This window comes from Pelodiscus sinensis, chromosome 1 (genome assembly GCF_052426305.1).
Source record: "Pelodiscus sinensis isolate ZL-2025 chromosome 1, ASM5242630v1, whole genome shotgun sequence".
Taxonomy (NCBI): Eukaryota; Metazoa; Chordata; order Testudines; family Trionychidae; genus Pelodiscus; species Pelodiscus sinensis.
The window spans coordinates 355,601,181-355,672,151 of record NC_143052.1 but is presented as its reverse complement, the minus strand read 5'-3'; the positions used below and the strand labels follow the sequence as shown (position 1 = coordinate 355,672,151).

General features: G+C 47.7%; 6 protein-coding genes and 1 pseudogene across 6 annotated transcripts; 3 read left to right on the top strand and 4 right to left on the bottom strand.

The window, feature by feature from the left end:
* The first annotated feature begins 3,412 nt into the window (after positions 1-3,412).
* Positions 3,413-4,378, top strand: LOC149526097 (olfactory receptor 52R1-like). Its single transcript, XM_089772021.1, has one exon. The coding sequence runs from the start codon at positions 3,413-3,415 to the stop codon at positions 4,376-4,378; it is 966 nt and encodes a 321-aa protein (XP_089628147.1).
* Positions 4,379-13,718: 9,340 nt separating this feature from the next.
* On the top strand, positions 13,719-14,666 carry LOC102451340 (olfactory receptor 52R1-like). Its single transcript, XM_006119762.3, has one exon. It carries the CDS (start codon positions 13,719-13,721, stop codon positions 14,664-14,666), a length of 948 nt encoding a protein of 315 aa, XP_006119824.3.
* Positions 14,667-25,182: 10,516 nt separating this feature from the next.
* LOC102450858 (olfactory receptor 52E4-like) lies at positions 25,183-26,164 on the top strand (annotated as a pseudogene).
* A 5,483-nt stretch (positions 26,165-31,647) lies between these two features.
* Positions 31,648-32,487, bottom strand: LOC102450625 (olfactory receptor 52M1-like). The gene has a single exon (XM_006119759.4). The coding sequence runs from the start codon at positions 32,485-32,487 to the stop codon at positions 31,648-31,650; it is 840 nt and encodes a 279-aa protein (XP_006119821.4).
* Positions 32,488-40,061: 7,574 nt separating this feature from the next.
* On the bottom strand, positions 40,062-41,374 carry LOC142830553 (olfactory receptor 52M1-like). Its single transcript, XM_075936126.2, has 2 exons — positions 41,361-41,374; positions 40,062-41,127 (listed from the first exon to the last, which is right to left on the bottom strand). Exons 1-2 carry the CDS (start codon positions 41,372-41,374, stop codon positions 40,062-40,064), a joined length of 1,080 nt encoding a protein of 359 aa, XP_075792241.2.
* Positions 41,375-50,713: 9,339 nt separating this feature from the next.
* LOC142830546 (olfactory receptor 52M1-like) lies at positions 50,714-51,460 on the bottom strand. Its single transcript, XM_075936036.2, has one exon. The coding sequence runs from the start codon at positions 51,458-51,460 to the stop codon at positions 50,714-50,716; it is 747 nt and encodes a 248-aa protein (XP_075792151.1).
* Positions 51,461-65,183: 13,723 nt separating this feature from the next.
* Positions 65,184-66,131, bottom strand: LOC102447121 (olfactory receptor 52M1-like). Its single transcript, XM_089771893.1, has one exon. The coding sequence runs from the start codon at positions 66,129-66,131 to the stop codon at positions 65,184-65,186; it is 948 nt and encodes a 315-aa protein (XP_089628019.1).
* Between the last annotated feature and the right edge of the window lie 4,840 nt (positions 66,132-70,971).

The following is a 70,971-nucleotide window of genomic DNA, read 5'->3' as shown; positions in this document are numbered from 1 at the left end:
TGAAGAATTAGCTCCTTTGAAGCATTTATTGTGTGTGGATATTATTGGTTGGGAAGTATTCACAGTACATTGGAATGTAATCAGTTTCAATCTAGCATTTTCTTCTGTTCCGTCTGATGCCACCTTCTCTGTCTGTTCACTAAGACCAGTCCCAGACTTTTCAGTGTGTCTTCATATCCAACCTCCTCATCTTAACATTGTCTCTCCATCCAGGCATCTGCACTGTGATCATCACCTTAGAGACTGCATGATTACAAAAGCCAGGGGAACATACACTGCATGCAGGGGAATAGGTTCTGCCTCTGAATTAAATGCCACGTCCCCTACTTCATGTCTGATTCCAACACAACTGACTTCACTGACCCCTCCACCTTCATCCTGCTGGGCATTCCTGGCCTGGAGACAGCCTATGCCTGGATCTCCATCCCCCTCTGCAGCACCTACGCCATATCTATGTTGGGGATTTTCACCATTCTGTTCATGGTCAAGCGGGAGCTGAGCCTCCATGGGCCCATGTACTATTTCCTCTGCATGCTGGCCACCACCGACCTGGTCCTGTCCACATCCACCCTGCCCAAAACACTGAGCATCTTCTGGTTCAATTCAAAGGAGATCGATTTCAATGCCTGCTTTACCCAAATTTCAAAATAAGCAAATCGAATATCTTATTTTGAGTTTAGGGTGCAGTGGAGACTCACCCCTTGTGATGCCATGTTTCTAATTGCTATTCAGTAAAACTTGGATGCCTCACCTCTTCCACTTAGAACCAGCCCCACTGGGTCTCTTCCCCCAAATCACTGCCCTTTTCGTTCACTCTTCTCTTTCCCCACTACTTGCTGGACCATCGCTACCTCCCCCATACCTAGCGGAAGGGACTGAACTTCAGATTATTACGTGGGGAGGGAGGGTCACATTAATCATGATTTTTGTATCTATTTAGACACTCAAACTCTTTAACTTAGCATCATGCCACAATTTTCTTCCTAATCATAGACACAGAGCGGCCAATTCGTCCCCGCCCAAGAGTTCTCCTTGCCCTTTGGGGGAAGGGCCCTTAATTAGAATTGACTCCCAAGGCTGGTCTCCAGTCTGTTTACACTGATACTCTCGCTTCACCGCTACAGTGTGAGTGAACCCCATTGGGGCTGCACAGAGCTATCTTATAAATGGGGCACAGCCCTGGGTTACCTGTCAGCAAAGAACATTTCAGGGGATGCTGGGGTGAGTGATGTGTGCGGCAGGGTGACCTGAGGGGGCTTCCTAGGGAACCCACTCGCATCTCCAAATTCCCACACACCTGTTTCTTGCTGAAGACGCACCTGCTGGGCAGACTCAGTGCAATTTGGGAAGGGTGGTACAGTGTCGGGCAGGGTAGGATTGCGAGTATGTCTGAGATGCTTTCTACTCTGGGCAGCCATTAAACAGGGAGAGAGGATCCCAGGTAATAAGTTCAGCCTTTTACTGTCAGATAAACTTATTAGGTAAGTGGGTACCACTGTCTGTGTCTCTCTCTGTCAGACACTTTCTTTGTCTCTTTGCTGCCCCCTCTCCAGTTTTTCCACGTCCTTTTAGAAATGTGCCTCCCGCCCGGCCTCGATGGGGATGGATTCACCAATGCCGGGGGCAGAGATAAAACCCTTCCTCTGCTCCAACTCTCCATCCCCAGTTTATGTGCATGATGGTTTGGTTGCCCCCAACGACACCAAAATCCCTTTGGTTGCCCCCAACGACACCGAAATCCCTTTGGTTGCCCCCAATGACACCTAAATCCCTTTGGTTGCCCCCAACGACACCGAAATCCCTTTGGTTGCCCCCAACGACACCTAAATCCCTTTCTGGGGAGTATCACCCTGGGTTATAGACCGTGTGCTTCAGTCTGTGCATCAGGCCTGCACTCCCTGCTCTTAGGGGACAATGTTTTGTGTGGCTCTGTCAGGGCTGGATTAAGGGGGAGGGCAGCTAGCCGGGCAGATGCCCAGGGTTCCAATCTATGGGGGGTGCCTGATTGCAGCTGTAAGGGGCACCGTGCGCCCGGCTGTGCGACACCCCTTAGAGCTGCAATCAGGCATCGTGCACTCGATCACAGCTGTAAGTGGCGCATGCACCGTGCATCCGCTGCCCAGGGCGCAGGAATGGCTTGAACCAGTCCTGGGCTCTGTTATAACACTCTAGCAGCTTTCGTGCACCTGCTCCGGCCGACTCATTCTAACCCCTCTGCCCAGCTGTGTAGCGTAGCCAGATTTCATCGGCAGCCATTTTACCTTTGCTGCCACATCATTCATCGACATAGAGACAAACATCCGGCCTACACGGATCCCTGCAGGATACAGCCCCATTCACTGACCATGGCCCGTTGGTGACTGCTCTCCGTAGTCCATGAATTATCCAGGTTTTAGTCCATTTTACAAGAGCTCCCCTGATACTAGTGTGTGTCTCTAGGAAATGGCCAAAATCTACTCAAGGGTTTCTTTTCCGAGGGCTTGCCGCGTTCATCTGCATCTTTAAAAACAACAAGCAGTCCTCCGGCACCCTTGAGGCTAACAATTATATTAAGTCGTATTCTTTGAGGTCCCTCAGGACTGCTCATTAATTTTAAAGATTTTCTTTTGTTTGACATGATTTCTTCTTTACAAAGCCATGTTGACTTTACTTATTGCCTTATTATCTTCCAGAGGTTTGCAATTGGGTTCCTTCATTATTTGCTCCATTATTTTTCCTCACACAGAATCTAAGCTAACTGGTTTGTGGATTCTTTGGTTGTCTTTATTTCCCTTTTAATAGATGAGCATGATATTTTTTCAGTCTTTTGGAAAATCTCATGTCTTCCATGACTTTTAATGTACCTCCTCCGTTAGCTCTAGGAGTATACTAGGATGTGTTTGATCAGGCCCTGGGGACTTGAAGGCATCTACATAGTCTACACAACTGTAACTCATCCTTTTCTATTTGAATGTTTGAAACTACCTCATTTTCTCCAGCAATTACTACACTGGACAACCAAACACCACCAACCTTCCTGGGGAAAATAGAAACAAGGAAGTCATTAAGCATCTCTGACTAAATGGTTCTAATCAGTCTTGCTGTCAATGTAACTCAGAAGTGAAGAACTAGCTCCTTTGAAGCATTTATTGTCTACAGATATTACTGGTTGGGAAGTGTTTGCAGTCAATTGGAATGTAATTAGTTCCACTCTTTCATTTTGTTCTGCTCTATCTGATGCCCCCTTCCCTGTCTGTTCACCACAACCAGTCCCAGACTTTTCAGTGTGTCTTCATATCCAGCTTCCTTACCTTAACATTGTCTCTCCATCCAGGTATCTGCACTGTGACTATCACCTTAGAGACTTCACGATTACAAGAAGCCAGGAAAACATACAGTGCATGCAGGGAACTTGGTTCTGCCTCTAAATTGAATGCCCATCGTCTTCTCCATGTCTGGTTCCAACACAACTGACTTCACTGACCCCTCCACTTTCATCCTGCTGGGCATTCCTGGCCTGGAGACAGCCTATGCCTGGATCTCCATCCCCTTCTGTAGCACCTATGCCATATCCATGTTGGGGAATTTCACCATCCTGTTCATTGTCAAGCGGGAGCCAAGCCTCCATGAGCCCATGTACTATTTCCTCTGCATGCTGGCCATCACTGACCTGGTCCTGTCTACCTCCACCCTACCCAAAACACTGAGCATCTTCTGGTACAGTTCTAAGGAGATCGGTTTCAATGCCTGCTTCACTCAGATGTTCTTCATTCACTGCTTCTTGGCAATCGAGTCGGGGATCTTCGTGGCCATGGCGTTGGATCGCTATGTGGCCATCTGCCATCCCCTGAGACATTCCGCCATCCTGACAAGCCCAGCGGTGGCCAAGATTGGCCTGGTGGTGTTGCTACGTGGCATCATGCTCATATTTCCTTCTATCTTCCTAGCAAAAAGGTGGCCCTATTGCATAACCAATATCATCCCCCACACACACTGCGAGTACATTGTCGTGGTGAAGTTGGCCTGTGGTGACATCCGTATCAGTAGTTACTATGGCCTCTTTGTGGCTTTCTTTGTGACCGGGGTAGATTTGTTTTTTATATCTGTGTCCTATGTCCAGATCCTCAGGGCCATCTTCAGACTCCCCACAAAGGACGCCCAACTTAAGACTTTTGGGACCTGCGGCTCCCACCTCTTTGCCATCTTAACCTTTTACATCCCAGTTCTCTTCTCCTTCCTCACACAACGGTTTGGCCAGAACGTGGCCCAGCATTTCCGCATTCTCCTTGCCAACGTGTACCTCCTGGTGCCCCCCACGCTGAACCCCATCATCTACGGGGTGAGGACCAAACAGATCCGGGACAGGCTGCTCCAACTGTTACATCACAAAGGGACGTAAATTTTTCTCCTGGTGCGCGGACACACAGACCAAGCTCCATACAAACCTGGCTGGTGACGTGATGCTGGGCCCTCATTCGTGATTCACTGACTGGACACTCAGATAGATGTGAAAGTTGTTCATGGGCTTAACGTGCTATAGACAACCTGTATTATGTGATCTGCATACAACTCTTAACTCTCAGGGTACATCTACACTGTGTGGCATCTTAACAAGCCGCATGTTATTTTGAAATATTTTTTTAAATCACGGGCACGCTATTTCAGTATCCTTGTCACCCTCTTTCCACACACCAAATTTCAAAATAAGCTATTTCAACATAGAATCAAAATAAGATATGCAAATTGCATAACACAAATTGTGTTTCTTATTTTGTGTTTAGTGTGCAGTGTAGCCACACCCATTGTGATGCTATCTTTCTAACTGCCTGTAAGTAGAACTTGCTGGCTTCACCTCTTCCACCTAGGCTTAACCTTGCTGTGCATCTTCCCCCAGATCACTGCCCTTTTCCCTCACTCTTCTCTTCCCACAATACTTGCTGAAACGTCACCACCTCCCCCATTCATAACGAAAGGGATTGAACTTCAGATTCTTGTGTGGTGAGGGAGGGTCACATTAAACATGATTTCAGTAGCTATTTAAACTCTTAAATGCTTTAACTTAATAATTAGCTGAAAGGATCTGCATATCTCAATCCCATATCATTGAAAGAATATTAAAATTACAATAAATATATTAAGCTCTAATGGAAATATTATCCCAGGTGCTTTAGATGGAAGGAACAGCACTAAATGAGAAAATAAACTATTTCAAAATAGCATTGAAAGGAGATACGCAATTGGCATAGGTCAAATTGCTTTTCTTATTTTGAGTTGCGGTAAAGTGTAGACACACTCTCTGAGTGATCTGTTCCCTAGTGTGTGTCTAAACGACATGGCTCTGTCGACGGAGCCATGGAGAGTAGGCAGGATGGCAAAGGGAAATGCAGCGGCGATTTAAATAATTGCCACTTCACTTAAATCAAAATGGCCACTGTGATGTGTCGATCAGCTGATTGTCGGCACAACGCGGCAATCTAGATGGGGATCTGCCGACCCTTCATGAAATGGGGCTTACAGGATCTGCCGATAAAGGGTTCTAGGGTCGGCAGATCCCCGTCTAGACTGCCGCGCTGTGCCGACAATCAGCTGATCGACACATCGCGGTGGCCATTTTGATGTAAATGAAGTGGTGATTATTTAAATCACTGCTTCGTTTCCCTTTGCTGAGTAAACTAATCTACATGGCTCCATCGACAGAGTCATGTAGTTTAGACGTGTCCCTAATGTCCAGTCCCAGCCTCTGGAAAACAGAGATGAGGAAAGTACAGAAAAAGGTATTTGAACCCTGGTAACACTGGCTAATAGGCACTGATGAACCAATACTCCCTAGGGCTACGTCTACACTGGCCCCTTTTCCGAAAGGGGCATGCTAATTTTCAATTTCAGAATAGGGAAATCCTACTTCAAAGTAGGAATAAGAGATCCTCCGGAATAGGGCTTTATTCCGGAGGATCGGGCCAGTCTAGATGCTTTTTTCCGGCTTTTCCCCAAGCAGGAAAAAAGCGGCGGACATCTTTATTTAAATCCCGCGGGGGATATTTAAATCCCCCGTGGATTTCCCTATTCTGAAATTGAAAATTAGCATGCCCCTTTCGGAAAAGGGGCCAGTGTAGACGTAGCCTAGATGTTTGTGGCTTGCACAGGAATCATGCTATAGTTTTGGCCTTCACAATGACTTCCACAGATTCACTGCAAAAAAGTATTTTATTTTGTTTGTTTTGATCTGCTGCCTATTCATTTCATTAGGTGACCTCTAGTTCTTCTGTAATGGGAAAGGGGAAATAGCATTTCTTTATTCATTTTTTCCACACTAGTCATGATTTAGAGCCTTTTTTCTTTTCCCTCTCAGTCATCTCATTTCCAAGGTGAGAAGTCCCAGCCTTTGAAATCTCTCCTCAGAAGTGGGGTGGTCCATACCCCCTAATTATTTCTGTTGCACTTCTCTGTCCCTTGTCCAAAATCCTGTGTGACTTTGTTGAGAGCGGGTGCCAAAATCTGGCTGTGGTATCCATGATGTGGCTATTCATAAGAGCATAAGAACATTAGAATGGCAGTACTGGGTCAGACCAAAGGTCCATCTAGCCCAGTATCCTGTCTGCCAACAGTGGCCAGCACCAGGTGCCCCAGAGAGGGTGGACCGAAGACAACGATCAAGCAATTTGTCTCCTGCCATCCCTCTCCAGCCTTCCACAAACAGAGGCCAGGGACACCAATTCTATCCCTGGCTAATAGCCTTTTATGGACTTAACTTCCATGAAATTATCTAGCTTCTCTTTAAATTCTATTATAGTCCTAGCCTTCACAGCCTCCTCTGGCAAGGAGTTCCACAGGTTGACTACACACTGTGTGAAGAAGAACTTTCTTTTATTAGTTTTAAACCTGCTGCCCATTAATTTCATTTGGTGTCCTCTAGTTCTTCTATTTAGGGAACTAATAAATAACTTTTCTTTATTGGCCCTCTCCACACCACTCATGATTTTATAGACCTCTATCATATCCCCCCTCAGTCTCCTCTTTTCTAAACTGAAAAGTCCCAGTCACTTTAACCTCTCCTCATATGGGACCCGTTCCAAACCCCTCATAATTTTAGTTGCCAATGATTTTATTCCAATGTTTTACACAGAGGCAATATTATACTTTAGGTCTTTTTATCTATCCTAATGTATCTCCACATTCCATAAGGTATTTTTTTATTTGCACATTAGGCATGAATATGAATAGAATTATCCCCAATGATTCAAGATCTCATCTTTCAGTGATAACAGTTAATTTCTACCCTATAGTTTTGTATGTAGAATTAGGGATGTATTTTATCAGGTGTGTTACTTTGCATGTATCAATACAGAATTCCATCTGCCCCTCTGTTGCATACTCAACTGATTTTGTGAGATTCCTTTGTAAGGCTATGTCTACACTGCAGTTTTTTGCAGAAAAACAGCTGTTTTTCTGCATAAACTAGCAGCGCGCCCTCACCCTCAAGTACATTTGTGTGCAAGAGAATTGAAAGAACAGAGGGTTTTTTTGTGCAATTGGTTTTCCTCTTTCTACGAGGAAGAAGCCTTTTTGTGAAAGAGTTATTTTGCAAAAAGCCGTGTGTGGACAGGGAAGAGGGTTTTTTGCACAAAAAGAGGAAAGAGAAAAAAGCACAGGTGGTGTGGTGGCCATTCTGTGCATACCAATCAGGGATTACGTTTGAAAGATTGTCCATGCAGTCTGGACTCATCACTTTTTTGAAGAGCATTTGCAGTGCGGATGTGCTCTTGCGCAAGACATTTTTGCTGAAGATCTCTTTCAACAAAAGCTCCTTGTGGAAGAAGGCTGCAGTGTAGACATAGCCTAACTCTTCACAGTTGGCTTCGGAGTTAAATAGCTGAGTAATTTTTCGTCATCTGCCAGTTTTGCCACCTCATTGTTCACCCCTTTTTCCACCATTCATGTACATATTGTATCATACTGACCCCACAACAGACTGGCACTGGACAACCATACTTGCGTCTTTCCATAGCTCCTCATTCAGCTCCGCGAGTATTCTAAGATACAGTTCATAAGGCTTTGGTGCCTTCGAGGCATCTAACTTGTCTTAGTAATTTTCAATGTTGTACTTGTAGCTCCCTTACTAAAGGTGCCTCTGCTTATTTTCTGGGAAGACCCTGTGTGCTGCAATCTACCCTCACAGACTACAATTCCCATGAGCCCTGGGGAAAAACAGGAAGGAAGGACTCTTGTTGGGGAGATCTGGAGTCTCTTCACATGTGTGGAGGAAGACTCAGCAGTCTGTGGACTCTTCCCTCTGTTTTTGGAGCAGAAAGGGAGCCAGGCTGCTGTGGAGGAGTTTGATCCAGTCCAGGAGCTGTTATGTTGCAGTTACGGACTAGGACAGCGAGCCTTTGAAACTGGGATCTAGCAGGCTGCTTTGGATTGCCCTAAAAGGGAGGCCCTTTGACTGTACTTGTGGCTAGGAGCTACTCTGCACCCAGCACACAGAAGGAGACTGAGAGTAACTGGGCATCACTGGGAAAATGCTGCCTGGGACAGACCTCAGAGATACAGACTGGCTATGTCTAGACAGGCATGATTTTCCACAAATGCTTTTAACGGAAAAGTTTTTTCGTTAAAAGCATTTATGGAAAAGAACGTCTAGATTGGCATGGACGCTTTTGCGCAAAAGCACTTTTTGCGGAAAAGCGTCCGTGCCAATCTAGACGCAGTTTTGTGCAAGAAAGCCCCGATCGCCATTTTCACCATCAGGTTTATTTTTGCGCAAAACGGTTCTCAGCTGTCTACACTGGCCCTTTTGCGCAAAAGTATTTGCACAAAAGGGCTTTTGCCCGAACGGGAACCTCAAAGCATTTGTGCAAGAAGCACTGATTTCGGACAGTAGAACGTCAGTGCTTTTGCACAAAATCAAGCGGCCAGTGTAGACAGCTGGCAAGTTTTTCCGCAAAAGCAGCCACTTCCCAGATTAGACCACTGGGTACTCATAGAATCATAGAATCATAGAATAATAGGACTGGAAGGGACCTCGAGAGGTCATCGAGTCCAGCCCCCCGCCCTCAAGGCAGGACCAAGCTCCATCTACACCATCCCTGACAGATGTCTATCTAACCTGTTCTTAAATATCTCCAGAGAGGGAGATTCCACCACCTCCCTTGGCAATTTATTCCAATATTTGACCACCCTGACAGTTAGGAATTTTTTCCTAATGTCCAATCTAAACCTCCCTTGCTGCACTTTAAGCCCATTACTCCTTGTCCTGTCCTCAGAAACCAAGAGGAACAAATTTTCTCCTTCCTCCTTGTGACACCCTTTTAGATATTTGAAAACCGCTATCATGTCCCCCCTTAATCTTCTTTTTTCCAAACTAAACAAGCCCAGTTCATGAAGCCTGGCTTCATAGGTCATGTTCTCTAGACCTTTAATCATTCTTGTCGCTCTTCTCTGTACCCTTTCCAATTTCTCCACATCTTTCTTGAAATGTGGCGCCCAGAACTGGACACAGTACTCCAGCTGAGGCCTAACTAGTGCAGAGTAGAGCGGCAGAATGACTTCACGAGTCTTGCTTACAACACACATGTTGATACAACCTAGAATCATATTTGCTTTTTTTGCAGCAGCATCACACTGTTGACTCATATTCAACTTGTGGTCCACTCTGACCCCTGTTATGTTCAGTTTGCAATCTACTTTGCTCTGCCTGCTTTCCCTTTTTACCACTTAAATCCTCCTGTTTGGACCTAATAAAATCACTTTTATTTATTATCAAGCCCAGTGTAAATAATTGTTACATGGGCGAGCAACCAGTGTGCACATTCCCCCTTTCGCTGTTAAAAGGGGCTTATCCAAATAATTCATGTGAGGGTCTGATCCCAGTTGGGGAGGGGTATCCCAGGACGCTGGGCCCAAAACTGCACTCGCCTTGGACCTGAAAAGGTTCAGTGTCTGTGCTGCTTCTCGGTGGGGGCAGGGACCTCAGCTCGGGGCCTTGGCTGGGGGAGACCAGGGAGCTGGCCCAGCAGGACCGGGCAGTGAGGAGCCCCAGAGAGTGGGAAGGTGAATGGCAGTGGCTGTGTCAGCACCCCTAAAAGCACCCCCAAGGGGTCTTCCATGACCATTCCCCATCACAGATCTCATACTCTCTCCACTGGCTTCGTTTAATGTCAGTTAACAACATGGATTTTGGACCAGAAGTCTTTTCAAGGAAACCCAATGTCGTCATTTCATGAGAGTCGACATTTAATAGATGAGAGGAACTCTGACCCTCAAACTGGGGATCGGGAACTCACCCTGGGTCACCAGGGCTGGCTGATAGACAGAGGTGCTTGGCCCTTAGCTCCCCGAAACGGGGCCATGGAATTAGTTGAACTCAGACATTTTGTTCCTCCTTCTGGTGTCTTGTGATAATTTTCGCTACCAAAACAGGTCGGGCTTCAGTGACGTTTCAGAACCCCCGATGGAGCTGCACCTCTCAGGAGAGGGGATGTTTTCTTATGGCACAGGTAGGACAATTCCGGTTTGGGTGGCATTGACAGAGGGGTAGCATAAAAGTCACAGGAGGTGATTTCTTTCCTCTCTATGGCACTAGCTAGGCCTCAGCTACGGTGCCCAGTTTGGGTCTCCAGAGTACGTGTAGGAAGGATGTTGAGGTGAGAGACAGAGAGGACCCAAGGGATGGGACACAACCCACATGAGCAAAGACTGGAGGAACTGGGTGTGGTTAGCTTGGAAGAGAGGAGACCACGGGTGGTGGAGCGCTGTGCCCATTATGTTTTCTTTTCTTTTCTCTTCATGCATTGGAAGAGGTGAGTTTGCATCCCAAAAAAGCTTATGCCCTAATAAATTAGATAGTCCCTAAACTGCCACTGGACTCCTTGTTGTTTTTGCTGAAACAGACTCACACGGCTACTCCCCTGAGACACATTTTCAGTTGCTTATACGTTTGCCAAGCTATACAAGTTTGACCTGAACACTGTGTGGGTGTTGCCTTAGGTGAGTGCGTTTCCCCAGAGTGACCCTAGTGACTCTCATGCGCTGGAAGGTCTCTGAGTGGGAGAGGAAGTGGGGTCCCGGAGATCGCACCTCACAGGAGCGGGGAGCTCACACACTCCAGCTAGTCCTGAAAATCTCAGATTCAGCTTGAGAGGACGGGGAAGGCTCAAGCTCCCTCTTCCAGCCTTTCCTCGGCCTCCCACCCAACGAAGAGTGCCTAACAGAGCTGGAATCCATTTCCCTCTTGGCGTGGGGAAGAGACCCGGGTCACAGCAGGGAAGTCAGAGCTCCTGGTTTTGGTCTTTCACCCTGACATTCAATCTGTGTGCGACCTTGGCTGAAGCAGCTCACCCTGTGCCTCAGTATACCTATCTGTACGATGGGGATAGATTCATAGTCACTTTCCTTTGGGGGTGTTGTTGAAGATCCTTCAAACAAAACAGCTGCAGTAGATGATGATAGCTATTGAGCAGAACAGCTGGTCTCTGGTCCCTTAGCAACAGCTCTGTGTGTCTGCAGGAAGTGTTCAGGTCTCCCCCTGGTCATCTTTCTCCAGAGCTGTCTGTCTGCCACCTACCCAGCCATCCTGGGCATTTCCAGAGGAAAAAATCCTGGGGAGATCAGGGCATCATGCCACAATTTTCTTCCTAATCATATACACAGAGCGGCCAATTCCTCCCCGTCTCGGTGCAGAGCCCAAGAGATCTCCTTGCCCTGTGGGAAAGGCCCTTAATTAGAGCTGACTCTCAAGGCAGCAGCACAGACAGGCTGGTCTCCAGTCTGTTTACGTTGATACTCTCGCTTCTCTGCTACAGTGTGAGCAAACCCCACTGGGACTGCACAGAGCTATCTTATAAAGGGGCACAGACCGGTGTTACCTGGCAGCCATGGATGTCTGAGGAGATGTTGGGGTGAGTGTTGTGCGGGGCAGGGTGGCCTGAGGGGGCTTCCCAGGGAAGACACTCGCATCTCCAAATTCCCACACACCTGTCTCGTGCTGAAGACGCACCTGCTGGGCAGCCTCAGTGCAATTTGGGAAGGGTGGTACAGTGTCGGGCAGGGTAGGGTTGCGAGTATGTCTGTGATGCTTTCTACTCTGGGCAGCCATTAAACAGGGAGAGAGAACCGTGGGTAATAAAATCAGCCTTTTACTGTCAGATTACTTATCAGATAAGTGAGTGACTCTGTCTCTCTCTCTGTCAGACATTTTCTTTATCTCTTTTTTCCCCCTCTCCAGTTTCCACGTCCTTTTCGAAATGTGCCCCCCCCCCCCCCCAGCCTGGTTGCGGGTGGTTAAACAAATGCCGGGAGCAGAGATAAAACCCTTCCACTGCTCCCACTCACCACTGCCCAGTTCATGCTCATGATGGTTTGATTGCCCCTAACGACACCGAAATCCCTTTCCGGGCCCTGGGTTCCAGGACCATGTGTCCCAGTCAGGGCATCAGGCCTGCACACCCTGTTCTGAGGGGACAACTTTCCATGTGTCTCTGTTACAATATTCTAGATTCATCGTTGTGCCTGCCCCAGCCGGCTCATTCTAACCCCCCTACTTCTCCATTTTACCTTTGTGCCACATCATTCATTGAAATATTGACAAACATCCCGGCCTACACTGATCCCCACAAAACCCCAGTGGATACATCCTCATTCACTGACAATGGCCCATTGGCAACTGCTCCCCGAAGTCCATGAATTATCCAGTTTTTAGTCCATTTTACAAGAGCTTCCCGATACTATAACCTGTCTCTCTAAGAATTGGCCAAAATTTTGTCACGGATTTCTTTTCCGAGGGGTCGCCGTGTGTGTCTGTATCTTTAAAAACAACAAGCAGTCCTCTGGCACCCTTGAGACTAATTATATTAGATCGTGAAGCACATTGTTAGTCTCTGAGGTTCCCCAGGACTGCTAGTTGATTTTAAGGATTTTCTTTTCTTTGACATGATTTGTTCTTTCCAAATCCATGTTGACTTTACATATTGCTTTATTATCTTCCAGAGGTTTGCAATTGGGTTCCTTCATTATTTGCTCCATTATTTCTCTTCACACGGAATCTAAGCTAACTGGTCTGTGGATTCTTTGGTTGTCCTTATTTCCCTTTTAATAGATGGGCATGATATTTTTTCAGCCATTGGGAAAATCTCATGTCTTCCATGACTTATAATTTTAATGCACCTCCTACGTTAGCTCCAGGAGCATCCTAGGATGCGTTTTATCAGGCCTTGGGGACTTGAAGACATTTACATAGTCTACACAATTGTAACTTATTCTTTTCCTGTTTTAATGTTTGAAACTATCTCATTTTTTCCAGCATTCACTACACTAGGCAATCAATCACCACTAACCTTCTTGGTGAAAATCGAAACATAGACGTCATTAAGCATCTCTGTCTAAATAGTTCTAATCTGCCTTGCTGTGAATGTGACTCGGTTGTGAAGAATTAGCATTTATTGTCTATAGATATTACTGGTTGGGGAGTGTTCAGAGTCAATTGGAACGTACTCAATTCCAATCTTTCACTTTGTTCTGCTCTGTCCAATGACCTCTATTCTGTCTGTTCACCACAACCAGTCCCAGACTTTTCAGTTTGTCTTCTTATCCAACCTCCTCATCTTAACATTGTCTCTCCATCCAGGCATCTGCACTGTGATCATCACCCTAGAAACTGGGCAATTGTAGGAAGTCAGGAGAACAGAGCGTGCCTGCAGGGGACACAATTCTGCCTCGAAATTGTATGCCACCTCCTCTACTCCATGTCTGGTTCCAACACAACTGACTTCACTGACCCCTCCACTTTCATCCTGCTGGGTATTCCTGGCCTGGAGACAGCCTTTGCCTGGATCTCCATCCCCTTCTGCAGCACCTACGCCATATCCATGCTGGGGAATTTCACCATCCTGTTTATTGTCAAGAAGGAGCTGAGCCTCCATGAGCCCATGTACTATTTCCTCTGCATGCTGGCCGCCACCGACCTGGTCCTGTCCACGTCTACCCTGCCCAAAACACTGAGCATCTTCTGGTTCAATTCTGTGGAAATCAGTTTCAGTGCCTGCCTCACCCAGATGTTCTTCATTCACTGCTTCTTAGCAATTGAGTCTGGGATCTTCGTGGCCATGGCATTGGATCGCTACGTGGCCATCTGCCATCCCCTGAGACATTCAACCATCCTCACGAACCCCGTGGTAGCCAAGACTGGCCTGGCCGTGGTGCTGCGCAGTGGAATGCTTGCATTACCTTCTATCTTCCTAGCAAAAAGGTGGCCGTATTGCACAACAAATATCATCCCCCACACACATTGCGAGTACATCGCCGTGGTGAAGCTGGCCTGTGGTGACATCCGCATCAGTAGTTACTACGGCCTCTTTGTGGCTTTCTTTGTGACTGGTCTGGATGTGTTTTTTATATCTGTGTCCTATGTCCAGATCCTCAGGGCCATTTTTAGACTCCCCACAAAGGACGCCCAACTTAAGACTTTTGGGACCTGCGGCTCCCACCTCTTTGCCATCTTAACCTTTTACATCCCAATTCTCTTCTCCTTCCTGACACAACGGTTTGGCCAGAACGTGGCCCAGCATTTCCGTATTCTCATTGCCAACGTGTACCTCCTGGTACCTCCCACGCTGAACCCCATCATCTATGGGGTGAGGACCAAACAGATTCGGGACAGGCTGCTCCAACTTATTCGCCACAAAGGGACCTAACATTTTCTCCTTGTGCCTGGACTCACAGACCAAGCTTCATGCAAATTTGAACGGTGACATGATGTTGGGCCTTCATTACTGAGTCACTGACTGGACAGTGAGGGAGACATTAAACCTTTTCATGGCCTTCCCGTGCTGTTTCAGCAAAACAACCTGTATGTTCTGGTCTGTGTACAACTTTTAATGTCTAGACTACACGCCTTTTTTGAAAGAGGCTTTTTCATAAGATACTTTTTTGAGGAGTAACGTTAGTTCGAACCAAGGGGTGTGGTTCAAACTAAGGCATCCTAGCACGCACTTTAACTTTAGAAATGGTTGTTGATCGGAATAACGTGCCGCAGAGATCATGCTAATGAAGCGCGGGATATTTAAATCCCCGCTTCATTGACTATTTCGAATGCCTACATTTGCATCCCTAGTTTGAACTGCAAGTGTATCATAGAATCATAGAATACTAGGACTGGAAGGGACCTTGAGAGGTTATCAAGTCAAGTCCCCTGCAACATGGCAGTGTAGACATACCCTAAGTGATTGAGCAACAAAATGGCATATGCATTTTAATGTTGATAAATGTAAAGTAATTCATATTGTGAAAAATAATCCCAATTTGATATACAATATGATGGGGATTAATTTAGCTACAACTACTCAAGAGAGAGATCATGGAGTCATTGTGGATAGGTCTCTGAAAACTCAGTTTGTAGCAGCAGTCAGAAAAGCAAACAGAATGTTAGGAGTCATTAAAAAAGGGATAGAAAATAAGACAGAGAATATCTTACTGCCTCTGTAAAACCATGGTACGTTCACAGCTTGAATACTGTGTACAGATGTGGTTGCCTTATCTCAAAAAAGGTATCTTGACATTGGAAAAGGTTCAGAAAAGTGCAACAAAAATGCTTAGGGGTTTGAAATGGGTGCCCTATGAGGAGAGATTAAAAATACTGGAGTTTTCATTTTAGAATAGAGGAGACTAAGGGGGCTATAATAGAGGTCTGTAAAATCGTGACATTTACGGAGAAAGTGAAATTAATTGGTAGCACATTAAGGTTATGTCTAGACTACATACCTTTGCCAACCGAGGCATGTAAATTAGACATACTGACATAGTCAACGAAGCGGGGATTTAAATATCCCCTTCTTTATTAGAATAAAAATGGCTGCCACGTTGTGCCAGCTCAACTGTTTGTCGGCACAAAGCAGCAGTCAACATGGGGATCGGTCGGCAAGGAAAGCCTTTGCCGACAGATCCTGTAAACCTCATTACACGATGCATAAGGGATCGGTCGGCAAAGGCTTTCCTTGCCAACTGATCCCCGTCTCGACTGCCACTTCGTGCCTACAAACAGCTGAGCTGGCACAATGCGGTGGCCATTTTTATTCTAATGAAGCAGGGGATATTTAAATTCCCGCATCATTTACTATGTCGGTATGTCTAATTTACATGCCTTGGTCGTCAGAGGCATGTAATCTAGACATACCCGAAAAGAAACAAAAGGAAGATTTTCTTCACATAGCACATAGTCAACCCATGGAACTCTTTGCCAGAGTATGGTGCGAAGACCAGGACTTTAAAAAAGATTCAAAAAAGAACTAGAACTGGCATTGGCTATTGTCGGAAGACAGGAGACTGGGCGAGATGGACCTTTGATCTGACCCAGTATGGCCATTCTTATAACCAGGCTCTGCCACTGGAAACCCAACATGGCCTGTGCTACATGGCATGTCAGCTTGGACTCCAGCTGAGGCCTGTTGCTGCCTGCCTGGCCATGGCTCCCCAGGCTGGGGCTTTGTGGCTTCTGGGGCTTTGTGGCTTCTGGGGTTGCTGGGTCTTCATGGCTTCTGGGCCTGTTGGAGGTCTGCGGCTGCCAGGACTGAGTCTGCAACCTCTGCCAGCCCCTCGCTATTACCCAGAAGCAAGATCCAAAACTCCTTGCTGTGCCCCCCCGCCTCCTTCAACACGGGGCTGCTGGCTGAGTCATGCCCCTCCTCCCCTGTTCCCACTCTGCGGCCCGACCTCCTTATACCTGGACTGTGTGGTCCAGGAACCTCTGTGTTCCGGCTGCACAGCGGATGTTACCAGACCACAGAGTCCTGGTTAAGGGAGGTACAACCTGTAGTAAGTAATATGATCAGAAGTTTTGAAAATGGATACATGGAGATAAAAACAGTAGGGAAAGTCCATTCTTGGCAGGACTACACGTAACAATCAAGTCTCTGAAGAACAAAAGAAATCCTAGAGAATGCTTGAGCCATGTCCTAGGGGTGAAAAAACAACTTGTTAATGGTACAGAAGTTGAATGCGAGAAATAAGTTTATTTTGGTTTTGGGAAGGAGCAGTCTTCGAGCATTATGAAATGAGAGCAGGGATAGGGTCCAGAGTGACCTGGACAGATTAGAGGATTGGGCCCCAAGAAATCTGATGAGGTTCAACAAGGACAAGTGCAGAGACCTGCACTTGGAATGGAAGAATCCCAGGCATAGTTACAGGCTGGGGACTGACTGGCTAAGCAGCAGTTTAGCAGAAAAGAACCGGGGATTGCAGTGGATGAGAAGCTGGATATGAGTCAATAGTGTGCCCATGTAGCCAAGAAGGCTAATGGCATATTAGGATGCATTAGGAGGAGCATTTCCAGCAGATCTAGAGAAGTGATTATTCCCCTTTATTTGGCTCTGGAGAGGCCACATCAGGGCTGTGTCTACACTGGACACCTTTTCTGGAAAAGGGATGCAGATGAGACAAGTCGGAATTGCAAATACAGCGGGGATTTAAATTTTCCCCGCTCCATTTGCATGAGCATGGCTGCCGCTTTTTTCCGGCTCGGGGATTTGCCAGAAAAAAGCACCAGTCTAGATGGGGATCTTTTGGAAAATAAAGCCTTTTCCGAAAGGTCCCTTATTCCTGGAGTATTGTGTCGAGTTCTAAGCTTCCCATATTAGAAAGGATGTGGACGCATTGGAAAGAGTCCAGTGAAGAGAGACAAAAATGATGAATTATGAGGAGAGGCTGAAGGATTTGTGTTTGTTTACTCTACAGAAGAGAAGAGTGAAGGGGGATTTGAGAGCAGTCTTCAACTTCCTGAAGGGGGGTTCAGAAGAGGATGGAGAGAGGCTGTTCTCAGGGGCATAGTGATAGGGGAGGCAGGGGGTGCAGTTGTCCCCGGGCGCCACAGTAGCGCGAGTGCAGGGAGAACGATGTAGGAGGGTCAGGGACTATCCAGACCAGCCACAGCAGCTGTGGCCACATCAGACCCACCCACGTTGTTCTCCCTGAGCTCGCCCTAGCATGGCGGCTGGGGGCAACTGCCTGCCATGCCCTTCCTCACTATGCCTATGTCTGTTCTCAGGGGTGGCAGGTGGCAGAACAAGGAGCAATGGTCTCAAGTTGCAGTGAGAGAGGTCTCGGTTGGATATTAGGGAAAACTATTTCCCTAGGAGGGTGGGGAAGCACTGGGATGGATTCACTAGGGAGGGGGTGGAATCTCCATCCCTAGAGGTTTTTAAGTCCCGGCTTGACCAAGCCCTGGCTGGGACAATTGAGTTGGCGTTGGTCCTGCTTGGGCAGGGGGCTGGATTCGATGATTCTTGATGTCTCTTCCAGCCCTCAGTCTCTATGAGTCTATGATTCTATGACAGATCAAGCACAGATCACAATAGGAGAGAGAGTACACAATGAGACACCAGCACAGCCGGAAAAAAAAAGAAAATATGGGACCAAAAAAAAAAGGATAAAAAAATATCAATTGCTTGTGCGTTAGCCACCTTTTAAGAGTTTGGGCTGAACTATCCCTCACAGGGTGCCTGCTTCCTGCTGAATTATTTTGGAAAGCAGGAGGCAGATGAGGTCAGCCGACTTCCTGAATGACGCCAGAAGAGAAGACGGCTTGTGTATGTTGAAACAACCTGATAATTGTGTCAGTGAGGAGTCCTTGCACATCCAGGTGAAAGTAAGGTCACAGCTCTGGCCTATCTCCCATTAGTTGTCAGAGCCCAGAAAGGCAAGAGGAGGAGAAAAACTCTATTAGGACACAGCTGCCTCCCGAGGTCTTTACTTGGTTTTTACTCAAAGGGGAGATTTGCCTTGGTGAGGTCTGAGCAGAGTATAAGCCTGGGTCTCAGAATATGGCCTTGTGTTGTATATCAACTAATGCATTTCATCCTGAAGGATTCCCTTTGCCATTGACTTGCAGCCACCTTGTGGCACTAGGCTCTCCGCCGGCGGGAAAGAAGGGGCAGAGAAAAATGGACATTTTGACCCATGTCACTGGGACACATTCCACTGGGTTTGTCAAGCCGGGGAGCTCCTCATCAAGAGATGGGGGACGGTATCAGTCAATTCTGAGACCAAAGTATCTTCCCCAGGAATCCCGCTCCGGTAGCCGGGTCCCACGCCTCTCTCACTCCGCCACGTGCAACAACATCCTGCACCAAGAGTGGACATGGGCGTGGAGGGCTTCTGATCCAGGCCTATCCAGTCCCAGTGGGGTTAGCGCAGCATCTAGCAGAGAAGGGAGCATCAGGATGGGAACAGGCTGGAAAATGGACACGTTATAGGCAATGTCTCTCTTCCTGTCTTTGGGCCTCTGTGTTCTTCATCCACCTGTAGGAGTCAACAACAATGCAGGGACCTTCTCAAAGGGTGATGAGAACTCTTGGACTCTGGTGCCTCCTAACATTCCCCAGCTGTTCACAGCACCTACCACTGTCCTGGGTTGCCAAAGGGAGTGGTGCAAACTCCACCCAGGCAGGTTTTTAAGAGCAGGTTTGACCAAGCCCGGTCTGGGATGATTGAGTTGGGGTTGGTCCTGAAGGTGGTGCACTAGATGACCTCCTGAGGTCTCGTCCAACCCTAATTTTCTAGGATTCTATGACACCGGGAGGAAATAAAACAAACGGGAAGAAAAAAAGATCCAGTGTAAACATGAAGAAGCGGCTTAGGACAAAGAAGCAAGGGGCTTAAATTGCAGCAAGGGAGGTTTAGGTTGGACATTAGGAAAAGCTTCTTAACTGTCAAGGTGGATAAACACTGGAATAAGTTGCCTGGGGAGGTTGTGGAATCTCCATCCCTGGAAATATTCAAGAGCAGGCTGGATGGACATCTCTCAGGGGTGATCTAGACACGTGGTTCTCAACCAGTGGTACGAGTACCCTTATGGGTACTCAAGGGAAGGCTGGGGGATAGGTCAACACAGCTGAAATTTGGAGAAAACTGAATTTTTGTATTAAGTTTTACAGCGCTTTATTATTTTTGTACTTTATACACCCAAAATGTCATCGCCCGCCCAGCTATGATTAAATTGTTTAAATAAATGTGTTGCAATGGTAGAAAAAAAACGTGTGTCTGAAAATTGTAGGTACTGGGGGTTACTGATAATTTTTTTTTGAAAAGGGAGTACTTTGTAAGAGAAGACTGAGAAACACTGATCTAGACAGTGCTGAGTCCTGCCATGAGGGCAGAGGACTGGACTCTATGGCCTCTCGAGGTCTCTTCCAGTTCTAGTGTTGTATGATTCTATGAATCCGAGCTCTCTCCTGCCTACAGAGTCCCCCTTTTCCCAGGGCAGTTTTGGCAGGAGGTCAAGGCCTTGGACAGACCCCAACTGCCCACTGTTCACAGGAACATGTTGCTTGTAGTAAGTCTCTTCCCCCCTGAAGAGACCCCAGTGCCTGTGGTGTGTGGACAGGTGTCTGGGCATGAGGAGAAGTGGAGTCTTGGAGCTCACGCCTCACAGAAGCAGAGAGCTCCCACACTCCAACTGAGCCTGAAAATCTCAGCTTCCCCTTGAGAGGATGGTGATGGCTCTGGCTCTCTCTTCCAGACTTTCCTCGGCCTCCCCCGCAGCGAATGGGCCCTGCCAGAGTGGGAATGTGTCCCCCTCTTGGTGTGAGGTACAGACTGCGCTTACATCAGTGACCTCAGACTCCGGAGCTCTGCCTGACTCTGTGGCTATGTCTACACTCGCGGCTTCTTGCGTGAGTAATATGCAAATGAGGCTAAGCGTGGAATATCGTCGAGCCTCATTTGCATATCTAATGAGCCACCATTTTTTTCAGAAGAGGCTCTTGAGCAAGAAGGAGCATCTACACTGCCCCTTCTTGTGCAAGAAAAACCCTCTTGCGCAACGCCGTTCTTCCTGTCAAGTAATAGGTGCAACGGCGTTGTGCAAGAGGGATTTTCTTGCGCAAGAAGGGGCAGTGTAGACGCTCCTTCTTGCGCAAGAGCCTCTTCTGAAAAAAATGGTGGCTCATTAGGTATGCAAATGAGGCTCTGCGATATTCCACACTTAGCCTCATTTGCATATTACTCGCACAAGAAGCCGTGAGTGTAGACATAGACTTTGTGTGTCCCTCAGTCATCTTTCTCTGGTGCTCTCTGCGTGCGATCTACCCAGCTACCCAAGGCCGGCACAGGGAACAGTCTAGGGAGGTCTAGGCAATATGCCAAGTTTTTTTCTTCCTTATTAGCTAGAATACACAGAGCAGCCAATTCCTCCCCGTCTCAACGCAGAGCCCAAGAGTTCCCCTCGCCCTTTGGGAACTGTCCTTAACTGAAGCTTATGCCCACAGCTGGATAAATAGCCCAGAAGCACAGACAGGCTGGTCTCCCGCCTGTTTACCTCACATGCTTACGTCTCCGCTACAGTGTGAGCGAACCCCACTGGGACTGCACAGAGCTATAATACGAATGGGGCACAGCCCTGGGTCAGCTTTCAGCCACGGATGTTTCAGGGGATGCTGGGGTGAGTGATGTGTGGGGCAGGGTTTCCCAGAGAAGACACTGGCTTCTCCAAATTCCCAGACACCCCCTCTTCCTCACAGCACGCTGGGTGGATACTGGGGACATTGTGGGATAGCAAGCATGTCTGGGACCCTTTCCACTATGAGCAGCCTTTAAGCATGCAGAGAGCACCCTGGGTAATACAGCGTGTTATCACCCTTAGTCCTCCGTCCAGGAATGCCTTGGCTGTCTTTGTGATAAGACAGGAAGCCGTGTGAGCCTCTCTCCGTCAGACATTTTCTTTGCCTCTTTTCTGCCCCTTCTCCTCTTTTCCAACGTCCTTTTTGAAAAAACGTGGCCCCCAGGACAGGGTGCAGTGATGTTCACCAGTGCCAGGGGCTGAGATAAAATCCTCCTTCTGCTCCCACTCTCCAACCCCCTCTTTATGGCTCCAAGGATCTGTCGTGTGGATCTGGGGATCTGGCCTGCGTTCCCTCTTCCAAGGGGACAAATTTCCATGTGGCTCTGTTACAACACTCTAGCTCCATCGGTGCACCTGCCCCGGCCCGTTCACTCTAGATGAGCATCCAGCCAGATAAATCTGAGCCCAGCAAGATAAATCCCCTTTCACTGGCAATGGCCCGTTGGCAACTGCTTTTGGAGTTCACTTTAGTATCTCAATGTTTTCCCTTATTAATTAAAATCCCTCAAAGACATCAAATTCTATTGCATCTGCCAAGTTCACTGGAGTAGCCAGAGGTCCACGTTTGCTACAGGATGAAACTGGTTCCTTACAGCTGCTGGTTGACGGGTATTAATTATTTTCCTCAACCTTTTTGGCACTGGATCATTTTAACTACCATCTGGAAGCCCTCCTGTTTGTTACTCTCATTTCCGCGATTACATTGTTTTCCAGTCAGTCTGGCTGTTAATTTGCCGCAGCGTTGAAGAGTTAACTCCTGGATCTCTAACTGTCTGCAAGTCTCGGAGGGGTAGCTGTATTCGCCTGCACCATTCAAACCTTTGAGCACTCCTGCTACGCCTGAGAGATGCTAACAACTCACCTGTTGAAGTCGGCCTTTGCAACCAAATCTCCTGACCTTATAAATGTGTCAGTCTCTAAGGGGCCACAGGGCTGCTGTCCATAGATATTAGTGGTTGGGAAGTGTCCTCCATCTATTTGACTGGACTCAGTGCCAATATTACAATTTTTTCCTCCTCAAGCTGCCCCCTTTTTCCTTTCTCTACACTAATAAGTCCCAGAGTCGGAACATGGCAGCCGGCCCCATTCCCACAGCCTGTCCCTGACACCCCCTTTCTGGCTACAATATCCCAAACAGTGACCAAAACTAAGCATGCCATCCATCCCTTTGCTTCTGGACAGTGGCTTTATTTTGGCCACTACCGCCACTGAGCGGGTGTTTCCATGGAGTCGCTGTCAATCACACCCTGACTGTTCCCCGTAAAGGGTGATCTAATTCAGATGTTTCTGCTGGGCACAGGTCTTGGCAAAGGCTTGGGCTAGTCACTCTGTCAGAGTTTGAGCCGCAGAGCAAGTGGGGAAATCCCGAAAGCAGAGAGGCCCCAGTGTAGGATTCGTGCCTTAGTGAATCATGATAAACAATGAATGATCTTGCAGCACTTTGAGACTCACCAAACACGTAGATGTTAGTCTCTATGGTGCTGCAAGACTTTTTGTTTTTTATTTAAAAAAGTTTTCCAGTCACAGGCAACACGGTGACCCCTCTAAAATGTTGGGGAAATGATAGATAGCCAGTATCCACGCTACCATGTCCTACTGTTGCCATATGCGGATGCAAAATCTTTTCACTGCTCTGACACACTCCCTCCCTCCTTCATGCATCCAAGGATCCCCTCAGCCCTTTTGGTCACAGAATAGGACAGGCCACTCACAAAGGGTATGTCTAGACGATGCTTCTGTCGACAAAGGGCGTCTAGACTACAGAAGATTCTGTTGACAAATCAAGCTGCTTTGTTGACATGAGAGTGTAGACGCAAAGGACAGTGTAGACGCAATAACGTCTTCTGTCGACAGAACTCTGTCGAGAAAAGGTGTTATTCCTCGTAGAATGCAGTTTACCACTGTCGACAAAACTGCCAAGTTCTGTCGACATTATGTCAACAGAACGTGGTGGTAGTATAGACGCAGGTATAGTTTTGTCGACAAAACCCTGTAGTCTAGACACACCCAAAGAGTCATGTGTCCACTCCTATGCCTACATCATAAGAATTTAAGAATGGCCAGACCAGGTCAGAGCAAATATCCATCTAGCCTAGTATCCTGTCTGCCTATAGTGCCAATACCAGATGCCCCGGAGGGAGGGAACACAACAGGTAATCCTCATGTGATCCCTCTCCTGTTACCTATTTCCAGACAAACAGAGGCTAGGGACCCCATTCCTACCCATCCTGGCTAATAGCCATTGATGGACCTAACCTCCAAGAATCTATCTAGCTCTTTCTTGAACACTGTTAAAGTCTTGATCTTCACAACATCCTCTGGCAAGGAGTTCCATAGGGTGACTTTGCACTGAGTAAAGAAACTCTTCTTTTTGTTTGTTTTTAAACTGCTGCCTATTAATATCACTTCGCGACCCCTCGTTCTTATATTGTGGGAATGAGTAAATATTTTTTCCTTATTCACTTTTTCCACACCAGTCATGATTTTATAGACCTCTATCATATCCCCCCCAGTCTTCTCTTATCTAAGCTGAATAGTCCAAGTCTTTTTAATCTCTTTTCATATGTGACCTGTTCCAAACCCCTTAATCAAAGATAGCTTCCCCAATTATCATCCCTAATGTCATTACCTCACAGAAACTTCCCCTATTATCACCCCTATGTCACTACCTTCCCCCCTCACCCACACTCTGTTCTAAAATTTGATTTGTAAATTTCACATGCATTCCTTTTTTTTTTGATTGTTTCACTTTGGTATATATGGTTGTGCTGATTTTCTTCCACATATTGATCTGAGGAAGTGGGTCTGGCCCACGAAAGCTCATCACTGAATAAACCATCTTGTTAGTCTTTAAAGTGCTACATAGTTCTGTCTTTTGTTTCAGCTACCCCAGACTAACACGGCTGCATCTCTATCACTATTCCCATCTGTATGAAGTACTCAAGATGTGGGTATACCATGGATTTATATAGAGGCAATAAGATATTCTCTTTTTTATTTTCTATTCCTTTTTTAATGATTCCTAACATTCTCTTTGCTTTTTTGACTGTCGCTGCACACTGACTGGATGTTTTCAGAGATCTATTTCAGAGAAACTTTTCAGGGTCCCTATGTTCCACAATAGAGCGCTCTTTTCTGGGGTTGGATCAATATTGCCCATTCTGATAACTTTGGCTTCAACTGTATTTGAATGGTTTATCTGCAGGCTGACTAAATTCTCCAGATCAATTACTATGCCGGCTTGCAGTCTGCATTATAACCACCCTTTCAACCAGAGGGCAGTCTGTGAATATTATTTGTGGTACTTTTCTGTTGCCTTCAAATTACTGATGCCTGGACACTCCAAAATAGGGAATTTCTGTTACCTGAGTCCATTGTTCATAATTCTGTTGTCTGAATAATGAAAATATCGTTTTTCACTTTTAAGACAGGCCATTTTCTTCACCCATGAGAACAGCCCCTCTGTCCTGCATTGTCTCATTTTCACCTTGTCTCTCCATTCAGGCATCTGCACTGCGACTGCCAATCTCAGGAAGTCGGGAGAGCATACAGCGTGTGCATGAGATACTCTTACATTGGTTCGCCATCTTCTCAGCTCCATGTCAGATTCCAACACCACCCACTTCACCAACCCCTCCACTTTCATCCTGCTGGGCATCCCTGGCCTGGAGACAGCCTATGCCTGGATCTCCATCCCCTTCTGTTGCACATACACCATATCCATGCTGGGGAACTTCACCATCCTGTTCATTGTCAAGAGGGAGACAAGTCTCCACAAGCCCATGTACTATTTCCTCTGCATGTTGGCCATCACTGACCTGGTCTTGTCCACGTCCACCCTGCCCAAAACGCTGAGCATCTTCTGGTTCAATTCCAGGGAGATCGATTTCAGTGCCTGCCTCACACAGATGTTCTTCATTCACTGCTTCTTAGCAATCGAGTCTGGGATCTTTGTGGCCATGGCATTGGATCGCTACGTGGCCATCTGCCATCCCCTGAGACATTCCACCATCCTCACAAACTCTGTGGTGGCCAAGATCGGCCTGGCTGTGTTACTGCGCAGTGGCATGCTGACATTACCCTTTATTTACATAGGAAGTCGGTGGCCGTATTGCACAACCAACATCATCCCCCACACGCACTGCGAGTACATCGCCGTGGTGAGGCTGGCCTGTGGTGACATCCGCATCAGTAGTTACTACGGCCTCTTTGCAGTTTTCTTTGTGACTGGTCTGGATGTGTTTTTTATATCCGTGTCCTATACCCAGATCCTCAGGGCCGTCTTCAGACTTCCCACAAAGGACGCCCGGCTCAAGACTTTTGGGACCTGCGGCTCCCACCTCTTTGCCATCTTAGCCTTTTACATCCCCGCTCTCTTCTCCTTCCTCACACAGCGGTTTGGCCAAAACGTGTCCCTGCATTTCCGCATTCTTATTGGCAACGTGTATCTCCTGGTGCCCCCCATGCTGAACCCCATCATCTATGGGGTGAAGACGAGACAGATCCGGGACAGGCTGCTCCAACTCTTTAGTCGTAAATGGGCCTAAAATTTTCTCCTGGTGCTCTGGCTCACCGACCTAACGCCTTGCAGGCCTAGATGGTGACCTGGTGTTGGGCCTCATTCCTGAGTCACTTACGGGACAGTGTGGGAGACATTAAACCTTTTCATGGCCTCACTGTGCTGTAGTGTTCGCTCTGTGGCTTGAGGCAGGGTGACCCCACCCCAGTACCCTGCTGTGGCCTACCTCAGGCAGTCTCAGTCCCACGCTATTTGTCATTGGTGGGATTCCAGCTCCACCCCCTCAGCCGCAAAGGTATTGGGGCCAGTGTCTCAGGGAAAGTCCTTCCTAGCTGGGCTTTCAGGCTGCTGGGCGAAGGAGGGCTTAAAACCCCGTCTCAGGGGGCTGCTTCCCCTCCTTCATTTAGCTATCTCTGACAATGTTGTGTGTGCCGGGGGGCGGTCCCAGACAACCCCTCTGGGGGGGACGCCTCCCAGGGTGCTGACACAGTCCCTTCCACTCATCTTCCCGCTCTCTGGGACTCCTCACCGCCCGGTCCTACTAGGCCAGCTCCCTGGTCTCCCCCAGCCAAGGCCCCAAACTGATGCCTGTGCAGCTTCTCCGTGGGGGCAGGGACACTGAACCTCCTCAGGTCCAAGGCAAGTGCAGTTTGGGGCCCAGCGTCCTGAGAGAGCACTCCCCACGAGGGATCAGACCCCAAAGAATTAGCTGAGCCCCCTTTAGCAATGCAAGGGGGAATGTGCACGCTGGTTGCCCCCCCCCAGGTAACAATCGCTTACACTGGGTTTCATAGAAAATAAAAATGGTTTTATTAAGTTGAAGCAGTAGGATTGAAGTGGCAATAAGAAAGAGCAGGCAGAGCAAAGTAGGTTACAAATGAAAAGAAATAAAACCGCTGGGTTAATTTCCCCTGAAACCTCAGCGCAAACTTAAGCTCACGCTAAAACCTCTTTTCCAGCAGCCGTTCTAAACCAGGGATGCCTTCCACACCCGGGGCTCTCAGCCACCTTCCTCCAGGTGCAGCCCAGCCAAAAAGACCTAGACCTCTCCTCTCCTCTCCTCTCCTCTCCTCTCCTCTCCTCTCCTCTCCTCTCCTCTTCTTTTTGTTAAAGGATTGAGGCTCCTCCCTACCAACCCCTGCTCAGGCTGAAGGACAAAAGAGATAATTTAGGGTCACCCCCTCCATATCTCTCATTCACACATTTGAAACTCACAAATTATTCCCCATTCCCTGTGTCTAATTTTACACACACGATACATACAATAGAGTAAGATAAAGAGACCCAGTGGATTGTGACATGAAGATTGATGGGTTACACAAAATGATTAGCTCAAAACACTTTTGAGATACGTATATTCATGTCCATAAGTCCATTTCCAAAAGCATGGGGTGGGGGTTCCATCACATTGTGTTCGGCTATGTCTAGACTGGCATGATTTTCCGCAAATGGAAAAGTTTTCCGTTAAAAGCATTTTCGGAACAGAGCATCTAGATTGGCACGGACACTTTTCTGCAAAAGCACTTTTTGCAGAAAAGCGTCCATGCCAATCTAGATGCGCTTTTCCACAAAAAAGCCCCGATCGCCATTTTTGCAATCGGGGCTTTTTTGTGGAAAACAAATCTGAGCGGTCTACACTGGCCCTTTTGCGCAAAAGCTTTGCACAAAAGGGACTTTTGCCCGAATGGGAGCAGCATAGTATTTCCGCAAGAAGCACTGATTTCTTACAGTAGGAAGTCAGTGCTTTTGTGGAAATTCAAGCGGCCAGTGTAGACAGCTGGCAGGTTTTTCCGGAAAAGCGGCTGATTTCCTGGAAAAACTGGCCAGTCTAGACACAGCCAAAATGATTCACTCAAAACACTTTTGAGATACGTATGTACCCCCCTTTTTCCTCCCCGGGTTACTGGGGAGCAAGGTCACACTCAGAGGTGTGCCTGGGCGCCTGGTGTTTTAACCTAAAAGAGATCCTGAGCACCCCAGTGGTGTGGGGTGTTTAGTTGGGGAAAGCCCTGTCCACCCCTTGCTGCAGTCCCTTGCTGGCAATGAATGTAAAGTGGCGGTGCCTCCACCTGGCTGGCCTTGTACACACACTGGTGCCTTGAGAGCCTCCAGGAATATACAGGCAGTCCCCGGGTTACATGGATCCAACTTAGATCGGATCCCTACTTACAAACGGGTGAGGCAACCCCGCACTAGCTGCTTCCCCCCAGCAGACCAGGGAGACGCGAAGCTAGCGCCCCCCCCCAGCAGACCAGGGAGACGCGAAGCTAGCGCCGCCCCCCCCCCCCCCCCCAGCAGACCAGGGAGACGCGGAGCGGCTTTTCTCAGCAGACACCTCAGCTTGAGAATAAAGGACTGAGGGAAGTGAGGTGTGGGAGAATAAAACTGAGGTCTGGAGAAATGTTTGGCTAGAGCTTTCCCCTACAATATGTACCAGTTCCGACTTACAGACAAATTCAACTTAAGAACAAACCTACAGACCCTAGCTTGTACGTAACCCGGGGACTGCCTGTACTCATTCCAACATAAATCTGGATCTAATTCCAGCTCTTTGATCCCTGCATTGCTACCTCTGAGATGAAGTGCTGAGCTGAGTACCGAGATGGAGTCGACCACATGGCCTATTTATCCTTCCTTCCTGCTCTCTTCTTGGCTACAGCAGGTCACCTGGCCCATGGCCTATCCCTGTGTTCCCTGCTGGTAGCCCTTAGGTATGAGTCACCACTCATGCTTTAGGTGTGTCCTTGGCCCATTGAGAGCCATTGTCCCACAGGGCCTCGCTGATTAGAATGTCCATAGGCCGGACTCTGCCCAATGCTCAACCACATGCAGAGAAATATTCAGTATCCACACAGATTACAGATTCCTAACTACACACACAGACATTATACAATCACATGACTAGCGAAGATAGGATTAGCAGACAGTAAGTTTCTATTCAACGCCCCACATGGCCCCCTTTTATACCATTTTTGGGGCCAACAGCCCACCTATGGGTGCAGCAGTGATCTGGCTGCTTCCCTCAAATTCAGTAACGTGACATGGCCCCAGGGGGCAGTTCTGGAAAAGGGGAGCTAAAGCAACTGACAAGTGCTCAGGAGCTGAGCTGAAACTAGTCTGAGGTTCTTGGTGCCTGGCGCATGGGTCTCCCACTCATAGACAGAGGCCCTGGATGTTGTTCAGTGTGGGAGACCCACACACACCTGCCAGGTGGGTTTCCAGCCACAGGAGGTTGAGTAAGGCTGTGACATCATACCTGGAGAGCTCTTTAGACGCTGGAGAACTGTGAGTGGCCGGGGAGGGTTGGGAGATGCTCACAAGACATTCTTTGCAACCAAATGTGCCTCCTGTGCTCTGTGGTTTTCTGACTGCTCTCTCTCACAGTGTCCTGCTGTGATAAGCTGCCAAGCGCTCCGGCACAACAGTCAGTTAAGCGATACTCCCAATTGTGGTTACACACAGGATCTCTGATCACCCCCTGATTGGGAATGCTCCTCTGGAGTAAAAACCCAAATTGTTATCATCTTGTTCTGCACAGAGACCTTGTTCAGTGTAAAATGTGTTCCCTCCCTCAATGTGGTGGGGAATATGCAACATCCAAATCACTGGTTTACATAGAGCAAAATACATTTGATCAATTTTAAAAGATCAGGCAGCCGCTACCTATGGGACAAGGTGCACTTTGTTTGTTTGTTTCTTTGTTTGCTTTTGAGGCTGTGTTCCAGACTTCCCCCAGTTTGGTTCATGATTCTATGATTCCAGAAGTCCCCTTGTGTGCAGAGTGAAGAACCATGAACAAGGCCACTCCCTGTCCTGTGAATGGTGATAATGGAGCAGGGTTAATACTGTTGTCCACCATGGGGTCTGTTATTAGACAAGTAAAATTCAACATCTTCATGAATAGCCTGGAAAAAGGTGTGGAGAGTGAGGTGTCAAAATTAACAGATAACCAACAAAAAATACAATTACACATATTTAATTCCAAAGCATATAGAACCATAGAATCACAGGGTGGACAGAGACTTCAGGAGGCATTGAGTCCGGCCCCCTTTGACATCCACAGGCGAGTAGATTGTAACCCGGAAGAGCCGGGTTCGGACGATCTGCGCACGTACAGAACGATCTGCTCGTGAGCACATCGCCGGACAGCGTGGCTGGTGAGCGGGGCTCACCGCAGTTCAGTGATCCCTACCCATTATTATTTCCTAGATATCTTTCATACTCCCAGTAGTCTTCACTTTCCTAAGCTGAAAAGTCCAAGGTTTAATAATATCTCATCTGAAGCCATCTGTTACAGTCCCCTCATATTTTTGGTTTCTCTTTTCTGTCCCTTGTCATCTCTACTTTTTTTTTAAGATGTGGTGACCCGGTCTGCGTGCAATATGTGGGCACAATATAGATTTATACAGAGATAATTTAGTCTACAGAAGAGAAGATTGAGGGGAGACTTCATAGCAGCCTTCAGCTTCCTGAAGGGAGGTTCCAAAGTGGAAGGACAGAGGCTATTCTCAGTGGTGACAGATGGCAGAACAAGGAGCAATGGTTTCAAGTTACAGTGGGGGAGGTCTAGGCTGGATATTAGGTCAAACTATTTCCTAAGGAGGGTGGGGAAGTACTGGAATCGGTTCCCTGGAGAGGTGGTGGAATCTCCGTAAATAGAGTTTTTAAAGTCTTGGCTTGACAACGCCCTGGCTGGGTTGATTTACCTGGGATTGGTCCTGCCTTGGGCAGGGGGCTGCACTTGATGACCTCCTCAGGTCTCTTCCATGCTCTATGATTCTATAGAAGGAGACAGTAAAAAGACTGGGTCTATTGAGACTGAAAAAGAGATGACTTGGTGGATATAAAAAAGGCTAAGTTGTGGAAATAGAAAGCCATTCACTCAGCTCCCGGCACATTTTACCTCCACCAAATTATTGGAGCCAGCTTTCCTTAGTGTGTCACAGTATGGACCAATGTATGGTGATGTCGTAGCCCCATCTCAAAGAATATGCATGGTAGAATTGGAAATGTTAGTGAAAAGTGAAATGAAAAGAATTAGGGGTATGGAACAGAACCTACAGAAGGTGAGATTAAAAGATTGTGTCATTTCCACTTGGAAAAGAGATAACTAGGAGGATATGTGGTGGAGGTTGAAGTCCTGGAGGTTGTGTAGTCCTGGAGGATATGAAGTCCTGGAGGTTGTGTAAAAATGAAACAAAGAATTATTATTTATTCCTTCCTATCACACAACTGGGGGTCACCTAATCAATAGGCAGAGGATTTCAAAAGTACAGCATGACATATTTCTTCACAGTCAGCCTGTGGAAACGCTTTACCAAAGGCTGTGGTACAATTTCAAGCAATATGAAAGGAGGCAACTCTATGACTTGTAACGAGACTGATCCCCCAGTTTCTCACGCTGACCCTGTAACGTCAGGTCATGAAAGGACTCAGGATTTGTCTGACTGTCCAGGAACCAATTCAGGAAAGAGGGCTCAGCATCATATCACTAGTCAGCTCAGCAAGGAGGCAAGTCAGATAATCTGAGCACCAGAAGTGAACATTAGGCCCTTTTCTGAGTAACTATCCACAACAGTCTGTCCCGGATTTGCTTTGTCCTCATCCCATAGATGATGGGGTGTAGCAGGGGGGGCACCAGGAGTTTCACATTGGCCATGAGGATAAGCACAGGCAGGGACACATTAGAATCAATCCTCTGCATGAGGGAAACAGAGAGATCTGGGATGTACAAGGTTGAGAGGGCACAGAGATGAGTCCCACAGGTCCCAAATGCCTTAAGCCGAGCATCCTTTGTGGGCAGTCGGAAGATGGCCCTGAGGATCTGGATGTAGGACACGGCTATTAAAAACCCATCCACACTGGGCACAAAGAATGTCACACAGACACTGTAGTAATTACTGGGGCGGATGTCGGCACAGGCCAGGGACACCACAGAAAAGTGCTTGCAGTACGTGTGGGGGACGATGTTGGTTTTGCAGTATGGCCACCGACTCCCCATGATGGGAATGGGAAGTATCATCATGAAGCCGCGCAGCACCACAGACAAGCCGATCTTAGCTACAATGGAATTTGTCAGGATTGTAGAATGTCTCAGGGGATCACAGATGGCCACGTAGCGATCAAAAGCCATGGCTGTGAACATCCCAGACTCTATCACTAAAAAGCAGTGAACAAGGTACATCTGGGTGAAGCAAGAACCAAAATCGATCTCTCTAGAATTGAACCAGAAGATGCTCAGTGTTTTGGGCACAATGGACGTGGATAGGACCAGGTCGGAGACAGCCAGCATGCAGAGGAAATAGTACATGGGCTCATGGAGTCTTGGCTCACTCTTCACGATGAACAGGATGGCAATGTTCCCCAAAATGGCGACAATGTACATGAGACAGAAGGGGATGGAGATCCAGCCATGGGCTGCCTCCAGGCCAGCGACGCCCAGCAGGATGAAGATGGAGGGGTTGGTGACGTCGGTTGTGTTAGAATCTGACATGTAATCCAGGAGCTGACTTCCAACACTGAAGCAGAATGGAGTCTCCTACAAGTACCTTTTATTCCCCTCACTTCCGGTATGTGCCCAGTGTCCCAGGTGATGGTTGCAATACAAGTACCTGGATGGAGACACAATGTCAATATTAGACACTCCATGCACTACGGGCAAATGTCCTCTTTGGGGAAGCAGGTTGGTCGCTCCTCACTCACTGAAACTGACGTTCTTGTTATTCAAACAAAGGAATCAGGACCAGCCAAATTTACTAAGGCCCAGACTATATTTTTTGGAGCTCCATGTGTCAGTAACTCCAGCTCCCTTGGAAGCACCATCAAGTAGCAAAGATTTGGCTAGTGGCTTTCATTCGTGGTTCCTCAATGCAATAAACCCAGACTGCGGAGCCCGTGCTGTGGAGAGTCCCCCAATAACTCACATGCTCAGCACTAGAGAGTGGAAAATAATCAAAACAACTTTACCAAGTCATGTCCAAGGGAAACATCCCAGCTAGAGCCCACCTCAAAGGGAAGGGCTGACGTCATTGACAGCAGCTCAATGGACTCACCTGCTCTATCGCTGCAGTAGTCAAAGCCAAAGGACCCCTTGGATGACTAGTGAATGGGATGGAGAATAAGACGCTCTGGGCATACGCGGGTTTGGTGATCTAGTCTCTCTGTAGGGGGTGTAGCAGATAGAAAGGGGTGTCTGAGACGGGCTATGAGAGTTGGCGTGGTTGCCAAAGAGGATCAGCCTGAAAACACTGGCACTGTTGAGTTTAAGGAAGATATAATGGACATGGACATGATAGAGGAAACAACAATAACGTAACTTACACCATTCAAATGGACAAAGAGAGAAATGCTCCCCCTCCCCCATGCAATATCTGTGGACCTGGCCTGAGCAAAATATGGCCAATGGTCCGGATCCAGCCAGATAACTGAGCAAATCCATGGCTGCAGGGCGGGTTTTCTTTCAAAATGGTGAGTCCGGAGGGGGTATGGGAAACCTTTGGGGCTGCTCCCACCCCCAGCACATTCCTGTTGGCCGGTTCCTGGCCACAAACTGTCCAATGGGAGCTCCTGTTTCAATAACAGGCAGCCAAGAAGCACAAGGGGCTCCAGAGCACAGGGCTGCAGCCAGTGAGGGGGAGGGGCAGGCAGGGAGGATGATTCCAGAACAGGCTGCTGGCTGATAAGTCTCCAGGACAGACCCTGCCTCTGGCACCCCAGCCCCTCCCTTCTCCAGCCCTCTGGCCCCCACTACTGCCCCCTACTCCACATACGCAAATGCTCTGTCCCGCACTCCTGGACCCACATCCCCTCCCAGATCTGGATCCCCAACCCCTGTCCCAGATTATTGGTTCCTCCTGCCCTAACTCACAACCCAAATCCCTGCATCCCCTCCTGTTCCCCAATTCCCTGTCCTAGCTCACAAGCCAACCCCCTGCACCTCAGTCCAGTGCCCCAGGTTACAAATGCCTCCTGCAATCAAACTCCATCCCTTACCTCAAGCTCTCTTCTGCACCCACCTCCCATCCAGACCCCCACACTTCCTCCATTCATACCATGGAAGAGTGCAGCCCTTGGCCACTTCCCAAATCATTGGAGTGGCCCCCTGTGCAGTAGACGGTGCTCTAGAAATGCTGCCTTCCCAACGCTGCACCAATGGGTGAGTAAGAGAGATCGAGAGGAAACCTTTAGACCGGGGGTGAGGAACCTTCTTTCGGTCGGGGGTTGCTGGCCAAGAGAAAAATCATTCAGGGTGGAGGCAGTGAAGGCTGGAGAGACAGTGCGGGTTCACCAAGGCTGTGGGGAGAAGCCATGAGCCCCGGGGGCCAGATCCAGCCAAGCTGGGGACCACATCTGGCGTCTGGGCCTTAGGTCCCCCACCCCTGATTGAGAGAGAAGAATGGGAATGAACACTGGGATTTCTTCTCGGGAATTCCTGAGACGGCTCCAATTCACAATTCCTCAGTGAAGCAAAGTGAATAAATTTGGCTTAAAATGCAGGTCAGTGGGAAATGGAAGGCACCAAATGGTAGAGGTTGGGGAGTAGGAAAGCAACACGTAACAGAGGAAAGGGAAATATTGATAGAAAGCAATAGAAACGGGATGTTATGATAAGGGACGTTAAAGACAACTGGGAAAAACCGTTGGCCAGAGCCATGTGTCACACCAAGCGGGCTAGGAACTATACCAAACTGTTTAGGATAGTCAAGACAGAAGCAGACTGTGAGGGACTCCAAAAAGATCCCACCAAACTGAGTGATTGGCAAATGAAATTTGGCAAATGAAATTTAATGTGGATAAGTGTAAAGTAATGCACATCGGGAAAAATAAGCCCAACTATACGTACAGTATGATGGGGGCTAATCTGGCTGTGACAAATCAGGAAAGAGATCTTGGAGTTATCATGGACAGTTCTCTGAAAACTTCCACACAGTGTGCAGCGGTGGTCAAAAAGGCAAATAGGATGCTAGGAATTATTAAGAAAGGGATAGAAAATAAGACCCAGAATATCTTACTGCCCCTGTATAAAACTATGGTACGCCCACATCTTGAATACTGTGTACAGATGTGGTCTCCTCACCTCAAAAAAGATATTTTGGCCTTGGAAAGGGTTCAGAAAAGGGCAACTAAAATGATTAGGGGTTTGGAACGGGTCCCATATGAGGAGAGGTTAAAGCAACTGGGACTGTTCAGTTTAGAAAAGAGGAGACCGAGGGGGGATATGATAGAGGTCTATAAAATCATGAGTGGTGTGGAGAGGCAGATAAAGAAAAGTTATTTATTAGTTCCCATAATAGAAGAACTAGAGGACACCAAATGAAATTAATGGGGAGCAGGTTTAAAACTAATAAAAGAAAGTTCTTCTTCACACAGCGTGTAGTCAACCTGTGGAACTCCTTGCCAGAGGAGGCTGTGAAGGCTGGAACTATAATAGAGTTTAAAGAGAAGCTGGATAAATTCATGGAGGTTAGGTCCATAAAAGGCTATTAGCCAGGGGATAAAATGGTGTCCTTGGCCTCTGTTTGTCAGAGGCTGGAGAGGGATGGCAGGAGACAAATCACTTGATCATTGTCTTCGGTCAACCCTCTCTGGGGTACCTGGTGCTGGCCACTGTCGGAAGATAGGATACTGGGCTAGATGGACCTTTGGTCTGACCCAGTACGGCCGTTCTTATGTTCTCATGTTCTTATAGTCCTAGCCTTCACAGCCTCCTATGGCAAGGACTTCCACACATTGACTACACGCTGTGTGAAGAAGAACTTTCTTTTTCTTTTATTAGTTTTAAATGAAGAAGAAATTTCTTTTATTAGTTTTAACACGAACACTACACAACCACCATAAGCAAGTGTAAAACAGACTCAGCCCCATTTGCTGATCTGTCAGCAAGCAAGGTCTGTTTCCAGTGGGGTTGACTTAACAGGAGCCTGGTAGGAAGGTCACAGGCGGGGACAGGAGAGCTCTGGGTCACACTGGGTAGGCCTCGGATAAAGTACCATGTCTGGTCATAGAGCTCATTACTGGGGTATCTGCCAAAAATCAATGGTGGGTGTTCTGCAGGTCATCTGATTGGATGATCAAATGGCTCCTTTTCACCTTCAAACCCGTGAATCGATCAATAATGAAAACAAAATCCAGCTTTTATAGTCCCTGTGTCTCACCACACACCAACAAGGGAACATTCTTCTGTTACGTGGGAAGCCAGATCATATAACATGGAGAAAAGACAAGAGATGGCCTAATCTCTCATTGGCCCATGGAATTTTGTGCCACATACATAGTAAGACCAAAGAAGTGAGGGGGAACGCAATTTACAAATGGACTGGCTGTTGAGGGTAACTGGAGAAACAGGCTTTACTTAAGCCGACCTAATTTCAGTCTTCTGAAGAAGTGCGTTTTGCCCACAAAAGTTCATGATCCCATCTACATAGTTTGTTAGTTTTTAAGGTGCTGCAAGACTATTTGTTGATTGTTACAGACTCACTCGACTCCCCTTCTGAACCTTGGTGTCCCTGTCCTCTGTTTGTCAGAGACTGGAGAGGGATGGCTGGAGACAAATTGCTTGATCATTGTCTTCAGTCCACCCTCTCTAGGGCACCTGGTGCTGGCCACTGTTGGCAGACAGGATACTGGGCTGGATGGACCTTTGGTCTGACCCAGTACAGCCGTTCTTATTTTCTTAAGTAGAAAACAAATCCTAGGAGAAGTTTAGGATGATCCTTAACCAGAGAAAGAAAAGTTGTAAATGTTACTGAAAAACTAGATGTGATCAAGCCATGGCTTTGTGTTGCGAGGGTAATGAAGCAGTATGAGACACAGCTAGTGTAACCCACTAGTTAGTTAACTACTTAGTTAACAGCTAGTGTGCTTACTGAGCAATGCAAGTGGTAGCTAGACCACAGCAACAGTTAAAAGCAAGAGACCTCTACAGCATTGGCTGGGAGGCAGCTTTGTTTTAGCTCAGAGGGTAGAGGCTCCTATACTTGGCTTCAGAGGTCCCAAGTTCAAATCTGTCTGGTGGTTATGCTAGCACGTGAAGTGAGGCAAAATTTTTCTGTCCATCAGCATCCAAAGGGGCTATTAAACCACGTCTGCAGGAGAACTTTGAGTTCACAACAGGCGTCACGAATGGACAAATCAATCCCACAGCCCACTTGGAACAAGGAGTAGGTGGAACTAACACTGGGTTGATTTGAATGTGGGAGCTCTGAAGTGGAATATAAGAGCCTCTACCCTCTGAGCTAAGAGCCAGCTGGTCCCAGCCCCTACTGTAGAGGTCTCTCTTGCTGTGGTCTACGTTCCCTGATCTTTTAAAATAAATAAAGTTTATTTTGCTCTGTGTAAAGCAGTGATTTGGATGTTGCATATTCCTCTCCACGTTGAGGGCGGGGACACATTTCAGAGTTTACACTGTACAAGGTCTCTGTGTAGCACAAGCTAGTAACAATTTTGGGTTTTTACTCCAGAGGGAGGGTCTGTCTCAAGAATTGAGGGTTGTCCTAGCTGGGACCTTCCCATTCAGGGAGTGGTCAGAGATCCCACGTGTAACCACAATGGGAGGTCTCCCTTAGAGAGACCGGTAACGGTGTCTGCTGGAATGCTTGGCAGCTTATCACAGCAGTACAGTGTGACAGAGAGTTGTCAGAAACACACAGAGCAGAGGAGACACATGTGGGTGAGAAGAACGTTTCGTTGGCATCTCCCGACCCTGTCTCATTCCCCAGCCAATCGCAGTTTTCCAACGTCTATGTAGCTCTCCAGGTGCGATCTCACAGCCTTGCTCAACCTCTTGTGGCTGGAAACTCACCTGACAGTTGTGAGTGGGCCACCCACACTGAACAACACTTGGCTTTCTTCTGGGGGTGGAGATTTGTGCGCCAAGCACCAAGAACCTCAGACTAGTTTCAGCTCAGCTCCTGCGCACTCTTCAGTTGCTCCAACTCATCCTTCCCAGAGCTGCACCCTGGAGCCGCACTCTCTTTCCAGTATCCCTCTTTTGGGGCATGTGTTCATTAAAGCCAACAGATCCTGGCCTGGCAAAAAGGTTGTGAGACACATGACCAGAGAGGGTTACCAACTGGCAAACTCATTGACCCAGATTCAGTCTTTAACAATGATTAGAAAAGTCACCAAGGGTACGTCTAGGCCACAGGCTTCCTTGGAAAGAAGCTTTTTCTGAAGAGATCTTCTGAAAAAACTTCTTCCAGAAGAGAGTGTCCACATTGCCAAAGTGCATCAAAAGAGCAGACAGCTTTTCCGAAAGATAGCAGTCACACAGAATGGATGCTATCTCGCATTTAAGCTGTGATTACTATGGGCGGAGTAGGGCACCTGTGCTTTTTCCTCTCTCCTCTTATTTTGAAAAAACTCCCTTTTCCTGTCCACACATACCTTTTTCCAAGGGTATGTCTACACTACCCCACTAGTTCGAACTAGCGGGGTAATGTAGGCATAACGCACTTGCAAATGAAGCCCGGGATTTGAATTTCCTGGGCTTCATTTGCATAAGTGGGGAGTCGCCATTTTTAAAACCCCGCTGGTTCAAACCCCGTGCAGCGCGGCTACACGGGGCACGAACTAGGTAGTTCAAACTAGGCTTCCTAGTTCGAACTACCGTTACTCCTCGTGAAATGAGTAGTAACGGTAGTTCGAACTAGGAAGCCTAGTTCGAACTACCTAGTTCGTGCCCCATGTAGCCACGCTGCACGGGGTTCGAACCAGCAGGGTTTTAAAAATGGCGGCTCCCCGCTTTTGCAAATGAAGCCCGGGAAATTCAAATCCTGGGCTTCATTTGCAAGTGCGGTATGCCTACATTACCCTCCTAGTTCGAACTAGGAGGGTAGTGTAGACATACCCCAATAGAGCTCTTTTGGAAAAGGTGCTCTTCCTTGTAGAATGAGGTTTACCAATGTCAGAAAAATCCCTGCGGTCTTTCAATTTTGTTTTGAAAGAATGCTATAGCAGTGTGGATGTAAGGGAAGATTTGGGGGGGAAAATGCCCTTTTTTTCCAAAAAATACCCCTGCAGTTGAGATGAACCCTAACTGATAAGGATGGCAATTTCATGCTTGAGAGGATAGGGCTTTGAAATGTAGACCTATATCATTAACTGGAAGAAGATAGGAACTGTAGTTGTCTATGTGTATGTACAGCTTGCTAGAGGTTAACGGTGAAAACGAATGGGTTCTTCTAGGACTGCTTTCTGTTAATGTGGAGATCCAAAAGGAATATTATTAGATAAGTTTTGGGTATAAGAAGACATTTTCGGTATGCCCTTTTAAAATTTGTTGCTGCAGGACCAAATGATGGATGAAGCCTGGTAAAATAGTGAGAGGTGATTTATTTGGTTACAGCATCCAGACCACTCATTCCCCTTCCATTCATGACCAATGAAGTGAGCCCTGAGTTATGGTTACAGCATCTTTTATCCCTCCCCTCCTCTGGGTACCCACCCTATCCTTTTCCTTCTGAATCATCCTTTTGTTTCCTAATAAGGTGACGATTATCCTCTCGCCCTATTAGATCGGGCCAAGTGGACTGTGTCATTTCCCCTTGGAAAAGAGATGACAGAGAGGATATGAGAAGGTCTATGAAGTCAGGAGAGATGTGTAAGAATGAAACAAGGAAATATTATTTATTCCTTCCTATACCACAATGGAGGTCACCCAATCAATAGCCAGATGATTTCAAACACAAAGAATGACATATTTCTTCACAGCCAGCCTGTGGAAACCCTTTACCAAAGGGTGAGTTACAATTTCAATTAATACGAAAGGAGGCAACTCAATGACTTGTACCTAGACTGATCCCCCAGTTTCTCACGCTGACCCTGTAACGTCAGGTCATAAAAGAACTCAGGATTTGTCTGACTGTCCAGGAAACGATTGAGGAAAAAGGGCTCAGCGTCATGTCACCAGTCAGCTCAGAACAGAGGTGAGTCGGACAGTCTGAGCCATGGGCTTGAACATTAGACCCTTTTCTGAGTAACTATCAACAACAGCCTATCCCGGATTTGCTTTGTCATCAACCCATAGAAGATGGGGTGTAGTGTGGGGGGCACCAGGAGTTTCACATTGGCCATGAGGATGAGCACAGGCAGGGACACATTAGAATCAATCCTCTGCATGAGGGAGACAGAGAGATCTGGGATGTACAAGGTTGAGAGGGCGCAGAGATGAGTCCCACATGTCCCAAATGCCTTAAGCCGAGCATCCTTTGTGGGCAGTCGAAAGATGACCCTGAGGATCTGCGTGTAGGATACAGCGATTAAAAACCCATCCACACTGTGCACAAAAAATGTCACACAGACACTGTAGTAACTGGTGGGGCTATTGTCGGCACAGGCCAGGGACACCACAGAAAAGTGCTTGCAGTACGTGTGGGGGACTATGTTGGTTTTGCAGTATGGCCACCGACTCCCCATGATGGGAATGGGAAGTATCAACATGAAGCCGCGCAGCACCACAGCCAGGCAAATCTTGGCTACAACGGAATTTGTCAGGATGGTGGAATGTCTCAAGGGATTACAGATGGCCACGTAGCGATCAAAAGCCATGGCCGCGAAAATCCCAGACTCTATCACTAAAAAGCAGTGAACAAGGTACATCTGGGTGAAGCAAGAAGCAAAATCGATCTCTCTAGAATTGAACCAGAAGATGCTCAGTGTTTTGGGCACAATGGACGTGGACAGGGCCAGGTCAGAGACAGCCAGCATGCAGAGGAAATAGTACATGGGCTCATGGAGGCTCGACTCCCTGTTAACAATGTAGAGAATGGTGATGTTCCCGAAGATGGCTACAATGTACATGATGCAGAAGGGGATGGAGATCCAGCCATGGGCTCCCTCCAGGCCAGCGACACCCAGAAGGATGAAGGTGGAGGGGTTGGTGAAGTCGGTTGTGTTAAAATCTGACATGGAGTCCGAGAGCTGTCTTCCAACGCTGAAGCAGAATGGAGTCTCCTTCAAGTACCCTATATTCCTCTCACATCTGGTATGTGCCCAATGTCCCACGTGATGGTTGTAATGCAAATACCTGGATGGAGACACAATGTCAGTATGAGACACTCAATACACTGTGGGAAAATGTTCTCATTGGGGAAGTAGATTGGTCGCTCCTTATTCACTGAAATTGACTTTTTTGGTAATCAAACGAAGGAGTTATGACCAGCTAAACTTACTTAGGTCCAGATCATATTTTCTGGAGCTCCATGTGTCACTAATTCCAGCTTCCTCGTGAGCACCAACAGAAAACTAGTGTTTTCCTACTGGTTCTCATTCATTGTCCCTCAATGCAATGAACCCAAACTGCGGAGCCCCTGCTGTAGACAGTCCCCCATCAACTGACATACTCAGCATTGGAGAGTGTAAAATAATCAAAAGATCTTTACCAAGACATGTGCCAAGGGAAACATCGCAGCTAGATCCCACCTCAAAGAGAAGGATTGACGTTATTGACAGCAGCTCCATGGACCCACCTGCTCTATCACCACAGTGGTCAAAACCAAGGGACCCCTTGGCTGCCTAGTGAAGGGGATGGAGACTAACAGGCTCTGGCCATACATAGGTTTGGTAATGTAGTCTCTCTATATGGGGTGTAGCAGATAGAAAGGGGTGTCTGAGACGGGCTCTGAGAGTCGGGGTGGTTGCCAAAGAGGAACAGCCTGAAAACGCTGGCACTGTTGAGTTTAAAGAAGGTATAATGGACATGTACACGATAGAGGAGATGACAATAATGTAACGTACACCATTCAAATGGAAAAAGAAAGAAATGTTCTCTCCCCATGCAATATCTGTGGACCATGCCTCGAAAAACAATGGCCAATGGTCTAGATCCAGCCAGCTAACCCAGCAGATACAGCCAGGAAATGCTACAGAGAGCCCAAGGCAGGCTCCCCGCTTACCTTGTCCCACTCGCACACCCCTTATACACACGGCTGCAGGGCAGGATTTCTTTCAAAACTGTGAGCCCGGAGGCAGTGGGGGAAATGTTTGGGGCTGCTCCCATCCTCAGCACATTCCCACTGGCCAGATTCTGGCTACAATCTGGCCAATGGAAGCTTGTGTTTCAATAACAGGCAGCCAGGAAGCAGAAGGGGCTCTACAGCAGATGGTGGCAGCCAGTGCAGGGGCGGGGCAGGCAGGGAAGCTGAGTCTGGAACGGGCTGCTGGCAGATAAGTCTCCTGGCGAGACTCTACCTCCTGCACCCTAATCCCTCCCTTCCCCAACCCTCAGCCCCAACTACTCCCCCCTACTCCACATACCCAAATGCTCTGTCCCGCCCTCCTGTACCCATATCCCCTCCCAGATCCGGCTCCCCAACCCCTGTCCCGGAATACAGACTTCTCCTGCCCTAGCTCACATGTCAAATCCCTGCACCCCCTCCTGTACCTCAATTCCCTGTCCTAGGTCACAATCCAACCCTCTGTACCTCAGTCCAGTGCCCCAGGTTACAACTGCCTCCTGAAATCAAACTCCCTCCCTTACCCCAAGCTCCCTTCTGCACCCAACCCCCATCCCAGACCCCCACAGCTCGTCCTTTCATATCATGGAAGAGTGTGGCCTTTGGCCACTTGCCAAATCCTTCCATTGGCCCCCCTTTGCAATAGATGGTGCTCCAGAAATGCTGGTTTCCCAATGCTACACCAATGAACGAGTAAAAGAGATTGAGAGGAAACCTTTAGAACGGGGCGAGGAACCTTCTTTGGGTCAGAGACTGCCGGCCATTGAGAAATCATTCGGGATGGAGGCAGTGAAGGCTGGAGTGTCAATGCGGGCTCCCTAAGGCTCTGGGGAGAAGTCCTGAGCCCCGGGGGCCAGATCCAGGCAAGCTAGGGGCCATATCTGGCCTCTGGGCCATAGATCCCCACCTCTGATTTGGACAGAAGAATGGGAATGGACACTGGGATTTCTTCACGGGAATTCCTGAGACGGCTCCAATTCATGATTCCTCAGTGAAGCAAAGTGAATAACTTTGGCAGGTCAGTGGGAAATAGGAGGTTGTGAATAGTAGTGGGAGGGGAGCAGGAAAGCAACACGTAACATTAGAAAGGGAAATATTGAGAACAAGCAATAGAGAGGGGATGTTATCATAAGGGATGTTAAAGAGAACAGGGGAAATCCCTGGCAGAGCCATGTGTCACACCAAAGAGACCAGGAACTATATTAAGAAAAAAATAAATCCTAGGAGAAGTTTAGGATGATTCTTAGCCAGAAAAAGAAAAGCTGTAAATGTTGCTGAAAGCCGAGATGTGATCCATCCATAGCTTTGTGTTGCGACGGGAAGGAAGCCGTATGAGACCGAGCTAGCACATGAGGTGAGGAAATATTTTCCTGCCCATCAGCATCCAAACAGGCTATTAAACCACGTCTGCAGGAGAACTTAGAGTTCTGAGCAGGAGTCACGAATGGACAAATCAATCCCACAGCCCGCTTGGAACAAGGAGTAGGCAGCCAGGAAACAGCCAAGACAAAACAAAAATGGCAAGGGGCAATACTGGGATAAACATCAAGCCTATTCAAATGGAATTTTCAATAACGTTTCCCAAGGCTAGGAAAGAATGGAAAGGTTGTTATGGAATCAGTTGAAAATGAATTTCTAGGATTCTAATTAATGCCAGGCAACCACACGGCTTTTGGAGCCCCCGTCTTGTCAAATCAACCTGATTTCTGTCCTGAAGGAGAGCACACACGTGGTTGATCAAAGAAACCACTCAGCTGCAATCAACGTTGATTGCACTGAGGCACGTGATTTAGTCCAGGGAACTAGACGTGTTAAACACATAAGAACATAAGAACAAAAGAATGGCCTTACTGAGTCAAACCAAAGGTCCTTCTAGCCCTGTATCCTGTCTGCCGACAGTGGCCAGCACCAGTGCCCCAGAGACGGTGGACTAAAGACAACGATCAAGCAATTTGTCTCCAGCCATCTCTTTAAAGCCTCTGACAAACAGAGGCCAAGGACACCATTTTATCTCCTGGCTAATAGCCTTTTATGGACCTAACCTCCAGGAAATTATCTAGCTTCTCTTTAAACTCTATTATAGACCTAGCCTTCACAGCCTCCTATGGCAAGGACTTCCACACATTGACTACACGCTGTGTGAAAAAGAACTTTCTTTTTCTTTTATTAGTTTTAAATGAAGAAGAAATTTCTTTTATTAGTTTTAACACGAACACTACACAACCGCCATAAGCAAGTGTAAAACAGACTCAGCCCCATTTGCTGATCTGTCAGCAAGCGAGGTCTGTTTCCAGGGGGTTGAATTAACAGGGGCCTGGTAGGAAGGTCACAGGCGGGGACAGGAGAGCTCTGGGTCACACTGGGTAGGCCTTGGATAAAGTACCATGTCTGGTCATAGAGTTCATTACTGGGGTATCGGCCTAAAATCAATGGTGGGTGTTCTGCAGGTCATCTGATTGGATGATCAAATGGCTCCTTTTCACCTTCAAACCCGTGAATCGATCAATAATGAAAACAAAATCCAGCTTTTATAGTCCCTGTGTCTCACCGCACACCAACAAGGGAACATTCTTCCGTTACGTGGAAGGCCAGACCATATAACATGGAGAAAAGACAAGAGATGGCTTAATCCCTCATTGGCCTGTGGAACTTCGTGCCACCTACACAGTAACACCAAAGAGGTGAGGGGGAACGCAATTTTCAAATGGACTGGCTGTTGAGGGTCCCTGGAGAAACAGGCTTTACTTAAGCCAACCTAACTCCAGTCTTCTGAAGAAGTGCGTTTTGCCCACAAAACTTCATGATCCCATCTACATAGTTTGTTAGTTTTTAAGGTGCTGCAAGACTATTGGTTGATTGTTACAGACTCACTCTACTCCCCTTCTGAACCTTCTGTGAGGACAGCTCTTTTACAATGGCTTTCAGATTTCCCAAACTTTTAATGTTTAGACTGTAATTTTCCATTGCCTCGTCTCTGTCTCTGGCTGACCTGTTAGTTGACAGTTTCAGCCATAACCTTCAGTCAAATAGCGGGAAGGTGGGAGAAAAGACGTCTTGCCCAGTTTGGAATATTTGTCACAACTGCTCAGCGAGGATCCCTACCGCCACCTTCATCACAGCACATGGAAGGGAGGTAACAGCACCTGGAGGAGGAGGTGCCAGGCTCTGTGAATTTTCCCACAGTTGGCTTACGAGGTCTTCTTCCTCCGTTCTTGCTCCAAGTGGAGTTTTGCCTCAGTGGGGCCTGAGGAAAGTCTGGGACACAGACTCGGAATTGGCCTTTTATTGTGCCTCTCTTAACGTCTTTTGTCCCAGAGGATGGTCTGTGGCACTGAAATTTAGCCACCTGAGGGCTGGAGGCAACCAGCCAACCTGAGGGCCCAGCCAAAAGCGACATTTTGTCCTGTGGTACTAGAAAAATCTCACCTGTGAGGGAGAGTCCCTGGGCTGTTTAGTAGATCGGCAGAGAAAGTGCCACAGATTTACTAACGCACCATGGCCACGTTGCACTGGGGTTGTGGAGCAGGGAAGCTCCTCAGCTCAGGATGGTACCTGTGAGTGCTGAGAGCGACGTGTCTTCCCTCAGAATCCCCCTCAGGCAGCCGCTTCCAGCACCTCTCTCAGCCCAGCGTCCGCAGCAGCGTCCCACACTGAGAGACAACTCGTGGTTGTGCAGTTGTTATATAACAGCTCTGGGCAGTCCCAGGGGGGGTTGTCTGAGCCTTTGGGGGAGAAGTGGCCTCTGGATGCAAAAAAGACTGGAAAGCGGCCTGTCTGGCTGGGCTATTTTTCCCGCGTTAGCAGTAAACAGTAATTAAGGGGCCTTCCCAAAGGGAGGTGAGATCCATTGGGCTTTGGGCTCAGCCAGAGGTTAATTTGCTGTTCTGCGTATTTGTGTAGATTTACATTTTGAATTTAATGAGGAAGAAAGCTGCGGATACTATCGAGCTCCTCCAAGGGCCTGTCGCACTGTAAAGGGCCGGGAGGGACAGAACTAAGACAGGTCTGGAGACAGGTCAATGAGGGGAAACTTGAAAGCTTTCTGCAGGCACATGGGGCTGTTGGTGCGACATCGAAGAGCAGTAACTCTCATCCCCCTCTGCCACTCCTTTCACGGGAGGGTCTTCAAAAACCCTGGTATAGGAACGTCACTAGGAACACACTGGCAAGATACAGATAGGTAAACTGAGGCACTGGGAGGCTTGAGTTACCCAAGGTCACACACAGGGTGAATGGGAGGATGAGAGACAGAACCCAGGAGTCATGACGTCCCTACTGTAACATTGGTCCCTCCCTCATGCCAAGAGGGAAATCGACTCCCGCTCGGGCAGGGCCTGGTCCTTGCGTAGGAAGCAGAGGAAAGGATGGAAGAGGGAGCTGGAGCCTGAGCAGATTTTCATGGTGACTCTGAGGGTCTCAGAAGGAGCTGGAGTGTGGGAGCTTCCCACCCCTGTGAGGGGTGAACTCCGGGACTCCACTTCCCCTCCCACCCATACACCTGCCCATCCAGCACAGGCCCTGGGCCTCCTTCCAACGCACTCCCAGGACAATCCCTGGGGCAGAGGGAGACCAGAGGCCAGGGCAGGGGAAAGGAGGCCGTGGGGAAGGAAATGAGGCATCTTCTTTGAGACAGGACGACCGAGAGCCTCGGAGGGGGACTTTCCCACAATGCAGCAGACTCTGAGCAGAGATTCTGACTGAGGCTTGAGGCCGGGTTTCATGAGAGATTTGAACCTGGAATTAGCCGGGTTTGGTGGGAGAGACCGTTATCAAATTGCTGTCTGATATGGTGCAGGACTGGAGACCATGGCTGGCTTTCCCATCATGCAATGCAGACTTTGTCAGCACCCCCCTTTTGTCAACCAAATGTTTTCTGCTGTGGTGTGGGAAAAACACCCCCAGAACCAAGCAAAAGGCCCCTGTTGGCAGAGCAGTGGCAGCAGGAGGGGCGGGCTGGCAGTGTGATACGCAGGACAGCAGGAGAGTCTCTCTCACCTGTTCGGATCTTGGGGGCGAGGGACGGACAGAGCCTGTGAGGGCCAGGGGGCAGGCGGTCACATGGTGTTGAAGCACTGTGAGGAGCCCAATCTCCTGTGTCTGAAAACCCACCTGACAGCTGTGAGTGGGCCCCCCACACTGAACAACACTCAGGGCTTCCCTCTGTGAATGGAGACCTGTGCGCCAAGCACCAACATAAGAACGTAAGAACGGCCGTACTGGGTCAGACCTAAGGTCCATTCAGCCCAGTATCCTGTCTGCTGAGAGTGGCCAGCACCAGGTGCCCCAGAGAGGATGGACCGAAGACAATGATCAACCGATTTGTCGCCTGCCATCCCTTTCCAGCCTCTGACAGACAGAGGCCAAGGACACCATTTTATCCCCTGGTTAATATCCTTTTATGGACCTAACCTCCATGAAATTATCTAGCTTCTCTTTAAACTTTATTATAGTCCTAGACTTCACATCCTCCTCTGGCAAGGAGTTCCACAGGTTGACTACACGCTGTATGAAGAAGAACTTTCTTCTATTAGTTTTAAACTTGCTACCCTTTAATTTCATTTGGTGTCCTCTAGTTCTTCTGTTTAGGAAACTAATATATAACTTTTCTTTATCAGCCCTCTCCATACCACTCATGATTGTATAGACCTCTCTCATATCCCCCCTCAGCCGCTTTAACCTCTCCTCATATGGGACCCGTTCCAAACCCCTAATCATTTTAGTTGCCCTTTTCTGAACCCTTTCCAAGGCCAAAATATCTTTTTTGAGGTGAGGAGACCACATCTGTACACAGTATTCAAGATGTGGGCGTACCATAGTTTTATACAGGGGCAGTAAGATATTCTGGGTCTTATTTTCTATCCCTTTCTTAATAATTCCTAGCATCCTATTTGCTTTTTTGACCGCCGCTAACAACCTCAGACTGGTTTCAGCTCAGATCCTGTGAACTCTTCAGTTGCTCCAACTCATCCTTCCCAGAGCTGCACCCTGGATTCGCACTTCCTTTCCAATATCCCTCCTCTGAGGCATTAAAGCCAACAGATCCCAGCCTGGCAAAGCTGGAGCGCTTGGCAGCTTATCACAGCAGTACAGCGTGAGAGAGAGCTGTCAGAAACACACAGAGCAGAGGAGACACATGTGGGTGAGAAGAATGTCTCGTTGGCATCTCCCGACCCTGTCTCATTCCCCAGCCAATCGCAGTTTTCCAACTTCTATGGAGCTCTCCAGGTGCGATGTCACAGCCTTGCTCAACCTCCTGCCGCTGAAAACTCACCTGACAGTTGTGAGTGGGCCCCACACACTGAACAACACTGAGGGCTTCCTTCTGTGAGTGGAGACCTGTGCGCCAAGCACCAAGAACCTCAGACTAGTTTCAGCTCAGCTCCTGCGCACTCTTCAGTTGCTCCAACTCATCCTTCCCAGAGCTGCACCCTGGAGCCGCACTCCCTTTCCAGTGTCCCTCTCTTGGGGCATGTGTTCATTAAAGCCAACAGATCCTGGCCTGGCAAAAAGGTTGTGAGACACATGACCAAAGAGGGTTACCGAGTGGCAAACTCATTGACCCAGATTCAGTCTTCAACAACGATTAGAAAAGTCTGCAAGGGTACGTCTAGGTCGCAGGCTTCTTTGGAAAGAAGATTTTTCTGAAGAGATCTTCTGAAAAAACTTCTTCCAAAAGAGAGTGTCCACATTGCCAAAGCGCATCAAAAGAGCAGACAGCTTTTTCGAAAGATAGCAGTCACACAGAATGGATGCTATCTCGCGTTTAAGCTGTGATTACTATGGACGGAGTAGGGCACCTGTGCTTTTTCCCCTCTCCTCTTATTTAGAAGAAACTCCCTCTTCCTGTCCACACATGCCTTTTCCCAATAGAGCTCTTTTGGAAAAGGTGCTCTTCCTTGTAGAATGAGGTTTACCAGTGTCAGAAAAATCCCTGTAGTTGTCTAAGTTTATGTACAGTATGCTAGATGTTAACGGTGCAAACGAATGGGTTCTTCTAGGACTGCTTTCTGTTAATTTGGAGATCCAAAAGGAATATTATTAGATACGTTTTGGTTATAAGAAGACATTTTCAGTATGCCCTTTTAAAGTTTGTTGCTTCTGAACCAAATGATGGATGAAGCCGGGTAAAATGGTGAGAGGAAATTTATTTGGTTACAGCTTCCATACCACTCATTCCCCTTCACTTCCCTCCCCTCCCCTGGGTACCCACCCTATCCTTTTCTTCTGAATCAACCTTTTGTTTCCTAATAAGGTGACGATTATCCCCTCGCCCTATTAGATCGGGCCAAGTGGACTGTCCCTTTGTCCTATTAGATCGGGCCAAGTGGACTGTCCCTTTGTCCTGTTAGATGGAGCCAAGTGGACTGTCCCTTTGTCCTGTTAGATCAGGCCAAGTGAATCCTACCTATTTACTTCCTAATATGGGGAGGCTACCTTTTCCTGGTCCCTGCCTACTGTATTTTTGGTTTCTCTTTTCTGTCTCTCGTCATCTCTACTTTTATTTTTGAAGATGCAGTGACCCGATCTGCGTGCAATATGTGGGCACAATATAGATTTCTACACAGCTAATTTAGTCTACAGAAGAGAAGGCTGAGGGGGGATTTCATAGCAGCCTTCAACTTGCTGAAAGGAGGTTCCAAAGAGTATGGAGAGAGGTTGTTCTCAGTGGTGACAGATGGCATAATAAGGAGCAATGGTCTCAAGCTGCAGTGGGGGAGGTCTAGATTGGATATTAGGACAAACTATTTCCCTAGGAGAGTGGGGATGCACTGGGATCGGTTCCCTGGAGAGGTGGTGGAATTTCCATCTCTAGAGTTTTTACATCTTGGCTTGACAAAGCCCTGGCTGGGATGATTTACTTGGGATTGGTCCTGCCTTGGTTGGGGTCTGGACTTGATGACCTCCTGAGGTCTCTTCCAGCTCTATGATTCTATAGGAGGAGAGAGTAAAAAGACTGTGTCTTTTCAGAGTGAAAAAGAGATGTCTTGGTAGATATAAAAAGGGCTAGGTTGGAGAAATAGAAAACCATTCACTCAGCTCCCGACATGTCTTCTAACACCCAAATTATTGGAGCCAGCTGTCCTTAGTGTGTCACAGTATGGACCAATGTATGGAGACCTCGTAGCCTCATCACAAAAAATATGCATGGTAGAATTGGAAATGTTAGTGAAACGTGAACTGAAAAGAATTAGTGGTATGGAACAGAATCTATAGAAGGCAAGATTAAAAGATTGTCATTTCTACTTGGAAAAGAGATGACAGAGAGGATATGAGAGGTCTATGAAGTCAGGAGAGTTGTGTAAGAATGAAACAAGGAAATATTATTTATTCCTTCCTATACCACAATGGAGGTCACCCAATCAATAGCCAGAGGATTTCAAACACAAAGAATGACATATTTCTTCACAGCCAGCCTGTGGAAACCCTTTGCCAAAGGGTGAGTTACAATTTCAATTAATATGAAAGGAGGCAACTCAATGACTTGTACCTAGACTGATCCCCCAGTTTCTCACACTGACCCTGTAACGTCAGGTCATGAAAGGACTCAGGATTTGTCTGACTGTCCAGGAAACGATTGAGGAAAGAGGGATCAGCGTCATGTCACCAGTCAGCTCAGCACAGAGGTGAGTCGGAGAGTCGGAGCGATGGGCTTGAACATTAGGCCCTTTTCTGAGTAACTATCCACAACAGCCTATCCCGGATTTGCTTTGTCATCAACCCATAGATGATGGGGTGTAGTGTGGGAAGCATCAGTAGTTGCACATTGGCCATGAGGATGAGCACAGGCAGGGGCACATTAGAAGCAATCCTCTGCATCAGGGAGACAGAGAGATCTGGGATGTACAAGGTTGAGAGGGCGCAGAGATGAGACCCGCAGGTTCCAAATGCTTTGAGCCGAGCGTCCTTTGTGGGCAGTCGGAAGATGGCCCTGAGGATCTGGATGTAGGACACGGCTATTAAAAACCCATCCACACCATGCACAAAGAATGTCACAAAGACGCTGTAGTAACTAGTGGGGCGGTTGTCAGCACAGGCCAGGGACACCACAGAAAAGTGCTTGCAGTACGTGTGGGGGATGATGTTGGTTTTGCAGTATGGCCACCGACTCCCCATGATGGGAATGGGAAGTATCATCATGAAGCCGCGCAGCACCACGGCCAGGCAAATCTTGGCTACAACGGAATTTGTCAGGATGGTGGAATGTCTCAAGGGATTACAGATGGCCACGTAGCGATCAAAAGCCATGGCTGTGAACATCCCAGACTCTATCACTAAAAAGCAGTGAACAAGGTACATCTGCGTGAAGCAAGAACCAAAATCGATCTCTCTAGAATTGAACCAGAAGATGCTCAGTGTTTTGGGCACAAGGGACGTGGACAGGGCCAGGTCGGTGACAGCCAGCATGCAGAGGAAATAGTACATGGGCTCATGGAGGCTCGACTCCCTGTTAACAATGTATAGAATGGTGATGTTCCCGAAGATGGCTACAATGTACATGACGCAGAAGGGGATGGAGATCCAGCAATGGGCTGCCTCCAGGCCAGCGACGCCCAGCAGGATGAAGGTGGAGGGGTTGGTGAAGTTGGTTGTGCTAAAATCTGCCATGGAGTTTGGGAGCTGGCTTCCAACGCTGAAGCAGAATGGAGTCTCCTACAAGTACCTTATATTCCCCTCACATCTGGTAGGTGCCCAATGTCCCACGTGATGGTTGTAATGCAAATACCTGGATGGAGACACAATGTCAGTATGAGACACTCAATACACTGCGGGAAAATGTTCTCATTGGGGAAGTAGATTGTTCGCTCCTTATTCACTGAAATTGACATTTTTGTTAATCAAACAAAGGAGTTATGACCAGCTAAATTTACTAAGGTCCAGATCATATTTTCTGGAGGTCCATGTGTCAGTAATTCCAACTTCCTCATGAGCACCAGCAGATAATAAGTGTTTTCCTAGAGGTTCTCATTCATTGTCGCTCAATGCAATGAACCCAGACTGTGAAGCCCCTGCTGTACACAGTCCCCCATCAACTGACATGCTCAGCATCGGAGAGTGGAAAATAATCAAAAGATCTTTACCAAGACATGTGCCAAGGGAAACATCCCAGCTAGAGCCCACCTGAAAGAGAAGGGCTGACGTCATTGACAGCAGCTCCATGGACCCAACTGCTCTATCACCGCAGTGGTCAAAACCAAGGGACCCCTTGGATGCCTAGTGAAGGGGATGGAGAATAACAGGCTCTGGCCATACACGGGTTAGGTAATGTAGTCTCTCTGTAGGGGGTGTAGCAGATAGAAAGGGGTGTCTGAGACGGGCTCTGAGAGTCGGGGTGATTGCCAAAGAGGAACAACCTGAAAACGCTGGCACTGTTGAGTTTAAAGATGTAAAGGACACGTACACGGTAGAGGAGATGACAATAATGTAACGTACACCATTCAAATGAACAAAGAGAGAAATGCCCCCCCATGCAATATCTGTGGACCATGCCTGGAAAAACTATGGCCAATGGTCTGTATCCAGCCAGCTAAACCAGCAGATCCAGCCAGGAAATGCTACAGGGAGCCCAAGGCAGGCTCCCCACTTACCTCGTCCCACTCGCACACCCCTTAGACACATGGCTGCAGGGCGGGATTTCTTTCAAAACTGTGAGCCCGGAGGCAGTGGGGGAAATGTTTGGGGCGGCTCCCATCCTCAGCACATTCCCACTGGCTCGTTTCTGGCCACAATCTGGCCAATGGAAGCTTGTGTTTCAATAACAGGCAGCCAGGAAGCCGAAGGGGCTCTACAGCACATGGTGGCAGCCAATGCAGGGGCGGGGCAGGCAGGGAAGCTGAGTCTGGAACGGGCTGCTGGCTGATAAGTCTCCTGGCGAGACCCTGCCTCCTGCACCCCAGCCCCTCCCTTCCCCAACTCTCTCCCCCAACCACACCCCCCTACTCCACATAGCCAAATGCTCTGTCCCGCCCTTCTGTACTCATATCCCCTCCCAGATCCGGCTCTCCAACCACTGTCCCGGAATACAGACTTCTCCTGCCCTAGCTCTCAACCCAAATCCCTGCACCCCCTCCTGTACCCCAATTCCCTGTCCTAGGTCACAATCCAACCCTCTGTACCTCAGTCCAGTGCCCCAGGTTACAAGTGCCTCCTGAAATCAAACTCCCTCCCTTACCCCAAGCTCCCTTCTGTATCCAACCCCCATCCCAGACCTCCATACCTTCTCCTTTCATATCATGGAAGAGTGTGGCCTTTGGCCACTTGCCAAATCCTTCCATTGGCCCCCCTTTGCAATAGACGGTGCTCCAGAAATGCCGGTTTCCCAATGCTACACCAATGAACGAGTAAAAGAGATTGAGAGGAAACCTTTAGAACGGGGCGAGGAACCTTCTTTGGGTCAGAGACTGCCGGCCATTGAGAAATCATTCGGGATGGAGGCAGTGAAGGCTGGAGTGTCAATGCAGGCTCCCTAAGGCTCTGGGGAGAAGTCCTGAGCCCCGGGGGCCAGATCCAGGCAAGCTAGGGACCATATCTGGCCTCTGGGCCATAGATCCCCACCTCTGATTTGGACAGAAGAATGGGAATGAACACTGGGATTTCTTCACGGGAATTCCTGAGACGGCTCCAATTCATGATTCCTCAGTGAAGCAAAGTGAATAACTTTGGCAGGTCAGTGGGAAATGGAAGGCAGCAAACAGTAGGGGATGGGGAGCAGGAAAGCAAGACGTAACAGAAGAAAGGGAAATATTGAGAACGAGCAATAGAGAGGGGATGTTATCATAAGGGATGTTAAAGAGAACAGGGGAAAATCCCTGGCAGAGCCATGTGTCACACCAAGCGGACTAGGAACTATATTAAGAAGAAAATAAATCCTAGGAGAAGTTTAGGATGATTCTTAGCCAGAAAAAGAGAAGCTGTAAATGTTGCTGAAAGCCGAGATGTGATCCATCCATAGCTTTGTGTTGCGATGGGAAGGAAGCCGTATGAGACCGAGCTAGCACATGAGGTGAGGAAATATTTTCCTGCCCATCAGCATCCAAAGGGGCTATTAAACCACGTCTGCAGGAGAACTTAGCGTTCTGAGCAGGAGTCACGAATGGACAAATCAATCCCACAGCCCACTTGGAACAAGGAGTAGGCAGCCAGGAAACAGCCAAGACGAAACAAAAATGGGAAGGGGCAATACTGGGATAAACATCAAGCCTATTAAAATGGAATTTTCAATAACTTTTCCCAAGGCTAGGAAAGAATGGAAAGGTTGTTATGGAATCAGTTGAAAATGAATTGCTAGGATTCTAATGAATGCCAGGCAGCCACAGGGCTTTTGGAGACCCCGTCTTGTCAAATCAACCTGATTTCTTTCCTGAAGGAGAGCACACACGTGGTTGATCAAAGAAACCGCTGAGCTGCAATCAACTTTGATTGTACTGAGGCACGTGATTTAGTACTGAGAACCAGACGTGTTAAACACAAACCCTACACAACCGCCATAAGCAAGTGTAAAACAGACTCAGCCCCATTTGCTGATCTGTCAGCAAGCGAGGTCTGTTTCCAGTGGGGTTGACTTCACAGGGGCCTGGTAGGAAGGTCACAGGCGGGGACAAGAGAGCTCTGGGTCACACTGGGTAGGCCTCGGATAAAGTACCATGTCTGGTCATAGAGCTCATTACTGGGGTTTCTGCCTAAAATCAATGGCGGGTGTTCTGCAGGTCATCTGATTGGAAGATCAAATGGCTCCTTTTCCCCTTCAAACCCGTGAATCGATCAATAATGAAAACAAAATCCAGCTTTTATAGTCCCTGTGTCTCACCACACATCAACAAGGGAACATTCTTCTGTTACGTGGAAGGCCAGACCATATAACATGGAGAAAAGACAAGAGATGGCCTAATCCTTCATTGGCCCATGGAATTTCGTGCCACATACACAGTAAGACCAAAGAGGTGAGGGGGACCGCAATTTACAAATGGACTGGCTGTTGAGGGTCATTGGAGAAACAGGCTTTACTTAAGCCGACCTAATTCCAGTCATCTGAAGAAGTGCGTTTTGCCCACAAAAGTTCATGATCCCATCTACATAGTTTGTTAGTCTTTAAGGTGCTACAAGACTATTTGTTGATTGTTACAGACTCACTCGGCGACCCTTCTGAACCTTCTGTGAGGACAGCTCTTTTACAATTGCTTTCAAATTTGCCAAACTTTTAATGTTTAGACTGTAATTTTCCACTGCCTCGTCTCTGACTCTGGCTGACCTGTTTGTTGACAGTTTCAGCCATAACCTTCAGTCAAATAGTGGGAAGGTGGGAGAAAAGACGTCTTGCCCAGTTTGGAATATTTGTCACAACTGCTCAGCGAGGATCCCTACCGCCTCCTTCATCATAGCACATGGAAGGGAGATAGCAGCACCAGGAGGACTCCCATGCAAGAGGGGGAGGTGCCAGGCTCTGTGAATTATCTCACAGTTGGCTTACAAAGTCTTCTTCCTCCGTTCTTGCTCCAAGAGGAATTATGCCTCAGTGGGGCCTGAGGAAAGTCTGGGTCACAGACCTTTTATTGTGCCTCTCTTAACGTCTTTTGTCCCGCAGGATGGTCTGTGGCACTGAAATGGGGCCACCTGAGGGCTGGAGGCAACCAGCCAACCTGAGGGCCCAGCCAAAAGTGACATTTTGGCATGTGGTACTAGAAAAATGTCACCTGTGGGGGAGGGTCCCTGGGATGTTTAGTAGCTCGGCAGAGAAAGCGCCACAGATTTACAATCACACCATGGCCACGCTGCAATGGGGTTGTGGAGCAGGGAAGCTCCTCAGCTCAGGGAGGTACCTGTGAGTGCTGAGAGCGACGTGTCTTCCCTCAGAATCCCCCTCAGGCAGCCACGTCCAGCACCTCTCTCAGCCCAGCGTCCGCAGCAGCATCCCACACTGAGAGCCAGCACAGGGGTGAGCTGGTTATAACCCAGCTCTGGACAGTCCCAGGGGGGGTTGTCTGAGCCTTTAGGGGAGAAGTGGCCTCTGGATGCCAAAAAGACTGGAAAGCGGCCTGTCTGGCTGGGCTATTTTTCCAGTGTTAGCAGTAAACAGTAATTAAGGGGCCTTCCCAAAGGGAGATGAGATCCACTGAGATTTGGGCTGAGCCAGAGGTTAATTTGCTGTTCTGTGTATTTGTGTAGATTTACATTTTGAATTTAATGAGGAAGAAAGCTGCGGATACTATCGAGCTCCTCCAAGGGCCTGTCGCCCTGTAAAGGGCCGGGAGGGACAGAACTAAGACAGCTCTGGAGACAGGTCACTGAGGGGAAACTTGAAAGCTTTCTGCAGGCACATGGGGCTGTTGGTGCGACATCGAAGAGCAGTAACTCTCATCTCCCTCTGCCACTCCTTTCACGGGAGGGTCTTCAAAAACCCTGGTATAGGAACGTCACTAGGGACACACTGGCAATATACAGATAGGTAAACTGAGGCACTGGGAGGCTTGAGTTGCCCAGAGGATGAACGGGCGGATGAGAGACAGAACCCAGGAGTCATGACGTCCCTACTGTAACATTGGTCCCTCCCTCATGCCAAGAGGAAAATCGACTCCCGCTCGGGCAGGGTCTGTTCCTTGAGTAGGAGGCGGAGGAAAGGCTGGAAGAGGAAGCCAGAGCCAGAGCAGATTTTCACGGTGACTCTGAGGGTCTCAGAAGGAGCTGGAGTGTGGGAGCTCCCCGCCCCCGTGAGGGGTGAACTCCAGGACTCCACTTCCCCTCCCACCCAGACACCTGCCCATCCAGAACAGGCCCTGGGCCTCCTTCCTACACACTCCCAGGACAATCCCTGGGGCAGGGGGAGACCAGAGGCCAGGGTAGGGGAAAGGAGGCCGTGGGGAAGGAAATGAGGCATCTTCTTCGAGACGGGATGACCGAGAGCCTCGGAGGGGGGCTTTCCCATAATGCAGCAGACTCTGAGCAGAGATTCTGACTGAGGCTTGAGGCCGGGTTTCACGAGAGATTTGAACCTGGAATTAGCCGGGTTTGGTGGGAGAGACCGTTATCAAATTGCTGTCTGATATGGTGCAGGAATGGAGACCATGGCTGGCTTTCCCATCATGCAATGCAGACTTTGTCGGCACCCCCCTTTTGTCAACCAAATGTTTTCTGCTGTGGTGTGGGAAAAACACCCCCAGAACCAAGCAAAAGGCCCCTGTTGGCAGAGCAGTGGCAGCAGGAGGGACGGGCTAGCGGTGTGATATGCAGGACAGCAGGAGAGTCTCTCTCACCAGTTCGGATCTTGGGGGCAAGGGATGGACAGAGCGGTCTCACGGTTGCGAAACAGTGTGAGATGCCCAACCTCCCGTCGCTGGAAACCCACGTGACAGCTGCGAGTGGGCCCCCCACACCGAACAACACTCAGGACTTCCTTCTGTGGCTGTGTCCAGACTCAGGGGTTTTTTCGGGAAAAGTACCCTTTTTCCGAAAAAACTTCACCTGCATCTAGACTGCAGCCGCGTTCTTTCGAAATTAAATCGAAAGAACGCGCCTTTTCTTTCGACGGCGGTAAACCTCATTTCACGAGAAAGAACGCCTTCTTTCGAAAGTGCTTCTTTCGAAAGAAGGCGTTCTTGAATGTAAATAGGGCTTCTTCGAAAGAGAGCATCCAGACTCACTGGGTGCTTTCTTTCGAAAAAGCGGCTTGCTCTTTCGAAAGTTCAGCGTGCAGTCTAGACGCTCTCTTTCGAAAGAGGCTTGCAGTCTAGACATAGCCTGTGAGTGGAGACCTGTGCGCGAAGCACTAACATAAGAACATAAGAATGGCCGTACTGGGTCAGACCAAAGTCCATTCAGCCCAGTAGCCTGTCTGCCGACAGTGGCCAGCACCAGGTGCCCCAGAGAGGGTGGACTGAAGACAACGATCAAGCGATTTGTCTCCTGCCATCCCTCTCCAGCCTCTGACAAACAGAGGCCAAGGACACCATTTTATCCCCTGGCTAATAGCCTTTTATGGACCTAACCTCCAGGAAATTATCTAGCTTCTCTTTAAACTCTATGGGTATGTCTACACTACCACCCTAGTTCGAACTAGGGTGGTAATGTAGGCATATCGCACTTGCAAATGAAGCCCGGGATTTGAATTTCCCGGGCTTCATTTGCATAAGCCGGCCGGCGCCATTTTTAAATGCCGGCTTGTTTGAACGAGGTGTACAAGCCGGCATTTAAAAATGGCACCGGCCGGCTTATGCAAATGAAGCCCGGGAAATTCAACTCCCGGGCTTCATTTGCAAGTGCGGTATGCCTACATTATCACCCTAGTTCGAACTAGGGTGGTAGTGTAGACATACCCTATTATAGTCCTACCCTTCACAGCCTCCTCTGGCAAGGAGTTCCACAGTTGACTACATACTGTGTGAAGAAGAACTTTCGTTTATTAGTTTTAAACCTGCTACCCTTTAATTTCATTTGGTGTCCTCTAGTTCTTCTATTTAGGAAACTAATAAATAACTTTTCTTTAGCGGCGCTCTCCACACCACTCATGATTTTGTATCCCTCTATCAAATCCCCCCTCAGTCTCCTCTTTTCTAAACTGAAAAGTCCCAGTCGCTTTAACCTCTCCTCATATGGGACCCGTTTCAAACCCCTAATCATTTTAGTTGCCTTTTTCTGATCCCTTTCCAAGGCCAAAATATCTTTTTTGAGGTGAGGAGACCACATCTGTACACAGTATTCAAGATGTGGGCATACCATAGTTTTTATACAGGGGCAGTAAGATATTCTCGGTCTTATTTTCTGTTCCTTTCTTAATAATTCCTAGCATCCTATTTGCCTTTTTGACTACCCCAACAACCTCAGACTGGTTTCAGTTCAGCTCCTCTGCACTCCTCAGTTGCTCCAATTCATCCTTCCCAGAGCTGTACTCTGGAGCCGCACTTCCTTTCCAGTATCCCTCTTCTGGGGCAAGTGTTCATTAAAGCCAACAGATCCTGGCCTGGCAAAAACGTTGTGTGACACATGACCAGAGAGGGTTAGCAACTGTCAAACTTATTGACCCAGATTCAGTCTTTAACAAAAGCACATGGCAGTGTGGAGGTGCTCTTGCGTGAGAGTTCTTGGACAAGAACCCGCCAGTGTAGACATAGCCTAACATTTCCAATTCTACTATGCATATTTTTTGAGATGGGGCTACCAGATCTACATTCATTGGTCCATACTGTGACACATTCTGGAATCTCGTTCCAATAATTTGGTGGAGGACATGCATGTCAGGAGAATGGTTTTTTATTTGCTGGGTAATCTATCACAGACTGCTGCCACAGAATCAAAGCAAGCAGACATGGGGGCTAATTGAGAGCTTACCCGTAGCAGCACAGCAATTAGGTCCTTTTGTGCGCCTTTAAAAGTGTCCCTCAGATAAGGGAAGGGGAGGGAGAAGAGCGAAGGACTGAAAGGAGAAAGTGAGTTGCTAGAGTGCTGGAAACTGAGACAGGAAAGATATTTTGGCTAGAGAAGAAAAAGGTGAACCAGGGTGGTGTTTCGAGAAGGGCAAGAAAAACAATGAGGGGTTTGGAACGGGTCCCGTATGAAGAGAGACTGAAAAGGCTTGGACTTTTCAGCTTTAAAAAGAGGAGACTAAGCAGGTGGGGGTATGAGAGAGATCTATCAACTCATGACTGGTGTGGAAAAAAGAAATAAGGAAAAGTTAATTACTTGTTCCCATAATAAATGAACTGGGAGTCACCAAATGAAAGTGAAACCAGGGCTGATCCCTCAACTCCCATAGTCTGTGCTCAGTGGGAGGCATTGAGCCATTGGGATCCATCCCACTTTCACTGGATGCCTTATTCTCCATACCATCAGCTCATGCCAGTGAGTGGAAGGTCGTGCAGATGCTTCCAGGGAAAGTGACTTGCTCTGGGGCTGAATGGGAGCCAAGCAATAAGGCAGCTTCTTTCAGGGTTGGGAGGAAAGGGATTTTCACCCCAAATCCCATGCTTAGGAAACTGATGCTTAACTATTAGGGCACAGAGAGCCAGCCCACTAGCCTTTCTTCAGCTGGTATCCTTGGTTATCTAAATCTTGTGATGGGCAGAGATTGCCTCCTGTATGGGTAGAGGGACACAGCCTGAACAAGGGGAGGACCCCAAGATGCCAGTGGGTTCAGAAACCGGTACCGACTCCAATCTCATCAAGTCGTCTGAGAGGACAGAAGCAGGACCAGCAAGTTAGGGCTGCTAAGTCCCGGGAGGGGAACATTTGCATGGGACCAACGTACAAGAACATCATGAAATGTGTGACCGAGAGAGATGAGGCCCTCTGGGAAAACCCCAAAGTCCAGGGCCCATATTTCATCATCTAGAGGGACCTCTTAGACCTGGTCACATGTGATCAAGAGGTCCACCAGCTTCTAGTGCCATGGAAACACCAAAGGGCAATCTTCAGCCTCGCTCACAGTCACCTTTTGGGGGGACATCTGGGGGTGGGAACACATAGGTGACAATCTTGCACAGATTCTTCTGGTTTGCAGTTGATGAAGATGTCTGACAGGGTTTTGCCTCTTGTACCCTTGCCAAGGTTCCAGCCATTGGTCGGCTCTGAAACCCCTCTTCTTACTGGCAGAAGCTAGGAGCTGAACAGAGCTCATCAGTAAGGCTTTCTGTTTGTCACAGAGATCACAGAATGTATGGATTCTGCGAATTCCTCTGACCACCGTGACTCCTGCAGCTGTCCATGTGGATGACCCGGGAGATGCCTGAGTATCTCAGGGTGCTGCTCTCTTTCCCCACAGCACATGAATGAGACTATAGGAGGGGAGTTCAGTCTAAGGGTTGGAGAGCAGGAGGGGTAAGCACTCTGGGTGGCAATTACTTTGCAAATGATTTTGGGAGCCTTGGCAGCTCCTCCCTTAGTTGCTAGCTCTAGTCCATGCACAGCCCCTGCCCACAGGCACCCTCCCACCCCCAGTTCTCATTGGCTGGCCATGGGGCAGAAGCAGCATACGGACTGAATCTATGACTCAAAGGGAGGACCTGTCCCCACCTCTAAGGAGCCAGTAGCCAGCTTTCCCCAGCACCACCAACCTTCCTCCTGTGCCAGTGACCATCTCCTGGGCTTCCCTCCAAGCAGGACAGTGATGTTTGGGTCCCCTTGGACACCCATGGTGGCCCCTGAAATGTGTTGCAAATAAGAGGAATCTGTGTCCAGGACTTGCAATGAATGGGAAAAGGCACAGGTATGAAACTTCAGGGTCTAGAGCCCCCCTTATCCCAGTAAATGGTCCCTCTGCTCAGCTGGACTCTCTCCAGGGCTGGGACAGGAGCTGCTTCAGCCTGACTAGGAGCCTGCCTACAGACAGGAGAGAATCCCAGATGAACAGGGTCTACCATGCACTGCCAGGTCCCCTTCTCAACTGGGCATTCAGGTGGATACTCCCAGTACCTGGCAACTCTAAATGGCACCCAGACACAGAAGCTAAAAACTGCCCTGTCAAGCTGAAACCCAGATGGGTACAAATCGTATTATCTCAGATTCAACTGCATCCTTATGCCTTACAGGACTCTCCACTCGCGCTCCTTGTGCTCAGCGGCAGAAGGCTGGAATGAAGGGGTCAATCTAGAAGTTGGTCATTGAAGATGGAAGAAAGGAATAACTCAATGCCACATAAAAGCTTCCCAGTGTCTCTGCAGAAGGGTGGGACTAGAAGAAACGGAAACTCCCTAAAAACGGGGAGTGGTAGGAGGAGCCCTGAACTCTAGATAAAATCCAGTTGTCTCCAACATCGGTGGAAACTTGGTGTGTCTAGACTGCATCTCTTTTCCGTAAAAGGGATGCAAATTAGACACATCACAATTGCAAATGAAGTGGGGATTTAAATCCCCCCCACTTCATTTGCATAAACATGGCTGCTGCTTTTTTCCGGCTCGGAGCTTTGCCGGAAAAAAGCACCAGTCTAGACGCGGATCTTTCGGAAAATAAAACCTTTTCCGAAAAATCCCTTATTCCTTATTTTAAGAAACCACTCTGATAGTTTTCTTTGATAGGACAAGTCTTCTTAATAAAGGGGAAGCGGTAGATGTGGTATACATAGACTTTAGTAAAGCATTTGATATGGTCCACATGACTTTATCAATAAACTGGGGAAATAAAATTACTGTATGGTGGGTACATAACTGGCCAGATAATCATTCTCAGAGAGTAATTATTAATGGTTCACAGTCATGCTAGAAGGGCATAACAAATGACCAGGTGTTGTGCAGGATTCAGTTTTGGAACCACGTCCGTTCAATGTTTTCATCCATGATTTAGATATTAGCATAGTACACTCATTAAGTTAGCAGAAGTTACCAAGCTGCAGGGGTTCCAAGTGCTTTGGAGGATAGGGCCAAAATTCAAAATGATCTGGACAAACTAGAGACATTTTCTGAGGTAAATAGGAAGATGTTTGATAAGCACAAGTGCAAACTACTCCACTTAGGAAGGAACAATCCCTTTCACACATACAGAATGGGAAGTGACTGTCTAGGAGGGAGTCCTGCAAAAAGGGATCTAGAGGTCATAGTGGATGACAAGTTAAACATGAATCAACAGTGTGACACTGTTGCAAAAAAAAGCAAACGTGGTTCTGGGATGCATTAACAGGAGTGTTATGAGAAAGACACGAGAAGTCATCTTCTATTTGACTCTGCACCTATTAGGTCTCAGTTGGAGTATTGTGTCCAGTTCTGGGCATCACATTTAAAGAAAGCTGTGGAGAAATTGGAGAGAGTGCAGATAACAGCATCAAAATGATTAAAGGACTAAAAAAGAAGAAAGAATTGGATTTATTTGGTTTGGAAAAGAAACAAATTAAAGAGGACAGTTTTCAAGTCACTAAAAGGGTGTGACAACGAGGAGTGAAAAATTGTTCTCCTTGGCCTCTTTAGATAGAACAAGAAGCAATGAGCTTAGACTGCAGAAAGGGAGGTTTGGGTTGGAAATTAGAAAAAAAACCCTCCTATCTGTCAGGGTGATTAAACACTGGAATAAATTGCTGTGGAATTGTGGAATCTCCATTACGGGAGATATTTAAGAGCAGATTGGACAGACTTCCTCACTGACTTTTTCAAAACCATTTATCATCTTCTAGCTCTCTCTCATACTCCCATTGGTCTTCCCTTTCCTAAGCTGAAAAGGCCCAGGTTTAATAATATCTCATCTTAAGCCATCTGTTCCAGTCCCCTAACATTTTGTCTTCTCTACTTCTTTTCTTGAAGATGTGGTGACCCGGTCTGTGTGCAATATGTGGGCACAACATAGACTTCTGTAGAGAAAATTTAGTCTACAGAACAGAAGACTGAGGGGGGATTTGATAGAAGCCTTCAACTTCCTGAAGGGAGGTTCCAAAGAGTATGGAGAGAGGCTGGTCTCAGTGGTGACAGATGGCAGAATAAGGAGCAATGGTCTCAAGTTGCAGTGGGGGAGGTCTAGATTGGATATTAGGACAAACTATTTACCTAGGATGGTGGAGATGCACTAGGATCGGTTCTCTGGAGAGGTGGTGTGATCTCCATGCCTAGAGTTTTTTTAAGTCTTGGTTTGCAAAGCCCTGGCTGGGTTGATTTACTTGGGATTGGTCCTGTGTTTGGCAGCAGACAAAACTTGATGACCTCCTGAGGTCTCTCCCAGCCCTATGATTCTATGATTCTACAGAAGGAGGGTCTGTCTACACTACCCTCCTAGTTCGAACTAGGAGGGTAATGTAGGCATACCGCACTTGCAAATGAAGCCCGGGATTTGAATTTCCCGGGCTTCATTTGCATAAGGGAGGCTCCGCCATTTTTAAAACCCCGCTCGTTCGAACCCTGTGCCGCGCGGCTACACGGGGCACGAACTAGGTAGTTCGAACTAGGCTTCCAAGTTCGAACTACCGTTACTCCTCATTCCACGAGGAGTAACGGTAGTTCGAACTAGGAAGCCTAGTTCGAACTACCTAGCTCGTGCCTCTTGTAGCCGCGCGGCACAGGGTTCGAACGAGCGGGGTTTTAAAAATGGCGGAGCCCCGCTTATGCAAATGAAGCCCGGGAAATTTAAATCTCGGGCTTCATTTGCAAGTGCGGTATGCCTACATTACCCCACTAGTTCGAACTAGCGGGGTAGTGTAGACATACCCGGAGAGAGTAAAAAGTCTGTGTCTATTCAGCCTGAAAAAGAGATGAATTTGTGGATATAAAAAAGGCTAGGTTGTGGAAATAGTAAGCCATTCACTCAGCCCCCGGCATGTCTTCCCTCCACCAAATTATTGGAGCCAGCTGTCCTTAGTGTGTCACAGCATGGACCAATGCATGGTAGAATTGGAAATGTTAGTGAAAAGTGAAATGAAAAGAATTAGGGGTATGGAACAGAAAATACAGAAGGTGAGATTAAAAGATTGTGTCATTTCCACATGGAAAAGAGATGACTGGGAGGATATGAGATGGTCTATGAAGTCATGAAGGTTGTGTAAAAATGGAACAAGGAAATATTATTTATTCCTTCCTATAACATAAACGGGAGTCACCCAATCAATAAGCAGAGGATTTCAAACAAACAGAATGACGTATTTCTTCACAGTCAGCTTGTGGAAATGTGATAGAAATGTAGCCGTGTTAGTCTGGGGTAGCTGAAGCAGAATGCAGGACAATGTAGCACTTTAAAGACTAACAAGATGGTTTATTAGATGATGAGCTTTCGTGGGCCAGACCCACTTCCTCAGATCAAATTGTGGAAGAAAATAGTCACAACCATATATACCAAAGGATACAATTTAAAAAAATGAACACGTATGAAAAGGACAAATCACATTTCAGAACAGGAGGGGCATGCGTATGGGGGGGGGGGAGAAGGAAGGAAGGTAAGTGTCTGTGAATTGATGATATTATAGGTGGGGAGAGTGGGATGTTTGTGAGTTAATGGTATTAGAGGTGAAATGCTTTGCCAAAGGGTGAGGTACAATTTCAAGCAATACGAAAGGAGGCAACTAAATGACGTATCCCTAGACTGATCCCTCAGTTTCTCATGCTGACCATGTAATGTCAGGTCATGAAAGGACTCAGCATTTGTCTGACTGTCCAGAAAATGATTCAGGAAACAGGGCTCAGCATCATGTCACCCGTCAGCTCAGCACAGAGGTGAGTCTGAGCTCCAGGAGTGAACATTAGACCCTTTTCTGAGTCACTATCCACAGCACCCTGTCACGGATTTGCTTTGTCCTCACCCCATAGATGATGGGGTGTAGCATGGGATGCACCAAGAGGTTCACATTGGCCATGAGGATGAGCACAGGCAGGGGCACATTAGAACCAATCCTCAGCATGAGGGAGAGAAAGAGGTCTGGGATGTACAAGGCTGAGAGGGCGCAGAGATGAGTGCCACATGTCCCAAATGCCTTGAGCCGAGCATCCTTTGTGGGCAGTCGGAAGATGGCCCGGAGGATCTGGATGTAGGACACGGCTATTAAAAACCCATCCACACTGGGTACAAGGTATGTCACACAGAGGCTGTAGTAACTACTAGGGCGGAAGTCGGCACAGGCCAGGGACACCACAGAAAAGTGCTTGCAGTACGTGTGGGGGATGATGTTGCTTTTGCAATATGGCCACCGACTCCCCATGATGGGAATGGGAAGTATGATCATGAAGCCGCGCAGCACCACGGTTATGCAGATCTTGGCTACAATGGAATTTGTCAGGATGGTGGAATGTCTCAGGGGATCGCAGATGGCCACGTAGCGATCAAAAGCCATGGCCACGAAGATCCCAGACTGTATCACTAAAAGGCAGTGAACAAGGTACAGCTGGATAAAGCAAGAACCAAAATCGATCTCTCTAGAATTGAACCAGAAGATGCTCAGTGTTTTGGGCACAATGGACGTGGACAGGGCCAGGTCAGTGACGGCCAGCATGCAGAGGAAATAGTACATGGGCTCATGGAGGCTTGGCTCCTTCTTCACGATGTACAGAATGGTGATGTTCCCCAAGATGGCTACAATGTACATGACACAGAAGGGGATGGAGATCCAGCCATGGGCCGCCTCCAGGCCAGGGATGCCTAGCAGAATGAAGACGGAGGGGTTGGTGAAGTCGGTTGTGTTAGAATCTGACATGGAGTCCGGGAGCTGGCTTCCAATGGTGAAGCAGAATGGAATCTCCTACAAATACCTTATATTCCACTCACTTCCGGTATGTGCCCAGTGTCCCAGGTGATAGTTGCAATATATATACCTGGATGGAGAGACAATGTCAATATGAGACACTCTATGCACTACAGGAAAATGTTGTCATTGGAGAAGCAGGTTGGTCCCTCCTCATTCACTGAAAATGACATTTTTGTTAATCAAACGAAGCTAAAGTTACTAAGGCCCAGATCATATTTTCTGGAGCTCCATGTATCAGTAATTCCAGCTCCCTCATAAACACCAGCAGATAATCAGGGTTTGCCTAGTGGTTTTCCTTCGTTGTTCCTCAAGGCAATAAACCCAAGCTGCGGAGTCCGTGCTGTAGAGAGTCCACTATTAACTACATGCTCAGCATCGGAGAGTTGAAAATAATTAAAGCAACTTTACTAACACATGTGCCAAGGGAAACATCCCAGCTAGAGCCCACCTCAAAGAGAAGGGCTGAGATCATTGACAGCAGCTCCATGGACCCACCTCTCTATCACCACAAAGGTCGAAACCAAGGACACCTTTGGATGCCTAGTGAATGAGATGGAGTGTAAAACGCTCTGGACATACGCAGGTTTGGTCATCTAGTCTCTCTGTAGGGGGAGTGGCAGATAGAAAGGGGTGTCTTAGACGGGCTCTGAGAGTTGGGGTGGTTGCCAAAGTGGAGCAGCCTGAAAATGGTGGCACTGTAGAGTTTAAGAAGATATAATGGACATGTACACAATAGAGGAGATGACAATAATGGAACTTACACCATTCAAATGAACAAAGAGAGAAATGTCCCCCCCATGCAATATCTGTGGACCAGGCCTGGGCAAAATATGGACCATGGGCTGGATTCAGGTGGCTAACGCTGCTTGCCTCGTCCCGCTTGCACACCCCTTAGACACATGGCTGCAGGGCGGGTTTTCTTTCAAAACAGTGAGTCCAGAGGGGTGGGAGAAAATTTGGGGGCTGCTCCCACCCACAGCACATACCCATCCGCTGGTTTCTAGCCACAAACTGGCCAATGGGAGCTCCTGTTTCAATAACAGGCAGCCAGGAAGCACAAGAGGCTCCAGAGCACAGGGCTGCAGCCAATGCGGGGGAGGGGTAGGCAGGGAGGCTGATTCCAGAACGGGCTGGTGACTGATAAAACTCCAGGACAGACCCTGCCTCTGGCACCCCAGCCCCTCCCTTCTCCAGCCCTCTGGCCCCCACTACTGCCCCCTACTCCACATACCCAAATGCTCTGTCCCGCACTCCTGAACCCATATCCCCTCCCAGATCTGGGTCCCCAACACACTGTCCCAGATTATCGATTCTTCCTGCCCTAGCTCACAACCCAAATCCCTGCACCCCCTCCTGTTCCCCAATTCCCTGTCCTAGGTCACAAGCCAACCCCCTGCAGCTTAGTCCAGTGCCCCAGGTTACAACTGCCTCCTGCACCCAAACTCCCTCCCTTACCCCAAGCTCCCTTCTGCACCCAACCCCCATCCCAGACCCCCACAGCTCCTCCATTCTTATCATGGAAGAGTGTGGCCACACTGGGTAGGCCTCAGATAAAGTACCATGTCTGGTCACAGAGCTCATTACTGGGGTACCTGCCGTAAATCAATGGTGGGTGTTCTGCAGGGGGTCCGATTGGATGATCTAAAGGCTCCTTTTCACCTTCAAACCCGTGAATCAATCAATAATGAAAACAGAATCCAGCTTTTATAGTCCCTGTGTCTCACCGCACACCAACAAGGGAACATTCTTCCGTTACGGGGAAGGCCAGACCATATAACATGGAGAAGAGACAAGAACTGGACTTCGTGCCACATATGCAACAAGGGGAATGCAATTAACAGATGGACTGGCTATTGAGGATCTCTGGAGAAACAGGCTTTTCTTAGTTAATTCATTTGTTTTATTGTTTTATTATTTTCATATATATATATATATATATATATATATATATATATATATGTATAAAATTATTAACTCAAAATATACATCAATAATTTTGATGATTTTCTGATGCTGTCTATAATTAAGAAAATTATTTTATTAAAGCTGAAGTTTTCATCCAAAAATAATTATTTTTCATATATCCAAATATCCTTAATTACTTCATGGATGGTATTTCATAAAATGAAAGATAAATAAAATATTTTAATTATTTTACTCCTCCAAGATAAAATCAGTACAGTATACACTTCAGTACACATTTCAGTTAAATATGATAAATAAAGGAACTCGTCAAATATAAAACAGTTCCATTTCATATAAAATGAATAGAATATTTAATACATAATACTTAACTATCATGATGAGTTTTACTCATCAGATGAGTCATGACTTGACTCCTCACTAGAAATGTCATCACCATCATTAATATTTTTATGACTCTGCCAATTTCTCTGGCATATCCATATTCAGACATATTTTTATTATGTAAACCTAATGCTTCTTTGTAATTACAAAACTAGAACTTTTTTTTTGCTTTAAAAGCTGAACTGACAATTACACTAGAATTCAGTGTTTTAGTTTTCATATTACTCCTTTTCTTAGTTTTAATGTCTGTAACCATTAAAAACATTCTCTCACATTGTGCATTTGAATGTGGCAATGCTAAAACCTGTTGAGCTAATTTACAAATGTTTGAAAACATAAATTTTCCAGAAAAATTTTCTTTTTAGAAACTTCATGTCACATTTCATCAATAGGCTTACTCTTTACACATTCGGTTTGATTTGATTCTAAAGAAAATGGCAAGGCTCTGAGTTCACCCTGAGCAGAGTTCAAATCTATTTTAAGTATTGCAGAAAGTTTTCAGATTTCTTTTTTTTCTTTATCTACATCAACATTAAGACAAATTTTAGGATCTATAACTCCAACCTCTGAGAAAACAATGGAGTCAAGTGGCAGCCTGCGCTGCATTTCTTGATATCAAATAATGTAAAAATGCTGAATCACTTTTCTTACATTCATACCTACCCTAGGATCAATACATTTTAAGTACTCCTTACATTCTGGACCAGGATACATTTCATTAATTTTGATAAAATTAGAGGGATGGGACACATTAACTTTCGTTAATTCAAGTTTTAGGGAAAATGGTTTTAAGTTATTTGTTGCAATTACCTTGAAAAGTTCACTGACTCTCGTTTAATGCAATGAATGAGTGGAGATTTGCTTTGAAAGGGAGCATTGAAATTGTTCATGAAATCCAAAACATATTCCCATATTGGAATATTTGTTATAACTTTTCAGGCAGGATCCCTACTGCCTCCTTCATCACAGCACATGGAAGGTAGGTAACAGCACCTGGAGGCCTCCCATGCAAGAGGAGGAGGTGCCAGACTCTGTGAATTATCCCATAGTTGGCTTATGAGGTCTTCTCCCTCCGTTCTTGCTCCAAGGGGAGTTTTGCCTCAGTGGGGCCTTAGGAAAGTCTGGGTCACAGACTCTGAATTGGTCTCTTAACGTCTTTTGTCCTGAAGGATGGTCTGTGACACTAAAATTTAGCCACATGATGACTGGAGGCCACCGGCCAACCTGAGGGCTGAGCCAAAAGGGACATTTTGGCCTGTGGTACTAGAAAAATCTCACCTCTGGGGGAGGGTCCTTTGGATGTTTAGTAGCTCGGCGGAGGAGAAAGAACCAGAGACTGACTCTCTATCGCACCATGGCCACATTGCACTGGGCTTGTGGAGCAGGGAAGCTCCTCAGCTCAGGATGGTACCTGTGAGTGCTGAGCGGAAGGTGCCTTCCCTCAGAATCCCCCTCAGGCAGTCGCGTCCCACACGTCTCTCAGCCCAGTGTCCACAGCGGCCTCCTAGGCTAGGAGACAACACCGGGTTGTGTGCTGGTTATAACCCAGATCTGAGCAATTCCAGGGGGGGTTGTCTCAGCCTCTGTGGGAGAAATGGCCTTTGGATGCAAAAAGGCTGGAAAGCGGCCTGTCTGGCTGGGCTATTTTTCCAGCATTAGCAGTAAACAGTAATTATGGGTTATTTCCAAAGGGAGATGAGATCCATTGGGCTTTGGGCTGAGCTGTTAATTTGCTGTTCTGTGTATTTGGGTAGATTTATATTTTGTGGTTAATTGGGAAAAATATTGCGGATACTATCCAGCTCTTTCAAGGGCCCGACGCCCTGTAAAGGCCCGGGAGGGACAGAGCTAAGACAGGTCTGGAGACGGGTCACTGAGGGGAAACTTGAAAACTTTCTGCGGGCACATGGCGCTCCTGGTGTGACATCGAAGAGCAGTAACTACCATCCCCCTGTAGTGCGTCTTTCATGGAAGGGTCTTCAAAAGCCCTGATAAAGGAACATCACTAGGGACACACTGGCAATATACGGATAGGTAAACTGAGGCACTGGGAGGCTTGATTTGCCAAAGGTCACACAGAGGGTGAATAAGTGGATGAAAGACAGAACCCAGGAGTCCTGACATCCCAGATGTAACATTGGTCCCTCCCTCACACCAAGAGGGAAATCGACCTCCACTCGGATAGGGTCTGTTCCTTGTGTGGGAGGCGGAGGAAAGGCTGGAAGAGGGAGCTGGAGTCTGAGCAGATTTTCATAGTGACTCTGAGGGTCTCAGAAGGAGCTGGAGTGTGGGAGCTCCCCGCCCCTGGGAGGGGTGAACTCCGGGACTCCACTTCCCCTCCCACCCAGAGACCTGCCCACCCAGCACAGGCCCTGGGCCTCCTTCCTATGCACTCCCAGGACAACCCCTGGGGCAGGGGGAGACCAGAGGCCAGGGCAGAGGAAAGGGGGCCGTGGGGAAGGAAGTGAGGCACCTTTTTGGA

Coding starts and splice junctions, on each gene's coding strand:
- LOC149526097 (XM_089772021.1), top strand. CDS start 3,413: ATGCCCATCGTCTTCTCCATGTCTGGTTCCAACACAACTGACTTCACT.
- LOC102451340 (XM_006119762.3), top strand. CDS start 13,719: ATGTCTGGTTCCAACACAACTGACTTCACTGACCCCTCCACTTTCATC.
- LOC102450625 (XM_006119759.4), bottom strand. CDS start 32,487: ATGTACATTGTCGCCATTTTGGGGAACATTGCCATCCTGTTCATCGTG.
- LOC142830546 (XM_075936036.2), bottom strand. CDS start 51,460: ATGCTGGCTGTCACCGACCTGGCCCTGTCCACGTCCCTTGTGCCCAAA.
- LOC102447121 (XM_089771893.1), bottom strand. CDS start 66,131: ATGTCAGATTCTAACACAACCGACTTCACCAACCCCTCCGTCTTCATT.